This window comes from Rhamphochromis longiceps, linkage group LG5 (genome assembly GCF_057381845.1).
Source record: "Rhamphochromis longiceps isolate RC_006_pf linkage group LG5, R_longiceps_female_GT1.1, whole genome shotgun sequence".
NCBI classification, from domain to species: domain Eukaryota; kingdom Metazoa; phylum Chordata; class Actinopteri; order Cichliformes; family Cichlidae; genus Rhamphochromis; species Rhamphochromis longiceps.
In genome coordinates, this window is record NC_140561.1 from 38730033 (window position 1) to 38800472 (window position 70440).

The 70440-nt window shown below is 40.6% G+C and overlaps 6 protein-coding genes across 8 annotated transcripts in view; 1 reads left to right on the forward strand and 5 right to left on the reverse strand.

Annotated features, from left to right (window-relative positions):
- Nucleotides 1–5035: 5035 nt before the first annotated feature.
- On the reverse strand, nt 5036–6478 carry LOC146670586 (E3 ubiquitin-protein ligase TRIM35-like). The gene has a single exon (XM_085408073.1). It carries the CDS (start codon nt 6476–6478, stop codon nt 5036–5038), a length of 1443 nt encoding a protein of 480 aa, XP_085264199.1.
- Nucleotides 6479–11863: 5385 nt separating this feature from the next.
- On the reverse strand, nt 11864–13294 carry LOC146670587 (zinc-binding protein A33-like). The gene has a single exon (XM_085408044.1). The coding sequence runs from the start codon at nt 13289–13291 to the stop codon at nt 11864–11866; it is 1428 nt and encodes a 475-aa protein (XP_085264170.1). The 5' UTR covers nt 13292–13294.
- Nucleotides 13295–18378: 5084 nt separating this feature from the next.
- Nucleotides 18379–23683, reverse strand: LOC146670588 (E3 ubiquitin-protein ligase TRIM35-like). Its single transcript, XM_085408074.1, has 3 exons — nt 23628–23683; nt 22095–22206; nt 18379–19842 (listed from the first exon to the last, which is right to left on the reverse strand). Exons 1-3 carry the CDS (start codon nt 23681–23683, stop codon nt 18379–18381), a joined length of 1632 nt encoding a protein of 543 aa, XP_085264200.1.
- pigu (phosphatidylinositol glycan anchor biosynthesis, class U) lies at nt 21422–31882 on the reverse strand. Its single transcript, XM_085407601.1, has 12 exons — nt 31700–31882; nt 30217–30281; nt 29288–29347; nt 28371–28433; nt 28065–28174; nt 27123–27223; nt 26818–26915; nt 26504–26658; nt 25031–25174; nt 24772–24896; nt 24245–24387; nt 21422–23989 (listed from the first exon to the last, which is right to left on the reverse strand). Exons 1-12 carry the CDS (start codon nt 31827–31829, stop codon nt 23876–23878), a joined length of 1308 nt encoding a protein of 435 aa, XP_085263727.1. The 5' UTR covers nt 31830–31882; the 3' UTR covers nt 21422–23875.
- psmf1 (proteasome inhibitor subunit 1) lies at nt 31760–46892 on the forward strand. 2 transcript variants are annotated; one of them, XM_085407603.1, is made up of 8 exons: nt 31760–31899; nt 33565–33706; nt 34906–35058; nt 35978–36060; nt 36458–36655; nt 42155–42211; nt 44202–44363; nt 46114–46892. In XM_085407603.1, exons 2-8 carry the CDS (start codon nt 33578–33580, stop codon nt 46163–46165), a joined length of 834 nt encoding a protein of 277 aa, XP_085263729.1. In that variant the 5' UTR covers nt 31760–31899; nt 33565–33577; the 3' UTR covers nt 46166–46892. The 2 variants fall into 2 exon arrangements, with proteins under 2 accessions (XP_085263729.1, XP_085263728.1); XM_085407602.1 differs by lacking the exon at nt 31760–31899 and having other exon boundaries at nt 33456–33706.
- Nucleotides 46893–60605: 13713 nt separating this feature from the next.
- tmem74b (transmembrane protein 74B) overlaps nt 60606–70440 on the reverse strand; it is a 10617-nt gene continuing 782 nt past the window's right edge. Inside the window, exons 1-4 of one of the 2 annotated variants that reach the window (XM_085408046.1) lie at nt 70230–70440; nt 67976–68066; nt 66105–66377; nt 60606–65018 (exon numbers count right to left, since the gene is read on the reverse strand). The exon at nt 70230–70440 is cut by the window's right edge and continues 782 nt beyond it. In XM_085408046.1, coding sequence (XP_085264172.1) covers nt 64374–65018; nt 66105–66329 — 870 coding nt within the window. In that variant the 5' untranslated portion in view covers nt 66330–66377; nt 67976–68066; nt 70230–70440 and the 3' untranslated portion in view covers nt 60606–64373. The remainder of the gene's footprint in view (nt 65019–66104; nt 66378–67975; nt 68067–70229) is intronic. The other variant, XM_085408045.1, reaches the window with a different exon arrangement.

Below are 70440 nucleotides of genomic sequence, written 5' to 3' on the forward strand. Positions count from 1 at the left end.
TATGGCAATATAAGTGAACAATAAAGTACCCGGAGTGATTTGGAAGGCAAAAAATATTTAACTTTACTTAGTACGGAGATGCTTCTTGACAGTTTAGCTTGTATATGCTTTATGTGAGGTTTCCAGCAGATTTTGTTTCTATTATCACACCCAGAAATTTTGTATCCGAAACTTGCTCTATTTCAACATTGTTTACTAATAATTTTGCTCCTGCATCTTTTTTACAATTTCCGAATAACATAAATGTAGTTTTTTCCAAATTTAATGATAGCTTATTTCTATCAAACCATGTTTTCAGTTTAATCATTTCTTGTGTGACAATTTCCAAAAGCTGCTGTAAGTTCTCTCCAGTACAAAAAATATTTGTATCATCTGCAAATAGAATAAACTGTAGTATATCTGATGTTCTGCATATATCATTGATATAGAGGATAAACAGCTTTGGTCCCAATACTGACCCCTGCGGAACTCCACAAACAATGTCCATACACTCTGATTGATATTCCCCAATTTTCACAAAGTATCATTAGAGAATTTCATTTTTGGTGGCTTTTTAGTCAGTACGGTTTTGGATGCTCCAGTATCACAGAGCATCGTCATTGGCTGCCCATTTACGTATATAATTACAGTTGGTTTGTGTTCAGAGCCTAAAAGCAATTGCTCTATGTTATACACGTCCGTGTTTTCATTGCTCTCTACTTCTATGCCTTTTCCTAGTCACTTGTTATTTCTGTCATCCTCCTCCTCACTGTCATCCTTTTTTCTATGCCTACAATCACGGGCAAAATGCCCTTCCTTTCCGCAATTGTAGCAGCTTGTATTTTTCACTCTTCTATCTCCTTTTCTCCCTCCTGCTGCCTTTCCCTTTCCTTTGTATGGGCCTGGTTTATGTCTTCTGTATTCTGCAGAGAGTGCCACGAATCCTGTTACAGGATCTACAGTAAAGACTCCTCCTTTTTCCTTTTGCTTCTGTACTTTGACTGCGTGTTCAGCATATTGCAGCGCGTCTGGCAGACTTCCTGTATTTTGTGTGACCCAATGTTTTTCTACGTGGGCCCTCACTTTTGGGAGGAGGCCATTCAGAAATGCATTCTTTAACTGTTGCTGATATGGGGTTTGTGGTCTGTCCTCATAATTTAGGCCTGAATGTTGTCTGAAAACTGGACGCAAGCGGTCCAGGAAGTCCGATGCCGTTTCGGCTTCTTTCTGCTTCACTTCTCCTATTTTGCCGTAATCTGCTCTTGGGGCTAGACGGACTCTAATCCTTTCATACAATCCTGCTAACTGAGCCCTTAGAGGCTCAGAGGTGGGGACCAGGGCTGCACCCTGGTCGTCTGACCCCGTGAAGTCTCCCTTTACTGTTCCCATTTTCAGACCTAGTAAGTCCTGAATTACCTGGAGCATTTCATGGCCATTCAGGTGCCAGTGTGTCCTAATTAACTCAACTGCCTCCCTCCATGGCTCAAAACCTTCATTTAATGGTGGAACGTCTTTTAATACATTTAGTCTGTCTGTTTGGGACCACGCCCTAAAAACATACAGGACAGGGCTGTTGTGTCACGGCTGGCGGGGTGAGCCGTGTGGTGTGGGGGAAAAGGAGGACCCAAAATGCGGCAGTGACTGATGATTCGAGTGTTTATTTACAAGTGGTGGAGTGGCAAAAACAGGCAGTGAGGCATGACAAAACAACTGAAGAAACCTAAACTGGGAGAACTAAATGACAAACCTGAGACCATACAAAAGGGGTGCGGGGCAGAGAGACGCAGAGACAGGAACGGAACACCATAGAACGCAGACGAGCCGACAACGAACACAGACCGACACCCACTATATACACACACACATACAAGGTAATCAGGTAATCACACACAGGAGGGAAGAACAGCTGAACCTAATACACATGAGGACCGGAGGAGACAAGCTGAACACAATGACAAGAGACACAGACTTTCAGAACAAAACAGGAACTCTAGGACATGAGCCTTCAAAGTAAAGCAGGAAACACACAGACTGATTTACAACACAACACGGGGACATGAACAGAGCACCAAGGACAGACACAGGTAGGGCTGAATATACACCAAACTTCAGGTTCAACCCTAAACTAATACAAAATCAGAATAAACACAAAACACTGGGTCAACGACCCAGGACCATGACAGTACCCCCCCTCCAAGGGCTGGCTCCAGACAGCCCAAAACAAAAACAAACGACCAACCCAGGGCAGGCGGCGGGGGGTCCAGGACGGACACCAAACAAAACAAGCTCCAGCGAACCAAGGGAACCGTCCAAAACAAAAACACACATGCTGGAGTACAAGAACAAAACACAGTTCAGGAGGCCGGCCCGGAGGCTGACAACTCAGAAGTCCAGGACAGTTCATCTTCTGAGGCCGGCCACGTTGGCGACACAGATCCAAAAGCCGACCGAGTGGAAGGCAGCGGCGGCGAAGTGGAAACAGTTCAGGGGCCCCACCGTGCACACGGCAGCGGCGGCGACGGGGAAACCGTTCAGGCGGCCGACCGCGCGGACAGCAACGGCGGCGACGGGGAAACAGTTCAGGCGGCCGACCGCACGGACAGCAACGACACAAGTCTGGAGGCCGACCGCGCGTAAAGTAGCGGCGGCGTTTGGGAGGTCGTCCATATCGGCGATGACGCCCAACAAGCTGCCTGGCAGATGACCGCCGAGGTCGAGGCGGCAGTTCGGGACCTGAAGGTGGCGTGGCCTTCGCAGCACCAGACGAGGCAGAAGCGGAGGATGATGGAGCCGGGCCAGGCGAAGATGTTGATGATGAAGCCGGGCCAGGCGAAGATGATGATGATGGAGCCGGGCCAGGCGAAGATGATGGAGCCGGGCCAGGTGAAGATGATGAAGCTGCAGCAGGAAGCTGGACGGGCTCCTCGGGCCCTCCAGCTGACGAGGCAAGATACATCACTGTGTCTTGTATGCCGGACACAGTGATGTATTTCAGTGTGAAGGAACATGTTATATTTCTGTTTTCTCCTGAGAAGAATGAAGCAACGTTTTGCTAGTTTTGAAACCAAACCCAAAACCTGATGATAAAGGGGTCATGAGACTCTTTGAGTGAGGGGTGATTTCTTCTGTGGTTCATGCTTTGGTTTCTGTGTATTGTTGTGTTCATAATTTTTGGAAGGGATCTCAGAAAAAAGGTATGTCTCTTTAAAAAGGATTTATTTTGCTTTTTGCAGTTGAAAGTTTACACAGTGCTGCTGACTTCTATGTGAACCAACAGCATGTTTCACAAAAAGGATGACCCCCAAACAGGCTGTACATTATACAGTGAGACAAAAACATAGATTATAACAGCTAACTTCCTCCCGCATGGACGCAGTCTTGGTGTCTGCTCCGAAGCATCCTCATATCTCCATGACCTCGTCTGGTATCTGCTCCCTCCTCTGTAAGAGACAGAAAAGCGAAACACCTCTCTGCCTAGCCTTGATAATCTAATGCTATTATCCATTGTTCTTCTAGTGATTCAAAGTTGATTTAGAATATCATATTCAGCACTCTCTGACCCAAAGACTTATTCTAATCATAATCTATGTGTGTAAGCGTGTTTGCAGTTACCCCTCTGCACTCTAAGTCATTTCCTACAATATATCAGTCCGCACAGTAAAGCCGAACAAAGCTTATGACCTTCAGAAGACTGAGTGCCAACTCATTATGAGCACATTTGCAGTAAATGTATGAAAATGATTATAACCACCTAATTTAGTAAAATAAATCAAACATTTTCAATCACAAGAGTGTGGAAACAACTAGGTGTGTGTTAATGTTCACATCAAAGAATGAGAGCAGCTCTCTGTTACAGTCCAGCTAACCTCCCACCCTCGGGACCTTCTTCACTGAAACAACTTTACATGGAAGTGATGAAGAGGCTGCCGCGTTAGTTCCTTCAAACAAATATATTTCCCAGAATCCAGTCTGTGTTTGTCCCTTTCTTAGACAAGACCCCGTCACCAGGCCAAGGGTTCAGTCCTCATCATTTCTGACTTCAAGATCACAATCTCTGAGTCAAAGCCCTCAGAGCCCAGCACAAGTGAACAGCTGACAGTCTGTGTCATGTCTCAACAAATCAGCTCTGGTTCACCTTCAGTCTGTACAGAATGCAGCGGCAAGACTTTTAACTGGTACAAAGAAGAGGTCACACATTACTCCAGTTTTGGCTTCTCTTCATTGGTTGCCTGTAAATTTTAGGGTTCATTTTAAAATTTTAGTTGTAACTTTTAGAGCTCTGCACGGTGAAGCTCCCCAGTATATCTCTGACCTGTTGAAACCTCATGCTTCATCCCGAGCACTTAGGTCTTCAGGTCAGAGGCTACTGGTGGTCCCACGTACTAGGTTTAAAACACGTGGGGATCGAGCTTTTCAGGCACCTAGGCTGTGGAACTCTCTGCCGTTGTCTTTACGCTGTCTAGACTCTACTGACTCCTTTAAAAAGCAGCTGAAGACATTTTCTTTTATACAAACGGGCTTTTAATTAATTTTAACTTGTATGTCTGATCTTATTGTAAAGCACTTTGTGATTTTTATCTGTGAAATGTGCTATATAAATAAATTTTACTTACTTACTTACTTCTTGGAAAGGAAAACAAAAAGCTGAAGTTGAGCTGAAGAGGCCAAAAATAAAAGTCTTTACACACAACAGATTATTGAAGACAGTTTAGTAGTTGAATAAAACTGACATTTGTTTTTTCAATTTCCCAGTTTGGCAAAATCACTTTTTAAAATAATTGTGGAGGCTTTAAACTCAGTGCTTGTTAGGCATAAACATGTAGGTGGAACCACCTACATGTTTTTTTTTTCTTATTCCCAGATAAAGTTGTGTATGTGAGTTTGTTGGGTGTATTTTATATTATATTGTTAAAATCTCAGCAGCAAATACCGTAGCTGAATATTTCTGTAACTGTATCTTCATGTTGTTAAAGCCTGGAAACAAATATATACAGGATGAGGAGGATGTGTGTGGATTCTTTTTTTGCTCTTTCTTAGTATCTTGGAACTATTAATGCTAGGACTTTTTACTGGTATCAAAATAAGGCCAAAAACCTGTTGATAGAGGAGTTATATGCTCGTCCACTTTCAAGATCACTGGTAATATCTTCAGTGGTTTCTTCTCAGTCAAAAGATAAGGAAACAGCTTCTCAGTGAAATTGTGTTCGAAGGTGTGTATGAGTGTGTTGGCATCCAGATCAAAGAATGAGAGCGTCCCACTGTCATACTCCAGCTGAACTCTGACCCTCTGCAGCTTCTTCGCCGACAACAATGTACTTGTACCTGGTACTGTTATTACTATGTACTTTTCATCCTCGAAACATAATTGCCAGACACCTGACAGTGCTTGTACCTTTCTCTCATAAGACTCATTTACAACACCAAAGGCCCAAAATCCCTCTTCTCCAACCTCAACATCCCAAATGTGAGTCCCTGAGTCGAAGCCCTCAGAGCCCAGGACAACTTTACAATAGTGACACCTCTCTGGATTATCAGGAACCTTCTGTCTCCCTCCAAGACTTACACTGGTCAGATCGTCAGATAGGATGAGTTGTGGATGAGCTGTGTTTGGATCCAGAATCACAGGAGTGTAGGAGACCATCTCCTTCATCTTATTCCAGATGTTGTAGGTCAGGTTGCCCAGGTGTTTGGCCACATCCATCAGAGCTCCTGAGTCCAGCTGTGGAGCATCCAACAGGGGGCGCTGCTTGACTCTGTTGACTGCAGCCTTGTAGTTGTGGAGGAATGAGACGTCTTCAGCTCTCAGTTGCTCCTCTGTGGCTCTGATTGTTTCTGAAAGAGTTTTTATCTCTCTACTCAGAGACTTAATCTTCTCCTCCATTTTTCTTAACTTCTGCTTTTCTTCCAGCCTCAGAGCAGCCAGCCTGGCCTTCTCTTCATTTTGTAGAAACTGCAGAAGCTTTTTAAACTCCTCCTTTATCTGCTTCTCCGTCTGCTGTGCCTGGACCTTTATATGTTTTGCTGTTTGATCAAACTTTCCTTTGACTTGTTCAAACACCTTCAGTTTATCTTGTAAGGGCTTCAGGTGTTTCTGAAGCTCCTCTCTGTGATCCTGGGCGGCTTCTTCAGTTGGGTTGAATCTGTGGTCTTGGTGCGCTTTTGAATCTCGACAGACGACACACACCAGCTGCTGATGATCCAAACAGAAAAGTCTGAGTGTCTCATGGTGCAGACGGCAGAGAGGCTCAGACACTGCAGAAGGTTTTTTATCTCTCTGCAGTAAGAAAGCTTCACACAGGTTCTTTAACGCCAAGTTACGGGGCGGATCATTTGACAGGTTTATCTTCTTACAAAGTGGGCAGTTGTGTTTTAGATTCTTTCTCCACCGCGTCTGCAGACAGAATCGACAGAAGCTGTGGCTGCATGACAGGATGACAGGATCTCTATAGATGTCGCGGCAGACGGGACAGGAGAGATCCTTTTCAGACTGAGAAGACATTTTGTCCTGGAGTGACAACAATGAAAACAATGAGACGTCCACTCAAGAAGTTTCTTCAAACTTACTTTCCCTTCTGTAAAACTTCTTTTTGTAACATGGAATCAGCAGCATCGTGTTGAAGTGTCAGTATCCTGATATTCCCTGTATTTCAGTGTTCCCGTATCCTTCTTGCTGTCGTTGAACGTCCTCTCTTTTCTAACAAAGAATCTAAATATATAGTCCAGAAAGTGAAAGTGTCACGGTGAATGTAATTTGACACCAGTATGAGCAATGAATGAGGAAGATGCATACTTAAAAGGGTGTGTGATTCATTTCTATATGGGGTGGAGAGAGGTGTTGCAGAAATGTCAAATAAATGGTGGTGCATGAAACCAGGTTGTCTTTATTACTTTTATTTAATTTTGTAAGAGGTCCAAAGAACAGTACAGATTATGGCAACACTTTGCATGTTTTTGGTAAAGTTATCTACCAAAGTCACATGATGCCATTAGAACACTGAGTAATAAAAGGTAACTGATATGTCAACATCTGAAGGATTACATGAGCACAGAATATGTTAACATGAAGCATTTCATTCAGCAATAGCCTGACAAACAGAAGAAGTCTCCTGTTACAAAGGGTGCAAACAAAGAATACACACAGGCTATCAATGCTGACAAGAAATTATAGCATAAAAAAATAATTTCAAACACTAAAGCATAAATAGGGCCTAACAGTTGTGTTTTTAAAAAAGAAACACCAAAAACAATGACCAACATAAAAAGGTCAATGTGCTTAAGTAACTCTGTAACTTGAAGAGAAAAGGAGACAGGTTAGTGGTTACTGCAGCTGCAACATGTTTTTGCATCATAAAAGAATAGAAAAAGCAGCCTCCTGCCATTCTGTGTTCAGGTTTGAGAAAATCCAATAAAAGGAGATTTTTGTAAAAGGAAAAATGCTTTGTTTTGCTTTTTGATATACGTAACTGTAGACCACCCGTGAATCATTCAAGCATACAGTTAGGTCCATTAATATTTGGACAGAGACATTTTTTTTTCTAATTTTGTTTCTGTACATTATCACAATGAATTTTAAATTAAACAAGTCAGATGCAGTTAAAGTGCAGCTTCCAGCTTTAATTCAGTGGGTTGAACAAAATATTGCATAAAATGTGAGGAACTGAAGCATTTTTAACACAATCCCTTTATTTCAGGGGCTCAAAAGTAATTGAACAAATTAAATACCTGAAAATAAAACGTCCGCTTCGTTACTTGGTTCAGGCTGCCATGCCTTCACTGCAGTGGCAGCCTGAAGTTTTCTTTCTTACTTTTTTTTTTGTTTGGTGCCAGTTTTATTGCAACACTTGAGAGCAGTTCTGTCTGGCTCAGCAGTCGTACTTTTAAGTATGTATGTGACATCTACGAGGAGTTCAAATAACTTAATGTTATTTTCAATCAACCTAGCCTCTGTACTGAACAGTGGCAAGTTACATTTGTCATAGTAGATCCGAGTCCTCTCTGGCACACAGGACGGGTTAATCCTGTCGCTCTTGTTCGAAAACCTGCCCTTCCTAATTCCACAGTCTTCCGGGAGCCCCAGTCTTGAATTCATGGAAATCACCAGATGCTTGGTTTCCTCCTTTCTAATGCTCTGCCAGGCCTTTACTGCAGCAGCTGTCAGTTGCTGTTTGTTTGTAGGCCTTTTTGCCCAAAGGTTAGATTTGGCATGGACGGAAGGGACATGTCCCCACCAATATCCAGCGATTATTGAATTGTCCCCACCAATAATTTGATCTCTTCGAGTAAAGAAAAACAAACATGATAGAAAGAAAAAAAACGATCTGTCAACGTCTCATTCACCCAGCGGTGCAGAAAGAGTTAAATTACGTTCTCTACTGGAGTCCTACCTCATGTGACAAAAATATGGCCAATGTGATTGGCTGTGCCTTTCAGGGAGCTCTGTTTAGTTTTAGCAGCGGCAAGCCTGCGCTGCGACGAGGAGAGGAGGATGACAGAAAAAAGGAAAAACCTGGATATAAAAAAGTATTTTTCAAAGAAACCTAGCGTGCAGACCCTGAATTGGGACACAATCATAATCTATTCGCACACGAAAACTTTAGACTAGTGATGCGTGAATCATGAACGAATCGTTCAATACTCGAGAATCACTTTACTGACTCATGAATCATGATTCACAAGCCCAACTGACTCACTGACTCATCCCTGTTGCTGTTAGCAGCAATGTATCTAGCTTATAATTAAAATTGTGGAGAAAAACACAACATCCAGTATCTTAACTAAAGAAATTCTGCTCTTAACTGGAAGAAAAAACCCTAAGTAGAAGCTCACATCAAGAAAATAGCGATTGAAAATGTGACGTCATTCAGGGGCAAAACCGCAAAGGATTCTGGGAACTCGTGGCAAGAGGTACTAGCGCACACAGGCTTTCAATTGAACTCAGTACCAATTCAATTGAAATGGTCCTGTACCCATCCGTGGGTAAACTGTACCTGGGCTTGTTGCAGTGACCTGAAGTTACTAAACTTCACAAGTGTATGCACTCACTCCAAGAACCGTATAATTATAAATATGAGCGTGGTGAAAGTTGGGCAGCACGCTAACGTATTTTGTCCACTCTTTGTGCTCGTAAGGTTCTGACCCTTTCACTCCTTTGATTTTTTCCTCGTGTCTTTTCTTTGCCTTTTCGTCGAGTCTGTCTTTGTACGGACCGGCATTGTTCTCCTTCGTTTTGTACATAACTTTTTGGGGGGCAAAGAAAAAGCAAGAAGGTTTTGGAACCGGAGAATGAATGTTTTGCAGTGCCGCAAATGCTTGCATTTGATGCTGTACTTTATGGGCTCAAAATGTGGTCATAAATATTTTGTACTTGTAAATCAGTTTTGTATGTGTAAAAAAGATTTGTATGTGTAAAAAAGATTTGTGTGTGGACTTAGCCAAAAAAAACCCTGCAAGTTACAAGTACGAATTTTGACCCTATTTTTCTTCCTTTCATCTGATTGGTCAATGTCACATCAATCACAAATGTAACAATCCAATCAGAGAACAGATGGGTTTGGCTGACGAGGGGCGCTTTTTTGAACTGCAGGTCTTTGAAGGGAATAAATGCCCTTTTACATGCCAACCCAGCGTTTTCCTTCATCACCACGAAGGAAAACAGTCTGTGGTCATCCGAGTTTGGTGATTTTTGTGTCACAGGTCTACGTGTTTAATACAGGGACTTCCACAGCTTTTTCAACAGCGCTGCGGACCGCGGGGTGGGGGCGGGCAGTGTTTTGGAAATGACAGTCTTCATTACAAAGCTTTCTTCATTATGAATTATCATACACATTTTTATTGAACATTTGAAGAACTAGCAAGAAAAACAGAAACTCTTGTAGAGGACATAAAGTCAGAGATAGAAAAGACAAGGAGCAGGTGCATCTAGTACAGGTAGAGCTGCTGCAAAAACCCACAGAGCCCAGCAGCCAGCGCAACAAATTCTGGATCCTTTGCTTTTAGTTAGCAGTTAGATACTTTTTTGACAAGTTGTCTGTATTCTTAAATAAATTTCTAAACAGCCCTCACCACTCCGCAGTCTGCCCCCCAGCCCACTGATAGCAACCATCATAATGCCCCGCCCAGCTTGCAGCACCTTTCGCCAACACAGCTTTGCGATCTCCCCAGCCTGCAGAGTCTGATGTCGATGTCTTCCCTATAAAGGGTATGCTTTTAAAATTGTTTTAAAGCTGCATCACAATGTCATTGTGCTCTTATCTTCAGAACACCAGTTTATACTCCTGAATGTCATCTTTTTGTGATTTATTTTTTCTGTAGATTCCAGAGACTCTGTGAGGCCACTATTACAAGGCAAGTTTGAAAATCTTGGAATTTCAGAGTTTACATGGTATAAATGGTAAATGGCCTGTATTTGTATAGCACTTACTAGTCTCTAAGGACCCCAAAGCGCTTTACACATTCAGTCATCCACCCATTCACACACACATTCACACACTGGTGATGGCAAGCTACATATACAAATATCAAATATATGTGACAGGAAAAAACTAGTAAACACTTTTAGCAGTTACAACAACTTGAATGCAGAATGTTACACCATCACTTATGGATATATTAGTTTTTCGCCTCTCACTGCTTAAACCATTAATCTTTCTAGAATTGTTCTTTGAAACAGATGTGACCTCACAAAAGATGTTAACGATGCTGTCAGACCTGACGAGAGCAGTTAACGAACTCCGTGAGGAGGTCAGAACCAACTGCCATCCCTGCTGCAATGAATCGGTAGATGCTGGGGTACTGCCTCTGGATTTGCCCTTGCACAACATGGAGGAGCTAAACAATGCAGAGGCAGCTCTTCAATCACAAGAGGCAAATAAGGCAATGGTAAGTATATAAAGGTTATGTTCACTTTGTAACTATTGTAGTGTAATAGCTGTCAGATGTGATTAAAATACATAACAACGGCCTGTTGATTAAACACACAAGCACTTGCGTACACATTTAAGACATGAGACACACTAATTCCATCTCTTAAAATGTGTCTATAGGTGAGACGCTTTGCCTTGATTGGACGGTCCGCCGCACCGCCAAATGAGCTGGCCTCGGTACTCAGCTGGGCAGGGAAAAAAACCAAGGACCAGACAGAGCAAAAAAGGGCATTTAAAGAGACAGCGCTGTGCAGATGCATATTTGGTAAGTTTTACAGTTTATTGTAATAGGGATTAATTGATCTGCTGGGTGCGCTTCACATTTCCTATGTCTGGTTTTTGCTATATTACTTTGTCTTTCTTAATAACAAGACTTTCATGTCCGGTTAATCTGGAGATGGAGTCTTTGGTCTTTGGCTTGTTTTGTCCTCGGGTTGGACACTTTGTACAGCCCATGACACACCATGCTAAGACATATCACATTTTCAGCTCATAGCTCTTTGGGAATCAAATGCGGCAGTTTGTTGATTTCCCCTTGGTGACTTTCATGTTTATCAGCCTAGGAGTTTACATACTTTCTCCCTGCTGGAGAGAATTAAGAAGAGCTTATTCATGTGCTCTAATTCACTTTTTTTGTCTTTTTTGTGTGTGTGTCTTTTTTTGTCCTAGATGACCTGATCTGTTGGATGTTGAAAGTAATAAGAACTTAAGCAGAACTGCAGCTCTGAACATCTGATAGATACACAAACATCTCTCTTCAAAGAAAAACATTCAATTATATTCACTTCAGTTCATTTTTATTTATACAGCACCAAATCACAAACACAGTCACCTGAGAAACATTGTAAAGTAAAGACTTTGTGATAATACAAATTATTACAGTAACACTGAAGACTTCCAGGAGACTGAATACAAGATTGCTTTGTTTCATTATAAGAACGTTTATTTCTCAGTTGCTTTGATTAAATCAGACCGAGTTTAGAAAGAGGCGAAAACTTCACTGATAATGGAACCCTGTGTTTTTCTACACTGACCATCACTGGTAATATTTTCACCGGCAGAGTCTTGGTGCCAATGTATGGAAAAAGCTTCTCAGTGAAAGTGTGTTTGAAGGTGTGTATGTGTGAGTTGGTGTCCAGATCAAAAAACGAGAGCTTCCTCCTGTCCCAGTCCAGCTGAACTCGGAGTCTTTGGAACTTCTTCACTGAGAGAACTTTATCTGGAAGCGGTGGAGCGGATGCTGTGTATTTTCCATCCTGGTGACAGAGTTCCCAGTATCCAGTGTGTATATGTCCCTTTCTTTGAACAGACTCCTTTAGTACACCGAGACACCAGACTCCATCATTTCTAACCTCAACATCCCAGCTGTTAATCCCCGAGTCGAAGCCCTCAGAGCCCAGGATGACAAAATAGTTTTCTATCCTCTCTGGGTTGTCAGGAAGCTGCTTTCTCAGTCCCACACTCACACTGGTCAGATCTTCAGACAGGATGAGTTGTGGATGAGCTGAGTTTGGATCCAGAATCACCGGAGTGTAGGAGACCATCTCCCCCATTCTGTTCCAGATGTTGTAGGTCAGGTTGCCCAGGTGTTTGGCCACATCTATCAGAGCTCCAGAGACCAGCTGTGGATCCTCCAGCAGGGGGCGCTGCTGGATTCTTTTCAGTGCAGCATTGTAGTTGTGCAGAAATGAGACATCTTCAGCTCTCAGTTCCTCCTCTGTGGCTCTGATTGTTTCTGAAAGAGTTTCTATCTCTCTGCTCAGGGCCCCAATCTTTTCCTTTATTATCTTGCATTTCTGCTTCTTCTCGGCCCTCAGAGCAGCCAGCCTGGCCTCCTCTTCCTTTTTTAGAAACGTGTGAAGTTTCTTAAACTGCTTTTTAATCTGCCATTCTGTGTAAAAAGCCTGGATCTTACTTTGGAGTTCTGTCTGACTGTAATTTTCTTTAACCTGTTCAAACAGTTCCAGTTTCTTCTGTAAGGGCTTCAATAATTCCTGGAGCTCCTTCCTGTAATCCTGTGCTGCTTCATCAATGGGTCTGAATCCGTGACTGTTGTGCACTTTTGAATCTCGACAGATGAGACATGCTGGCTGTTGATCGTGCAGGCAGAAGAGTTTGAGTTTCTCAGAGTGCAGACTGCAGAGAGACTCCGACTGTGAAGGTTTTTGAACTCTCTTCATTAAGAAGGCCTCACAGAGGTTCTTTAACACCAAGTTACAGGGCGGATCGTTCAGTAAAGGAATCGTCTTGCATATTGGGCAGGATTTTATTTTTATCTCTCTCCACCACAGCTGCAGACAGTCTTTACAAAAGCTGTGGCTGCATGAGAGGACGACAGGGTCTCTATAGATGTCGTAGCAGATAGGACAGGAGAGATCTTTTTCAGTCATTTTGCCTACAAAAAAAAAGAAAGAAAAAAGAACTCAGTTTAAATGTGAATCCCAAAAGTTGGCAGGACTTAAAAAATCTCCTGCCCTCAGGCAGCATTGCATTAAAAACAGGAACAATTGTGTCGTGGAGATCACTGCATGGACTCAGGAATACTCCCAGAAATCATTGTCTGCGAGCACAGTTTGCTGTGCCATCTGCAAACGCAAGTTAAAGTTCAGTCAAAGCAGCCATAACTGATTATGATTCAGAAAAGCACTGCATCTTCTGGACTGACAAGGAGAGAGACCATCCAGCTTGTAATCAATGCTTTCTGATCTATGGGGGTGCATTAGTGTCTATGGACTTGCAAATCTGGAAAGGCCCCATCTGCAGAAAGGCATATCGAACAAATGCTCCCATCCAGATGATGTATTCAATGCAACGCACAATTAGATCTGCCTCAAATTAATTTACTGATGTTAGTAAGATCCTGCTTAAAAATGTCCTATTCCTTCAGCAGAGACTCTTTATCACACAGCATACTGGAATCAGTGAAGATGTGCTACTTCCCAACAACTTTAAACCACTTTGGTGATCTAACCAGGCAAATCGAATACATTTTTATCCCAGATAGTGAAAGCCCTTGGTCCTCTTTCAGTGTATGTTAAATCCTCTATCAGGAATTTAAGTTTCACTTTTGACTCGACTCTCACATTGGATGGGCATGTGAAAAGTCTTGTTTTTATCATTTAAGAAATGTGGCTAAGTTAAGCCCTATTTTATCTCGCCCTGAACTAGAGATAGCTATACATGCATTTATTTCCTCATGCTTGGACTATTGTAACTCTTTGTTTATGTGTCTAAGCAAAGGTTCTCTCGTCTGCAGGTTGTGCAAAACGCTGCAGCTATAGGCTGTTGACAAAATCCTCCAAGTACTCACATGTGACACCATTGCTATTTCAACTACACTGGCTTCCTGTTGAATTTAGAGTCCATTTTAAGATGCTGGTCTTGACATTTAGAGCCTTGCATGGACTGGCGCCGCCCTACATCTACGATCTGCTACAGCCCTATGTCCCTAGCAGGTCCCTGAGGTCATCTGATCAGGGCTTACTTGCTATAAAACAGACTAATATGAGAACTAAGGGTGACAGAGCTTTTGCCACCTTTGGCCCCGAGACTGTGGAATTTCTCCCTCATACATTAAGAACTGTGGACTCAGTAGTTGTTTTTAAAAAAAACAACTCAAAACTCACCTTTTTAAAACTGTTTTTGGTTAAATTGTCTGTTTTACCTTTTTATTATTTGTTATCTTATGTGCAGCACTTTGTGATTCTGAAAGGTGCTATATAAATAAAATTTTATCTATTTATTATTTATTTATAAATCGAGAACAGCCATCAACACTAAAATCTCTGGCTCAGTAGAGCCGGCTAACCCATTAATCTTGCTTCATAGTTAACCTAAGCACACCAGACACAGGATGGTACTGAGTAAAGAGACAGTACTGTAGACCATTTCACTCAGTGTCCATGAATTAAAGTAGATGCACAAAAGAGAAATATTTATTTAATGAAAACATAAAACTTTTAACTGCAGCACACAAATCTGCAAAAAAGTTCAAGTCAAGTAATTTCTTTTTTTAATCAAAGGTAAAAGTTAAATATTTAGAACTACAGTGACAGCGATCTATTCAGAGTGTTTAGATTTGCATTGTATAATGAGGAAGCTTCCTGAAACTTACTTCCTGATTAGCAGGTTCAGATGTACCCCAGCCTTCCTCCGTTTCAGTGTTCCCGGCTTTCTTCCCCCAGCAGCTGTAATTCCTCTGGTTGTGTCTGCTGCTGATGGTCAGTTTTAATGCATTGGTGACAAAATGAAGCTGTCATGTGATTTATGTCCACATCGAAAGAGGAAGACAAATAGCAAGTAACATTTCCCTATATGTGTACATTTCTGCCATTCAAAGATGTTCCACTTCAGCAATTCATTCTGAACAAACATTGTGATTGAAAATACCCATTTTCATGTGTTATTAAGGATTTTACTACAGATTCTAACATATCATATAAAATGAGAGCTTCCCTGATTCTGTTGTTGCCTCTAACAGCCTGTGAGGAAGCTCCCATGTAAGGGAGGTTATTTTTTTGCCAAAATCTAACCGATGTGATGCCGGTGGTTACTTATGGGTGAAAGTTGAGTAATAATGACTCAGAAGTGCAGTCCACTAATCACTTCCTTTGACAGACTCCCAGCTCTCCCCACAACATCAAAGCACACTCTATATGAAGGCAAGAAAGTGAACACTGATGTGGCTTCAGAGGATTTAGATGATGACAGTCTAGCAGAAAGAGCACTCAGAGGTGTACTGTGATTCAGGTTTAAGATAAACAAGTTTTCTTTGTGTGAGCTGGTTCAACAAAACCTAAAATCTTGATTAGAAACACTCACACAAAGAAGGGTGTTTGAAACACCAGTGGACTCTTCTTCTACACATAACTGAACATATGTACCAGAGCACCAGAGAACCACCTACTTCAGTCAAAGATATTACCAAGTGAATGGGACAATACTGATCTGTGAAGATTATGAAAAATATAATAGCAAAAGTAGATAAAATAATTAAGCTCAAAACCTAATAATTTTTACAGCTTTTTTTTTACTTCAGGGATAAAAATAAAAACAAATTAATTGCAGTTTAAATTAATTTCATGTTTTGGAGGTAATTTGTGAATGAGGTTTTCCAGACTATTAAATTACTTGAGCCCACTAGTATTACAAAAAACACTTCTGTCCCCTTTCAAATGTCATATGTAGAATTGAGCTGGACAAACTTCTTTATGAATCATCTGTCAGTCTGAACACAGCCAATTTCTAATTGAATTTTCTAATTGCAAGTTAAAAGTGTTCTTTCCTTTAATTCCCATATTTATTACATCTGTGCAGTCTGATAATGTGCTGACTCTGGATTAACCCTTTCATGCATAATGGTCAGTCACAGCTATTCAAAGGCTGTTTTCTTGTATTTGTGTCAGTGTTGATGGTATAGTTGCGCATAAACCACTACATTGGACACTGATGTGTCACACCATGCCCTGCCACCAGTGGGTGGCAAACATGTACTTTTCAAAAGACTCTTTGAAAAGTACATTTTTAAAAAATGAAGTTCACAAATCTTTTTTTCTTGCCTAAAGATGAATAAAAATACTTAACATTCCTGCCTGAGGTTGTCATAATTCATGCAGTAAAGGGTTAAGGGTGTTTTCACACCTGCAGTGTTTAGTCAGTTTAAATTGAACTCTGATTTGTTTTCCCCCTTGGTGTGGTTTGTTTTTGCAGTGTGAACACAGTAATCACACTCAGGTACGGACCAAAACAACAGGAGATGAAACATGTGGATAAAGGGTCCACATGCTGTTCCACTCTCACAGTCACTGGTAATATCATCTGTGGTTCTTTCTTTGTGCAAATACATGAAAACAGTTTTTCGATGATCGCGTGTTTTGATCTTCAGGTGTAGATGAATAGAGTTTGGATGAGGAATCACAGGAGTGCAGGAGCCCACCTCCTTCATCTTGTTCCAGATGTTTTAGCTCAGATTGCCCAAGTATGTCATGTCAAGCTATGTAGCAGGCAGGACCCAAACTGAGGACTCAAAAACATGAGGGGTAAAGTAAAAGCAGTTTTATTAAACTTACAAACTTAATACAAAAATAAAGCAAGTCCTGGGGAAACAGGTGGGGAAGGAGAGACAGGTGAAGACAATCTAAGTAACAAGACAAGGCGATGCACTGTCAAACTAAAACAGGAAACATACAAAAAAATAAAAGTAACTAACCAGGGAAGCCCAGAAACATTCACTTTCATAGATTTAATTACTTAAACTTGCAAAATACTGAGATAATTTATCATATTCAAATAAATTAAAGGACTGTTGGAGGCAAAATGTGAATGTGTTTTTTGTTTGTTTGTTGTTTTCAAACATGAAATATTAAAATATTGGAACCACTTCAGTGGTTTAGTAAAAATCTATTTAAATACTTACCAGTTTGATAAAACCACAAAAAACTTGTTTTTCCCCTTTGCTATATAATTTTGGTGTCACATTTGACACTTAAGTGAACAAAAATGAATATAAAGAAGATTTAACAGTTTTACAACAAATTCAGCAGGAGAAAACTCCTTTTATGAATCAGCGTGCCGGCCTGGTCACAGTCAGCAACGCTCAGAGACTGATCCATCGTGACTGACATGAAGTTAAATGACATAAAACTGTGAGTTTTGCATTTAAACCAGACACTGTTCCAGTGATTTTGGCTTAAACTTTAAGTTTTAAAAAAGTAGCATTTAACAACATAATATTTTAGACCAAGGTGAAAGAACTGCTTTTTAAAATTTTAATAGTATTTGGTCAGAACATATTTATATTTTTGTGTAAAGATACTGAGATATGAGTTTTGTCCCCAGTACACCACACATATACTGGTAGTGCAACATTTGAACAACGACCCTGAACAGGAACACAGACCAGGACACGTTAATCACAGCAGGAGTCTCAGTGGTGGCGTTCTGTTCATAGCTAAACTTTTACACACAAACACTGGAAACCATGTAAAAAAAAAAATGCCATAAAGATTTTAATGTCACTTATTCACTTTAATGTTGCAGCTAGATATTATTTTTATTATTAATATACTGCAGGGTATTGGAATATAGCATAATATTTATTATGCCTTTGCAATTTAAAATTTCTAGCATAATAAAGCTAAAAATAAATGGAATATATATATTTCCATCTACAAGTGGAGTGAAGTAACAAAGTTGCATAACAGAGATATTTCTGTGCTTTACTATTAATTCCGAAGTATGCGGATAAGTTATATTCCACCATTGTTCCTGTCATTGTTCGTATCTGATGGTGATGGGTACCATGGGAGTATCCATCACCAATGCCATGCATTTCCTTGTTGGACACACCTGTTACTGGCTATCTGTGGACGTGATTCTGATACTCTGACACCCACATTTCTTTCATATGATAGAAATGTTTGATTACAAGTCTGTGATTATTTCTAAGCAGACTTCTTCGACCAGCATCTAAACATGCTTAACTACACTGGATATGGACCATATACTCTTTAGATCCCTTTAAACGTGGCTGCTCTTCCAGTGTTACACAGATGGCTGATGGTAGTATGGTCAGTGGAAGAGTCTTGGTCTCAATGTAAGGAAACAACTTCTCAGTGATAGTGAGTTTGAAGGTGTGTATGAGTGTGTTGGTATCAATATCAAAGAATGAGAGCTTCCCTTTGTCGCAGTGCAGGCGAACTCTGATCCTCTGGAGCGTCTTCACTGCGAGGACTTTGCGTGAAAGTGTTGGAGCAACTGCTGTGTATTTCCCATCGTGGCGACTTAATTCCCAGAATCCAGTCTTTAATTGTCCCTTTCTCTTAATTGACTCCTGTAGCACACCGAGACACCAGACTCCATCATTTCTAACCTCAACGTCCCAGCTGTGACTCCCCGAGTCGTAGCCCTCAGAGCCCATGATGATCGAATAGCTGTCAAACCTTTCTGGGTTTTCAGGAAGCTTCTGTTTGCTTCCTTGTCTCACACTAGTAAGATCTGAAGAGATGATGAGGTGTCCTTCAGCGGTGTTTGGATTCAGAATCACAGGAGTGTAGGAAACTGTCTCCTTCATTTTGTTCCAGATGTCGTAGGCCAGGTTGCCCAGGTGTTTGGCCACATCGATCAGAGCTCCAGAGACCACCTCAGGATCCTCCAGCAGGGGGCGCTGCTGGACTCTTTCTGCTGCAGCCTTGTAGTTATAGAGAAACAAAGAGTCATCAGCTCTCAGTTCCTCCTGTGTGGCACTGATGGTTTCAAAAAGAGCTGCTATCTTTTTGGTCAGAGCCTCAATCTTCTCCTGCATCATCCGACTCTTCTGCTGCTCTTCTGTCTTCAGAGCGGTGATCCTTGCCTCTTCCTCCTCAAACAGAAAGTGATGAAGCTTCTTAAACTGCTCCCTAATCTGGCTCTCTGTGTACCGAGTCTGCACTACGTTGTGTTCTACAGTGAGGTCACTGTTTGCTTTCACGTATTCAAAGAGCTTCAGTTTATCTTGTAAACACTTGAGAAACACCTGGAGCTTCACTCTTTGATCCTGTGCAGCTTCTTCGATGGGTCTGAATCTGTGGTTGTTGTGTGCTTTTGAGTCTCGACATACGAGACACACGGGCTCCTCGTGGTCCAAACAGAAGAGTTTGAGTTTCTCAGCGTGCAGATTGCAGAGAGCTTCAGATGCTGCTAGTGGTGTCCCTGCTCTCTCAGCTCTCTCCTCTACAGCAGTCTTACACAGGTTCCTTAGCACTAAACTAACAGGTGGGTCAGTTGATGAGGGTATCTTCATGCAGAGTGGGCAGGTTTGGGTGTCCTTCTCCTTCCACCACAACTGCAGACATTCTTTGCAGAAGCTGTGGCTGCATGAGAGGATGACCGGATCTCTGAAGATTTCATGGCAGATCGAACAGGTGAGTTCCTTTTCAGACTCAGATTGTGCAGCCAGTTTGCCCTGGAATGGAAGCAAACCCGCAGGTGGCTGTAAAAAAGAAAAACTGCGCTTCACATTTGGGTTTTTTTTTAAATTCGCTTCCATGGCAATGAACTAGCAGCAGGTTTAGCAGCACTCCAGTGTCCCCGGTGATCTTTCTGCTGTAGTTGGAAAACTCACGTCTCCTCCGGTTACTCGTCCTAAGCAAACTGAACAGAAATCAAGTCCAACTTTGACTTATGAGGTATGTTATCTGATGCCTATATGGTCAAAGAACGAGGAAAATACATTTCACAAGGTTGCTTGTCTCATGCAGAGCATCCCCCACATTACTGGGTTATCTGCATCTGACGATTGCTACAGAGCCAGCCTTTGTTTCAAACTGATCAACATTTTTGATATAGGCAGGTATATTGAAAGAGAGCATGCACAAACAGTGAGCTAATTATTTGTTTGCACTGTTATATGTCAGGTTTCCTCCTGAGTACTCCGGCTCTCTCCTCCTCACTGATGTTCTTCTTGGTTTAACTGGTGATTCTAAACAGGATGTAGGTGTGGATGTGAGACTGTGTGTTTATATCAGCAGTGATGGTTCCTGCCCCTCCACAATCCCAACTCAGATATAAGATGATGTTACATTTCCCTTTGTGTTTGCTTTATTCTCTCCACTCTTTGGTCCACCTGGGAAAAACGCTCTTCCTCTTTCAGATCTTCAGCATCCCCAGTTGCCTGCTTCTTTTTGTGAGGCCCTGGTATTATTAATTATTTTTCATTAATTTTCACAAGTAGACCACAATAGCAATGCAAAGGTAAGTGTTTGGGGTGATAAAAATAAAAATATCTATGCTCCTTAGGATATATCAGAAGTCCACTTGGTCTAATAGCTTTCACTGAGAAACAAGATCTCACCACTCAGTTATTTTGGAACTCCTGTCTTCATATCTAAATGAATACGTCCCCAACTATAATTTCAATGGTCACTGGGTTGAAAAAAAAAAGCATGAGTTAAAAGGTTAGACCAAAGATTATAAGAAGGAAAAACATGACTGAACCACAGTTCACACACCAAAGATAATCTCTTTCGTAACATAGCTACAGTCAGACACGGCTGCACAATCATGTGGTGTGGATGTTTTTCTGTGGGATTTTTGATTTCTATCGGAAAGATCCTAACTAATCCTAAATCAAATCTAAGGACTCTGCTCTCCAAGGTTCCAAGTGTTTCTCAAGCACCTGCTCATTTATCTCTAGAGCCGCATGAGGTCAGAATTCTGAACTGAAGCCAAAAGATTAGAAAGCCCCGGATAAAGTGGCTGCAGCTTTCTGCTGGGTACCAAGAATCCACAGATTATTGTAGAACTTACACTGGAGTCACCTGAAGAGTTCTCTCTGCTTTGTGGAAACCCAAAGTCTCATTGTAGATTCCTTAACTGGTTTATTGGCTGAACTTTGAATATCAGCTGTCAGTATTTATTTTAGCCCAACGTGAGTTTTGGGCCTCCACCTGCCCCCTGCATGTGCAGACTTTTGTTTTTCAAATTTAGTAATCTGGCACCAAATCAGTGTGAAAACACCAGCATGGAGAAATAGAATAGACGAGTCTAAACCAGCACCCGGAGTTTATTAATCAACATTTATGACAATCACAGATCAAACGTAACGTCGGCCCTTGTAAACCCTGAACTTTAATCAAACTCGTACATACACGCAGTATCAAAACAACACAGAGATCCTTTTTCACGAAACAAAATCTGAGCAAATGTTTCAGTGCAGCAAATAAATACACCAAAAATGAATCATTGGCATTAAAACAGTTGCTATTTGCCCAAAACAAACAGACTGTTGGCATGTTACTGGGCAGTGAGTGGGTGCAGTTTACAGACACAAACACAGGATGTGTTTTTCATTTTTAATGTAACTGCATGTTTCCCAACATCTACTGAAAGCAAACATGGTTGTTCACAGGTGCCGATAAAATTATTTCATGTTACAACGAGAAATCATCAATGAACAGAAAACAAAACAAAACTTTGATTTCATGTCCCAATTCCATCATACACGGTTTCTGAGCTGAGTCTGAGTTTGTAGTGAAGTCACACCAGCAAAGTGACTGAATCAGTGTTCAAAGTGTCGCTGTGGTTGAATCTGGCTGCAGTTTGACAAAAACCTTTGAACAAAAAGAACAACTTCATTCAGAAACCGAGTGCAGTTTCTCAGACACTCGTACCTGCTAATTAGTGCTTAGTACAGGCAGATATTAGTATTTCATTCACCAACGCTGAAGCACACTTGCTCCTTGCTCCACAAGGCACCAACAGCACAAACACAGTCGAAAGGTCCGGTTCAGACTCAGTTAGCCGAGGTGACGCCTGTAACTCTACCCGCCTGAGAGTGAAAGCAGCAACAGCATCAAAACTTTAAGCCAAATAAAAATTAAACAGACGAGTCATTAAAAATACAAACACCTTATGAAGGAGGAAACTAGTTAGCCAAAACCATGTATGCACTTGTCTGTAAGCATTTTTATTTGTGCTGTAAAGCTGGACATTTTAACATGGGAGCCTATGGGGACTGACTCATTACAGCCAGACTCTAGTGGACATTAGAGGAACTGCAGGTTTTGGCACTTCTATGATATGTACTGCAAAACAAATATATTGGATCTGACTTGCTGTATAATTTCCTGTAAGTATAAAATAGTAATTCTGTTTTTGTGGGATTTTAATAGTATGTATGTAACAAATACTGTTACAGAACGAGTGTGTAGAGTGGATTTGAGACACTGTCTTATAAACATGCATGTAGTCGTCCTTTCATCTGCGAAGATGTTCAGATTGACTCCACTCATACGTCAATATGGTAAATATAAAGGACATAAAGATGGAAAATAAAACAGCTGGTTTTAATTTACTTTTTAAATATAACTAATTAACCATTTGACACTTTTTTGCCTGTTGGTACCTTAATATTCACCAAACAGACATCAGAGTTCATATTTTAATGTTAATTACAAATTTGATCTAAATAAATAACCTTGATGACATGCAGAAATACGAGTAAAGCAGGCATTCATTTGGTGAATTATATGAAAGTGGAAAACACGAGCTCACTGCAGCTTTAACTTGGTCCAAAACAAGAAGAAGAAGAAGAAGAAGAAAGGCCCTTTACATTTCAGACTCCGCTCCTCTGTGATATTTAAATCTACAACCAAAACCATCATAAATATTTGGATCCATTATTATGTGTGTTCTTCCTGGGACCAGTCTCCAACCCTCCACCGAAGCTTAATGACGATTATCTGTTTCTGCTCTCCAAACATGCCAAACTCGAGCGACTCAGTTGTCAACACATTCACTGCAGTCTTCGTTTCCTGCTCGGTAGTTGTTATTATCTGATGCTTCTCGCCAGAAAAACTTTCCAGTTTCTGATCAAAATCTCAAGTAGTGTTCTGCAACACAATGAGGTTGAACTGGTTTTTACTTTAGATGACTTTAGGTAAACGAGAACTGAAGAGCAGACTGTAAAAGGCAAACACTGTTAAACTGGTGAGAAACTAAAGGTTTCTAAGCTCTTAAAAACAGCTTTTTCTTTCTCCTCTGCCACGACAGATGCCACTTTTAACAAAAAGGCAATAAGGGAAACACAAACGCGTGCACGTGGGCGAGAATGATCAAATAAAAGAGGTTTTTCCTTCAGCGCGACAGCTGGTGCTTTAAAATAAAACCTGGAGCTGCAAGAACAACAAAGCATCAAAAAATAAACTTTCCCAGAGTGGCTTACAGGAAGTAACCACAGGTGGAGGTTACAGGTGGAGGTGAGGCTTCAGAGTAAGCCACGTGTCGACATCCCACACGTCTGTCATGTTGTATGTTGCAGTGCTATTGTTTGCATGTGACGCTGTACCGTGCGCACGTTCTGCGTGTGCCGTTTTGATCTGTTTGAGGACCACAGGAGGTCTGAAAGTCTTTTACCCTCCTTCAGTTTTTGTTTGTTCCCTCTGAGGATAAAAAGAAGACGAGTTTATTCCTCCCTTGAGTGCAAACACGGGTGCGTTTTATTTGAGAATCAGCGTCGCCTCAGAGCCGTCCTTCCTCTTCAGGTACAGCCCGTTGGTGAGGTGGTGCTCTCTTCTCAAGAAGGCGTAGAAATAATCTGACACCAGCAGGATCTGAAGGGGACATATATTTATATCAGGACACCGAGACTGCACTATCGGGGGGGATTCTTCTTACAGACTGCCTCTTGTAAATAAGATTTTCTTTACTGCCACTTTGAAAGAAGACGTGATATTGAAACAAAAAAAAAAAATCCCAAATCTAAAAATGGATGAAACTTCATTTAACAGCGTTATTGCATTTATCTTTAACTAAATAAATAAACAGCATTAACTCTGCCCCCCTGGCTCACATGCACACCATCCTACCTGCGCCACGTTGAAGAGCAGAGTTATGGCGTAGTAGAAGTTGGAGTTGGCGCTGCCGGCGTAGATCCAGAGGTGCCAGAGAACCGGGAACAGAGCCGAACAGGCCAGCAAGACACAGGACACCAGGAAGATGTTCCTCAGGACTGAACAGGAACAAAGACATATAATTACTGATAAATCAAATCAAAAACATGAATTAATGAAGCTTTAAGATGCTACAAGAGAAAAATCAGGACTTTCATTTGAGGACAGTTTGGAGCTGATGAAAAATCTCTGACCAATCAGTGTTAAAGATCTTTTTAATTTCATCCTGTATTATTATTTCATATTTATTCTACAGTGTTTCAGAGACTTTGTTTCTATGTTTTTTTACTCTCACTGATCGGCAGTGCTTCTGACCCCAGACAACATAAATTTAAGGTAAATATTCAAAACATTTTTTTTATGTGATGATACTTTAACCAGGATCTGTAAGAGCACAGACTCTGAGTGGAAATGTTGTCAGGTCCCCCCCCCCCCCCACTCACATCTGTGCAGGTGACTCCAGACAGGAAGGAAGGCCAGATAGAGTGCAACGTCTCCCACAGTGGGGTACGACTTAAAGATGGAGATCACAGCTAACTGCATGAAGATCAGGAAGACGGGATGCTCCCTGCAGCACACACACGAACACAGATGATACATCATGTTGTGGTTTTACTCAGGTTTAGGTTATTAAACAGGAAAAAAAAAAAACTGTGTCAACTTGGAAGGACCTTTAACGTGAGAATGAGGTGCTGGACTTACTTTAGTTTGATGGACAGAGGGATGGTGTAGAAGAAAACATTAATCTGGAAGACGCAGAGGAAGAAGAGGCGGAAATGTTCAAACATCTCGGCAAAGAAATACCAGAAGAGGCCGATGTTCGGAGTGAGGTCAGGAACCGAGAGACTGGAGGGAGAGAAAACAGTCCCATTAGAGATGCAGACACACTTACAGAGTTTATTCTGTCTTCAAACATCACACGCACTCATTGGAACTGAACAGTGAAAATAAATAAGCTTCACAGCGCCCTCTGGTGGAGTAATTATGCAATAAAAAAGTTGGACGTTTTGCGCAAATATGGACAGTTTCTTCCTCCTGCTGATGCAACACCATGAGATATTTTCTCTTATGCATGGCAGCTCAGAGGTGCTGACAGAGGCGTGTGTCTGATGCAACGCTGATGTGTAAGCAGTGCAGTTCATTACATCGCATTGCTAACAGTGATTATCCTGTGCTGCCTCCTGCAGTCTATCCAGGCAGCTGGAGAGGGTTTATCTAGTAAATTAAGCTAGATATACTTTAGAAGAGTGGTTCCTAAAGTGTGGGCTGGGTACCCCTTGTGGGCCACTAAGGTCCTGCAGCTGGACCACAGTAACAGAAATTCAGTTTGTATGTACAAGTATGCATGTCATCTACATATTTATAAAAAGATATTTATATAAAAGGGGAATCAAGTGGTTAGTTTGTGATATTACTCGTTACTCTGACCTAAATGTATTGCTGAAGTGTGTGACAGGTGGGTCACACACTGTCCTTAACACTTTGCACATGACTGTGTAGCATTAACAATTTAAAGCCAACAGCCTGTGTGCTTTATGTTTTTGGAGAAAATTTTTACGTAAACATGACTTTCTCTAACAATTTGTTTAGAGTGAAGATTTAAGATGAGCTCTGTGGGCGTTTGTAAGTGGGCCGCGGCACTCTTGTGTTTCTGCATGGCTGCTCTAGAGTATATCTGGGGTTTTCCACGGTTGCCATTTCTAATTTACTGTAGAAAAGATAATAACCTCATTCATCTAAATTTTTTCTGACAAAAGCCAAAAATCCTCAAATCAACAAACCAATGAACTGATCAAATCTTAAAACCTCACATGAGAATTTACTTCAACACAACAGAGACATCGGTGCTTTTATTTTATGCCAATTCATGGCTTCCAGCTCCTCTCCTGCTCTCTTGGGTGGTTCTAACTGCTGCTTTAGGTCAAGGTGCTCGACTTTGAGGAGCAGCTTGGATTTTGTCGACTCTCGGATGGCTTTAAGAGCTGGTGAGGTTTGGATTTTAGCACAGTCTACGACTGGCTGTCTGAGACATGAATAATCCCGAGTGAGGCCAAATTCACTCATTTTTATCTTTCTTGTCTTCAGCACTTTTGCCACAAACTCGGGAACGCGTGCCTGAGAGAAACTACATGAAGACAAAGCTCCTCAGCCCCGCCGTTTCTTTTCTTTACTCACATGAAGCCGTAGACGGAGGGCAGGTAGTCCCAGGAGCCGAGCAGGAAAAAGGAGAGACAGATGAGGACAAACAAGCTGCCGAGGTACATGAAGAGATACTGCACGATGAACCACCAGAAGCTGACCCGACGGAAATTCACTGGGATGTACTGACGCTGGAAGAGCAGAGACAGGGAGGTGGATAAATCCCAGCAATGATGCTCGAAGGAACGGAAACAAACAAGCAAAGGAAAAGACAAAAGAAAAGTGAGAGCAGAGAGAAAATAAAACATTTAAAACAATGAAATATCTGCTTCCATTCATAGATGACAAACCTGCATAAAATACAGCATGGCAGGAGCGCACAGGGTGATGGGATAGATGGACTGATAAGTGGCCAAGCAGAGGAATATGGCACTCAGTAAGACATTTCCTGAAAAAACAAAGAAGGCAAATTTTTTAGAACCTGATAAAACCACAGCAAACTTCTAAAAAACGACATTTAAATAAAAGCAAAGTGATTCACGTTCCTCTGATGTAATTAAAAAAAAGAAGCTTCAGCAGAGCCAACGAATGGGATCAGCAGGAAACAGTCACTTCCTGCTCGGACACAAACACGAGATGAAGATCTGAAGTGTACCTTTTATTGTGGAGAGGAAGAAGAGGGCGAGCACGGCGTTGTTCAGGCCACAAGTCGACTTGGCGACACAGGATAAGATGGTGAACGGGTTCAGCAGGTAACTGTGCGAAAAGAAGCAAAGAACAATTATTAGTAACTAAATAAGTAAATAAACTGAAAACAAACAGGAGAATTTTCAGGAGATACAGTGCGTTGTCCGTTTTCCCTGGATTTTCTCAAATTTAACCTCAGAGCGGAGAAGGTGAAGCGTTCTCCTCCACAAGGTGATACTGAAATTTTATCAATCGTCTGGATGAAGCTTTTCCTCACAGCTATTTACAACATTCACAACTTGAGAGGCTAAAACGTGATTCTTATCAACTGGAAATGATCATTATTTTATAATCTAGTCATTGTTACGTCCCTCTGCAGCCCCTAATCTCCTCAGTGTGTTCAGCTGGTGCTAACTGACCACACTTAGTCAGGTGTGGATGAAAGCATACCTGCAGCAGGCTTTTAGGGAGGCTCACTAGTCTTTGCCTGGGTGGTAGCAGCCACTTTAGCCAAGATAAACCTCTTTCTCACTGACATTCTGGTGTTCGTCTCCTTATTTATGTTTTGGCTTTTGAGTTGGGACATAAGTGGGGGCTCATCCGGGATCGTTTGGACATTTTTGTGGAGACTGAATTTTTGTGTTTTGTGGGTGAGTGATGGTGTTCACTGTAATTGAGCAAGTTTATATGAATTCATTTTAGACCCCGAATTCAATTCAGTTTTATTTATACAGCATCGAATCACAACAACAGTCGCCTCAAGAATAAATAATAAACTTCGCAGCTGGAAGAGCCCGAGTGGTCACACCTTTGTTATTCTGGGTAAGAAGATGAAATTTAAGAAGCTGAATCTGGCAGGAGAGAATTTCTATAGGTGCGACTTGTGTGCAGTATGAGTGATGGTACTTACAACATGGCTACTTTCAGAGGGACGTAGTACATTTCTTTGGGGCTTCTGATGAGCTCCAGAGAGTCCATGGGGTATCGGTCGGCCTCCAAAGCAAACTTCTGCTTTCTGAACTGAAATGGCATCAAAGACAAATATATGAAAAAGAAACAGATGCAGACACACAGAGCCCCAAACACAAAGGTCTCACACAGAACACGTGAGCTGAAGTTACTCCTGTTCATTATTAGAGACGGGGTTTGGGAGTTTAGGCCAACCCTACTTCTCTACACATAAGTATTTAAACTGTGTATTTTGATGTGTTCTCACCACTTGTTTGTTGTACTCCTTCACTGCCATGTAAAGAGCCACAGCGGTGATCACGTCGGCCAGCTGAGGAGACAGAAACGGTAAAATGAAGTATGCCTGATTTAACATTTGCTGCATTTCCACTTCAAGGTCATCTCACTCTGATGTCTGCTATTTTCAAGAAGCTCTGAGGGAAATCTGTTCTGACCCTTGTGCCTGGTCCTCTGTGATAAGAGCTGGGTGTCCTCCACTGTGCCCTCCACCCCAAAATCTCTATTTTATGGAAAGTAGCGAGGAGGTTAATGTGGTGAACACGGCTCATGATAAGTGAAGATCGTATTAGTGTGGCCATGAAGCTCTTGTTTTCTTGGTGAGAGTGGAGACACTCTACTTCAGGGCTGAATCTGGTCTCTCAGATGTTACTGGGAATCACATTAAACCTTTGCATTAACGATGAATCCTGGTTTATGAATTCATGTATAATGCTGTGGGCATCGAACATCGAGCACGCTCCTGGTGTCTCTGCTGATGCCTTTGGACTTTAAAACTGTGGATTGACACTGAAACCTGCCGTTCAGGTTCTGGGTTGTGCTCAGAGAACCAGCTCTCATCAACATCAGCCTCAAAAAGGTTTGAGGTTTGTGTGTGGCTTTACAATCAATTTGATCACACTTCAGAGTTTAATCTCCTTCTTCTTTAGGGGTTGTCACAATCATCTGCCTCCATGTCACTCGATCACTAACATCCTCCCTCAGTACATCTCTGAATCTTCTCTGTGGCCTTCCTCTTTTCCTCCCACCTGGCAGCTCTTGTCCAAGACCCATATTCCCTATCCATCCTCTGCACAAGTCCGCTCCACCTCAGCCGTCCCTCTCCAGTAATGAGACTGCCCCCAAAGAAAAAAATGCTTCAAAATGATGTTTTGTATTCAGACTCACCATAAATGTGATCTCTGCGTAGTCCACCAAAAAGTGAAACATGTAGATGATGAGAGGAGTCTGAAAGGATCAGAGCAGAAGGAGAATTCAACATGAACATCTAAACATCAACATGCCTCATTTGTGGATTTCAGACACATTAAATAATTTTCTGCTGACTCAGATCTCAGTTGTAGAAATACACCACCTATGAGGTGCAAGCATGTCATGGAAAAATCAAGAACCAGGAACAAATGAAACATCCCAGCACGTCTATATAATTAAATAAGACATTTATTGTCCGTTTTCCACCAACACGGCACCTGGAAATGCATGGAACTGGTTTTAGACTGAGCACCAGCACTTTGTTGGTGTGAATGTGACATTCGAGAGGTGGTTTACAGATGCTACTCATCCTTTGAGTCTACAAACAGGCAGCTGATTGATTCTTGTGATCTTGATATAATACATTTTGTGTTTGTTGATTATCTGTGAACAAAGTTTGATGTGCTCACCCTACCCTGCTCTGGATGTTTTAGAGTATCTATTTAATCTCTTAGAAACCTTTGGTCCAGCCATGGCCCGACTCTAAGGAGGCCCCTCCTCACTCAGAAGATCTGACTCTGACACTCTCACTTTGTTCTGATGATGAAGTTCTTGCTATTACACAGCTGCTTAGTAAGCAAAGTTTTCACCTGGGTGTTATCTGAATGCTGCTTCAGTGGAAATCTGACCTTTTGTTGAAAGAAGTTTCTAGAAATGTTGCCTGTGTCTCTAATCCCCTCCACTGTGATGGTTCACCAAGAAATAAGGAGAATCTAGAATGTTTCATCTTTGTTTTCCAGACCATCTCCTTCATATTTTCCGATTATTTTCAGGTTAATGTACAAATATACATTCAGTGTTCACTCAGACTTTGTAAAAGGTGTTTGTGTTAGAGAGAGATTCACCTCGTGGAAAACATCTCCAGAATATGGTGAAACCCCCAAATCAAGCAGAGCCAAACCTTCAACAACTGCAAAGAAACAGCAAACAGAGAAACAGTTTTAAGACTGCTATATTACAATAAAAATCACAACCACAATTATTTTGGTCACTGTGGAAAATGTTTATTTTTGCATTTATGGAACTTCAACTTGGTGAATTTGGTCTGAAATTTCGAGAGTGAAGTGACATTGTAAACTAATTTTTCTCTATTCCACTATCGTTAGAAGCCAAAATCATAAATTCTGTTAAAATCTCCAACTTTTAATATTTTTTATTAGCACTGGGCTGTTGTCTTTGAATGCCTCCTCTTGACAGTAACAGTTCCAGAGCTTCCAGTTACAACTGAGTAATGAAAAATGCACAAAGTGTTTCTGTGCGAGTCTCACAGCACGTTGGTCATGTTTTGTGTTTTACAGAAAAACCTCAGATTGACTGCAAACCTGCACCTCAGGCTCCTGTCAGGTACCGTGTCATAATATGCTAAATGGAAACTTAAACACAGTCCACTAATATTTCACAAATTCATCTAAAACAAAATCTTTGTCTGTGGTAACTAATGGAAAGCTGATACAAATTTGTCAAATAATAAAGTCAAATCAGTGAGTGCCTCCCACTGTGAACCAGTAGATTTTTTTTGTACATTAATTATTCTCAGATATTTACTGGCCATCGAAGCACATGGGGCAGGGGTATGTGCATTTTCTCCATCACTTTTGAGCCCTCATAAATCAATGATTACAGAAGAGGTAGTCAGTTGCTAAGGGGCAATTAAACAAATATTCATGGGGGTGTACATATTTCAGTCTGTTTGTATACTTTTGTCCAAATTAGGGTGTCTGCACGGTGGTGCAATTGTTAGCACCATCACCTCACAGCAAGCAGGTCCTGAAGGCAGGGGGACATGTGCCTGTTAGGCTAAGTAGTGATTTTAAATTGGCTGTAGCTGTGGAAATTAATTTTTAAACACTTGCTGATGTAACATTATACACACACTATACACGTCAGCCAGATGTTTTACAGGTGTAACGTCTACTTTACTATGCGCAAATAACCCCGTGGAAACGAATGTGGCTCATAGGAGGGGGGTCATTTACAGGGGGTCCACAAATACTAGAGACTGTGCAGATCTTTGTTCAGCCGCTGGCAGAGACTCTGGTCGTCATTATTATTGGTGGTCGATGGATGTTTGACAGAGAAACAACCACTGAGCTCCATTCATTGGAAATAGCAAAGAAACACTTCCCCTACAGAAAGTAAAACGTGTCCGTTGTTAGCTTAATGTCAGTAAAACATCACCGAACTTTCTGAATTTGAGTCTCAGCTGCTGATTTTTGCAGCTGAACCGGTTTGACCGAGTTACCGGATAACAGCGCGGATGAGAGAGAGGTGAGGGGACCCGGACGTGAACGGAACGCAGCGGCTCTAAACCGCTGAACCCGCGCTTACCTCTCTTCCAGGCGGTTATCGGCGACACCACCTCCACCCTCTCTGCAATCAGCTCCGCCAAACTGGACCGGAACAAAGCGGCACGGATCGTAACGGCCACAATCAACAGCAGAGTCAAGGGAGCCGCCATCTTGACAAGGAAGCGCTGTCCGCCCTGCGAGGTGCACGACGGGAAATCAAGTCTCCAAACGTGAAGGAAGGTGGGAGGGAACCAAAAGTCCAGATAGATAGATAGATAATTTTTGGTGCATGTGATATCTTTTTACACGCTTGCTTGATGTCAACTGATGATTCATTTTACATTTGAAACACACTCTCACAAACAGAGTAAGCACACAAAGCGGAACATTTATTGTCCTATAGTTGTTTTCATCCGGAGGCTATTTGAATGGGATCAAAACAAAAAGCCGTACACAGTGAACCACTTCCGCTAACCCTGCGTTTGTTTTATCAAAACAAAATTGACTCGGTTTAAAAATATAAATTTACTTTTTTCCTGATCAAGTTGGGATCATTAAAATAGGTTCACACAAATAATACAATAACAAGCATAAAATGCCGTCTGAAAATTAATCAACTGACATTTTAGATTTTTTTAAATTATCGCTTGTGTTTTTGATGCGTACATATCTTTATTCTTTAGATCAGGGGTCTTAAAGCTGTAGGCCACTGCTGGCATTGTCATCTTATTGGAGAGCACTTTAGTGTTCTAGGAGTACAAAAACAAACAAACAAGAAAACACACAAATATCTTAGAAAATGTAGTGTTTAGTTTGTTTTTGAATTTCAAATATTGTATAACAAGATAAAATTGCAAAGGTGAACGCATTTCTTCCCTCACTATTAACTAACTGAAGCCTTTCATTGAACTGCCAAATAAACAAATTGGTACTCTCTTTCTGGCCAGACACGTGGCAGCATTTCTGTTATATTTATTTAACAACATAAAAATGCAGAAATAAGTGATTTTTGACTGCTAGTGAAAACTGTTTTCTTTACAAATAACTCTCACTGAACTAACACAGCCAATCCCTCAACATGTTTGTACTCTCTGCTCATATTGCTTTCATATAAAATCATTTTTTGCTTTTTAAGGAACTTATTTTAACATTGCACTTATTGCACCCTAACAATAAATAAATAAATAAATAAATAAATAAATAAATAAATAACTTCAAGGGTCAAATTGTACTATATTTCTTCATGTCAATATACACGCCCCAAGTAGGGGTGACGTGGGCTGCAAGTGGCCCCCGGCCTGCGAGTTTGAGGCCCCTGTTTTAAATTAACAGTTATACAGAGATATGAGCTCTTTTAAGATGCAATGAATTGAAGTAGGGCCGATTTCAACATTATTATATTTAACCCAAACAAAATAAAACCCAGGTATGAGAAAAATATTTTAGTTTGGTGCATTGGTGCACATGTTTTGTAAGGATGAAAAACGCAACACTTCATGCCTACATGACATGAAGAGTTGAGTTTGTATTTTAATACTTCGTCTAAATTTCCCCCTTACAAATACACTCACATTATAGTAAAAGTAACCAAGAAACTAAGAAAAACTGAACTGAAATAAGAAAACCTAATCTGAGAGTGAATCAAAATGAAACTTAATTGAAGCTAAAAATACTAAATGAAATAGAAATAAAGCTTAATGAAAAAAGGTCATTACGTCACATAATATCACTGGATATTTGCAGATATGTACCGTTCGGTCAGCTCTCTGGTGCTTTTAAACTGAAAAGCCGGGAAGCGGAAATGGTTCCTGTTGCTTGGCACCAAACTGCAGCTTGACTCAGTGAAGCGGCTACACAGACTTTCGTTTTCATTTCTTTTGCCTGAAACTGTACCGATGTTGGCAGATTGAAGGAAAACATGGCTGGCTTGGAGGTGTTGTACACCTGTGTCGCAGGTAATATCACCTGCCCGCAGGACGCCGTTGTGTGTTTTGTTCACTGGGAGTTGATAAAGAACGGATACAGGTGCATCGGCTCAGGAGACGAGGTGAGTTCGCTTAGTTTAGCTAAATCTTGTGTTAAATTATCCCACATTATGGCAAAGATAATATTTTCTTTTTACATCATTCTTACGCCAAATTGTGGAATGCAAATTAAATATTAGCAAAAAGATTCTGTGTATGTGGTTTTCGATGTTTTTCAGACCGTAATTCCAATAATTCTTAAAATGTCGGTTTTTCCAAGGGAGTTCTGTATGTAATTCTCAATGTACATTAGCTATAGCTTCATAAACAAGCATCACCTCCCGTGTGAAGCTGACGTTAACGCGAAGAATTTAAAAGTGTGAGAAATGCGTTTTAGGTTTCTTTAATCCAACTGTCATGGCTGATATTCAGTTTGACGGCATCTGTTTTAAGAGGGACAGTTTACCAAAACTGTCATGTCATCTTTAGCTGGCTAACCCACTGGGGGCAGTCATCCTGAAACACCACGGGAGTTTATGACACAGATTCGTGTTAGTGTGCAGCCTTGCTATCCTCCACCCTCTCCCATTGTTCATTTTACAGAAATCAACAGGTAATCAGTATTATTTTTAAAATGAAGCATTTATAATGAGATTTAACGTGAAAAGGGAAACGTTTGGCATCTCTGTGTGATTGTTTTACATAAAAACACTCTGGAATGACACCTACCATTTAGTAAAGTGACCCAGTTCCAAATGAGACATTTCTCTTTATTTTGAACATGATGACATGTTGAAAAGTTTTTTTTTCTTTAGATATAAATAATGAGAAATTTTTATGCACCTAAAAATGAATTCACTCTACCGGATTTTTATGTGTATCATTATCATTATTATATTTATTTTTTCCACGTTCGTTTTTTATTTTATTATGTGGAATTTTTACGTTATTGACCAATGTTGTTTTGTCACATTTTAATTATAGGGTTAGTCTTGTTTATGTTAGCTAGTTTTAGTCTGTTTTACTGCAGCAACACAAGAATCTGCAATATGTTTACAATTTTTTACAACAATCTTACAACCTTAGTGATGAGATTAGTATATGTTATATCTAATAATAACACATATTTCTTGCTGTAGTTCTTATGTATTGTTTTGTTATTTGCAGTGAACTGGCCAAATTCTGATAACAAATATTGTGAAAAGAAAAAGCAGGTTTCTGATTGAATTGACCCCCTTTGTTTTTATCTGTCTTCACGGCCTCTGTGACCTTCCTGCTCCAGGCCCGCAGCAGTGATAAGAAGTCCGAGCTGCTGCCTGCTGACTGGAGTAACAACAAAGAGCTGTACAGTCTGCGATACAAAGCCAACAACAGTGACACCCAAATGCTCCTCAAGGCAATCACTGTTGATTCCACCTTGATCTTCAATCTGATGGTAAGCACATAAACATTTGATTTGAATCTTAATTAGTTTTCTAGACAATGGCAATTTAAAATAGTGCTTTAAAAATTATGGTAGTGTGTGGGTTTTTTCCCTCTATTAATGACAGCAGAAACCTGAAATTTTGCATAATTACGAGGACGTTATACTGCCACTGTTCTATCAAAGTTTAAAACGAATCTCCTCATATGTGGATCTCGTTTTTCTCAGAAACAAAAATTATGTAAAAAAAAAAAAGAAATCTGGTAAGTCTTAGTTTTTAAATTCATCAGGTTCCAATCAGCCCAAATAGCAAAGAGAAATTTAAAATGCCATGAAAGAGTTCAGGTCTTAGGAGGTTAAGAAGAAGATTTTTTCCTCTGGATTATTTTTCATTGGAGCACTGATATAGACCGACCAGTTTATCCTGCATTTCAGTCCTGATGTAAGGATCCATAAAAAGCCTTAAAAGGGAATCAAGCAAGTCTGATTTTCTAAGTTTGAATCTTGATGTTCAGAGCAGACATCACTGCAGCCAGGGGTGAGGTCGCAAACACTTTACTTTTAAATTTGTGTTTTTTTCGGTCATTCGAGTTTGTATCGATTAAAATGTTTCGATTAGTTTAGTGTTTAGTTCAGTGAGTTTTAGTTTTTGTCATTCATATACAGGTCGTATTACTGCACTGTAAGACTGGAGAAATGTAGATCTATGCAAAGATCTGACACACAGTTGCGTAAAATAAGAAAATATGATTTAGGTTCAGTTTATTATTTGCTAGTTTGTTGAGATATTATTCTCCATGTTAATCTATCTTTTTAATGGATCGTGTGTGTGTGTGTGTGCGCGCGCGTGTGTGTGTGTGTGTGTGCGCGCGTGTGTGTGCGCGCGTGTGTGTGCGTGTGTGCGTGTGTGTGTGTGTGTGTGTGTGTGTAGAACTCCAGCACACAGCAGGTGTCGGACTTAACGGTGAACATCAACGACCACGTGAACACTGACCAGCTTCACACATTTGACAGGTTATTTTTTTGAGCTGCTCTACTTTATTAAGCTTTTATTCTGTTGTCTTATGTTGTTCTGATTATTATAATTGTTGTGTTAGACTTTTGGATCCTGTAAGGGACAAACTTTCCAACTTTAGGAAGAAATGTATAAATAGTAATAAAGTATGCCTCGTACTCAGCCTGCCTTTTAAGGTCATCTCAGATTGATACCCACTTGTTGTTGAAATCTTTTATTTGTTGGAAAAAGCCTATTATAAAAAGGTTGTCTGATAGGGAGGGTGGCCTTGAAGGGCAGTTTGTTTGATAACTAAAGATTATTTTGAATTGTGAGTCATGCTTAGCAACTCTGGTATAGTCAGAAAATAAACATATAGAGCTGAAAAATAAATGAAGTCATCTCTCTTCTCTGCAGTGTGTTCAAAGATGCTGACAGTTTGTCAGAGAAGGTGAAGACTCAGCTGCTGCCCCCCCTGGACAGACCGACCGGACAGAGAGCAGAGAGGAAGAGTCAGCGGGATGAGGAAGAGGAGGCGCAGAGAAGAAGAGGAGAGGACAGTGACCCCCTCCGTATTCCCAGCAGGAATCCTCGCCAGGGGACACACCCTCACTGGTTGGTGATGATACAAACTGTGCATGCAAAACTTTACAACAAAACTCATGAACTGATCGTTAAATATGTACATTTTACTGTCATGTGTGACACACAGTTATGGTTGGCACATATTTGTAATGTTCCTGGTTTCTCTCTCTTTTGCATTTGTGGAAAAAAGAGGATACTGCCTGAAACTATGAGTCAAATAGAGATAATAACGAATGCCTTGCTTACTAATTTTTCTATATCCACCTATTTTTGCTCATTAATGAGGTTCTCCCACCAGCATAGGATCAAGTAATTAATCTAATGTACATTCATGAAGTTTTAACCTTATATTTGTGGTATTTCTAGTTTTACTCAGGCTGAATATAGTTTAGTCTATTCATTGGCAGTCTGGCCTGTTCAGGTTTTCCGGTTTTGTGTGCATTAATGTGCATTACTCACTCACTTATTAAATTCGAACAGTCTAAAAGTCCAGTTTAACCTTGAACGATTTTAGATTTGTTTGCACTTTGCAGACTTGGAAAGAACTACATGACGGAAAATCAATGAACAACCAACAAGTTGTAATCCTTAACATTTTCATGGCATCAGAGCCTCGTGTTATTAATATTTATGACTGACATTTTGGCATTTGATACACACACACACACCCCTGGATGTGCTGAGATTGTGGCTTGTAATACGTCTAGACGGAGCATCTGTTGGCAAATGAGGACAGAGCTCAGGCTGTGTGTGTGTGTGTGTGTGTGTGTGTGTGTGTGTGTGTGTGTGTGTGTGTGTGTGTGTGTGTGTGTGTGTGTGTGTGTGTGTTTTACTCATGTTCAGGGACCTAAATCTGTTTATACATTCCCTTCTGGGGACACAAAGCAAGTTCCCATAAATTAATTATTACAAGGAAAGACTTAGTTTAACGTTCTGGTAAGTGTCCAGAGAATGAATGTGAGTGTAATAAGTGTGTGTGTCTTTGTAACATCCTCTATATCAGCGGTCCCCAACCTTTTTTGCGCCGCGGACCGGTTTATGTCCGACAGTATTTTCACGGATCGGCCTTTAAGGTGTTGCGGATAAATACAACAAAATGAAACCACTACCGGTACCAAAAAAGGAAGATTTATTCATAACACACAGGAAAAGACCCAGGGAAACAGAGTTAACGATAAAATCAATTTAAAAAAAAGATAAAAACCCTGTGGGCTAAGCAGAAGGTTTGAGTAAGGTTAGGGTGAGGCGAGTCAGAGAGCAGTAAGTACAGACACAGTGTTGTAAAGAAAAGAGGTCTGAAGGCTCTTAGTGAAACACTAGTCATCACTCTCCTTCTCATATTTGTTCACAGTCCGCAAGCAAGCGGCCATTAGCCAAAACAGGGATGATATCCTGCACCTGTCCTGCACTATTACGCTGCACTATTTTATGTAGCTTGCCAAATTACATTAAATAACATGATCCATGGTCGTAGCTATAGACAGTACCAAAGATGGATGGAGCCACTCTCTGGTGTGTTAAGTCTCTTTTGAAACAGACGTGATAAGACCGGAGTGCATCTGACTTACAAGCTGAGGATATTGTCGTCTCACAGGTTAACAGCTTGTCATTACCTAGTGAACGTACCCTGGATAATCATCATTTCTGAAAATTAGAATTTCCACAATTTACCAAATACATTCATGTTTTAATCAGTTTGACCTGATTGAGCCGATAAAGGCATCAGAAAGCGTTTGCTGAGGTCAGGGCTGTGACCACGCCTAACTTTTTTGTCTTTGATATTAACTAAGGAGTTTTTTTTCCTTACTGAAAATGGACCTTTGGGCGGCTGACTGTAAGTAAGCACGATTGCTCAGCATATAGTTAAGGCAGGGAGTCTGGGCTACCTTTTGTAACAGATGCCTTGGCATTTTCCTGATGATTCTACACATTTGAAAAACTAAAAACTACTTACGATATGAATTAAGCTCCATTTAAAAATGTTTAAACATATTTTTCTTTGGTGGAAAAGAATGTTTTGGCAACAGCTTTCTTTCTGTCTAGAACAGTATTTATTTTAGTCATTCATAGTGACACAAAGCAAAGCCAACACAGGGTGGTTGGATGGTGCTAACAGATGAGCTAAATTTAGCTCATCTGCAAAAATCTGCTTAGTGTGTCACAGTAGATGTTATAGTGTAGTCATAGAAAAATGGCAGGTAGATGTAGCAAATAAGTTAGCTTGGATAAATTAGCTGTCCTTTTTTTACATTTTATTTTGTGAAATAAGATGGAGTGCAATTTATCCATGTTAGCAGGAAATCATTAGTCAGAATAAAGTAAGAATAAACCAAACAGTCCCTTAGATTAATTTCACTCTAGTCCATCTCTGCAGACGTGGTTCACTACCTGGCTAAGCTTAACTAGTTAACTTTAAGAAACACCAGTGCATTGGCACATACTGGTGTTTTAATGGGTGATGTTTGATAGAACAAAAGCTGAAGAGAGCAGGGTTGTTGTTTTTTTGTTTTTTTTTAATTCGTTCATTGTTTATTTATAGTAAACGTGAAAATCTTTAACATCCACTAAAAGTGACTTTAAATTTAACTTATGGCAGCATTTTCTGATAAAAATGCGCATTTTGTTTGGTGATGTTAAATGTGGTTATCCTGGAAATGAAGTCAGTGTAACGTCATCTGAAGTGATGGAAACATGAGCACATGTGTGAGCGAGAGCTGCGAGACAGAATCACTCTGACTTTCACTCCTCATCTCATCTCCCTCCTCCTCTTCCTCCCCCGTCCTCTTAGCCATGACCCGCTCAGATGAGATGCGAGATGATGTCAGCACTTTATCGACCTCCTGCTGTCACCTCCTTGTCCCGAGAGAGGTGCAGACAGAGGGGGAGGGAGATTAGGATGAGAAACGGTGACAGATGGGAGAAAGTAAAAGTTAAGAGGAGAACAGACCAAGATAATGGAGAGAAAGTAAGAAAGCACTCCTGAATCCTTAAGAGACGATTCGGGAGTAACAATTCAGAGAAACAAGCAGAGTGATGGCAAAAGCAAAGACAAGACAAGGGAGGGGGCAGAACCTGAAGACCTGAAGGTTGGATGAATCAGATGTGGGACTCTCCACCAGTCTTACTAGAAGCTGAATCAATCATGCCTGTGTGTTTCCATTTTTAAAGTTACTCTTAGAGCAACTGTCTTTTATAAATGACATTAGTCATTGATGATTCTAAGCTGCAGGATCCAGTTAAAGTGAAATAATGATTGTAGGATCAATAAATAAATGAGAATTATAAAATAAATAGATAACATGTTTTTGTTAAGATGGAAACTGTTACCCCCCAAACATCTAGGAAATGTTAGAGAATCAGAATTAGTTTTCAAAAGTTAAACTCGCAGATTCTTAAAACGTGTTGCTTTTTGCTGACCACTTAAAGTCCTTTAGACTACAATCAGAAAAGTCCAGCTGGGATTTGAACCAGGAACCTTTCTGTTGTGAGGTGACAGTGCTAACAACTCCTTTACTGTGTCTCCTCAGTCCTTCAGTCTCCCAAAAGCTGACTTCCCAAAAGTTTTCACATATGGGAAGCCTTTTAAAAAGTAATTTTTTTTAAATTTTTGCATTCTTTTAAATATACCAGAATCAGAATACTTTAATAATCAATAAGGTAACTATGTATGTAAAATAATGAACCAGCTAGCGATTGTCAAATGGACATCAATATTCTGCATTCAAAATGCAATAAAGCTAAATTTTCTACATCAACTATCGTCCCAAAGTTGAGCATTTTTAATGTCTAAAAAGAACCAGATTCAGTCGTCTCAAACAAGCCTGGAAAGGGAATGTTCAAATTATATGAGGTCCATGTATGTACAATTACGTACAGCTTTCAGACCACTCTAAATGACAACTGATCTATTTTTTCTACTCTTGGCTCTAAATGATGTCACTAAGAGAGGATTTCCCTAATATGGTCGTCTGGCACAGCTCTTTTTGGAAATCCACAAAAGTTGATTCTGTTCATCTGGATGTAACGTTTTCAGTGGCAGAAACCTTTTGTTTCCAACAATGGGCTGGCAGATCAGTTAATTGATCATTGATATGCAAATTCACATGACCATTGATCAACAACCACTGATCAAAGCCCGTGATCAATGGCCACTGATCAATGTCCATGAGTACCATTCACAGAGAGTTGGGGAATGGCTGCGATCACTGTATGATGGTGAGAGATGTACCCTTAGGCCCCCTCCTTGAGAATTTACATATTAATGATCAAGGAACTGACCTCCCAGCCCATTGTTCCTTCAGTTATGCTAGTTTAAGTCATTATGCAAATGTACACTTTATAAGATTGGGGAAACCTGCAGTCAGCTGAGACCGAAGAAGTCACCTGGATGAGTGACGAAAAGTTTCTCCCACTGAAAACGTTGCGTCCAGATGAACAGAATCAGCTTTTGGGGATTTTCTTCCCTGGATGATTGAGCATCCATCAAGTGTGTTTTTCACCAGAGATTTTTCTTTACGTTTCGCTCTGAGAATCTTCACCTTCTGGTTGTCCTGACAATTTGACTGCCTGAAGTAAGTCCTACTATTATCCCAGAGGACCAAAGGAGGAAATGCCGGGGTTTCAGTGCTGGAACTGTCCCACTGATTATCATGGGGAATGTGAGGCGCTTAGTCAGTGATATGGACGAGCTCGGTGAGCTGATTAAGACTCAGAGGGAACACTGTTAGTGGAGTTTGATTTGCTCCTTGCAGACGTTGTCATGGCAGCAACCAGAAATGTGGAAGGATTGTGATTGAAAAGTAGTCTCCTCTCGAACACGCTGCTGCGAAGGAGCGTTTCAGTGGCGTGAATATTAAAGCGCATGCTGAATGCATTAACATGCCTGAGAGAGTTCGTCATATCATTGAATTCAGTTTGAATCACCGCACTTGGGATGTCTTCCTCAACTGACGAAGGTCCTCCAAATGACCGTGGCTGTGTGTGGTAAATGGCTATGGATAATTAATGGACCCAGACCATCCTCTGCACCACTTAGCGGACATGCAGCCGAACTCATTTTTCTCACTCTTTTATCTCCTCAGAAACATGGACACATACAGAAAGTCTTTACCACCTCATAACACATTCGTTTTACGTTTAAGCTGCTCATTGTATGATATAAGATTTTTACATTTTTATAATTTTACTTTTATTGTAAGGTGTTTTTATTGTTTTCGCTCTTGCAGTGGTGAATTTTGAGCATAAATAAAGTATTTATTTTTATTAGATGTTGGTGAAGAAGATCGTCGGTTGTGTTTCACGTATTTGACACGTTGCTAGCTGTTGTAGTTTGTTTTCCATTGTAAAATGATGTTAGACTGATCCTGTATTTAACTGGTTTTGATGTTTGTGTGTGTGTGTGTGTGTGTGTGTGTGTGTGTGTGTGTGTGTGTGTGTGTGTGTGTGTGTGTGTGTGTGTGTGTGTGTGTGTGTGTGTGTGTGTGTGTGTGTGTGTGTGTGTGTGTGTGTGTGTGTGTGTGTTTGTTTCAGGCCTGACCCCATGGTTCCTCCGTTTGCAGCTGGAGGAGCAGATCTGGATCCCTTTGGGTGAGTCTGTCTCTTCCTGTCATGTTTAAATCCTTTAAATCTGTTTATGGAATTCAATCTCAGACATGCATTTAAGCATTCTCCTGGGTTTTCCCTAATCTGGGATTTGAGGATGAACAGTCGGCCCTCACAGCAGCGGACAGCTCTGGATTACTGGCGCGTGTCCAGCTGAAAGCGAAGCTTTAAGCTCAGATGTCAGAGAGTCGCAGAAAAGATGACAAACAAAAGCAGCTGCAGACTCAGAATCTAAGTTTAGTTTTAACATTAATTTTTTATCAGCTCGAGCTTTTCTATTGTGCTAACACAAGCTTTGTATTGAAGTACCTTCCACCAGGACACTTTTTAAATCACTGAAGGTTAATCTGATCTCCTTGTTTCCCCATATGTAGCTTTAAGTATCAGCTTGTCAAAATACCTCACTGTAATGTGGAAGTAAAGCAAATTAATCAAACCCAAGTTTTTGTTGAAAGCTGCCCTTTAATAACTGATTGATATTTTTACCCCAGGAGTATGCAGGCATTACTCTTCTACAATTAGTCCAGGTAGTGGCACCAGTATAAATTTCATAAAGAGAGCTATTGCTTGGCATACAGGGTTCAAAATCAAACATATTTTAGTCAGAAAAAGATATTAACATTTTAAAAGATCTCTACAAGTCGCACTATATATGATTCAGGGACTCTTCGCTTCTATGTAAACATGAAAACCTGGTTAAAACACACCTGTGGTCATAGTTGCTCAATGCTTGTCTTGCTTTGTTGCGCTTTCGTCACGTTTGTAATGTTGGTATGTTTGTGCTTTATGGTTTTTAGAGACTAAATTTAGCCCGTCCAGAAGGCGGCTGATGGCACATTGTTTTTTACAGTATAGATGTTATAAAAGATGGACATAGTTACTGTGACATCACCCACTCTTAAAATCTCGCCCTAATTATTTTTGCTGTCAGCACTTAGTGTTGTGTAACCAGATGAGACTAGCAAGGTTAATGAGAGTAACAGACAAATCTGAAGGTAATGGGCGAACACTGGACAGTCCTCTTATTTTTCTTTAAAAGTGGCCATAATTTACAAAATGATCTCCCCGTTTTATTCAGTATGACCTGAAACAGGCGACTCAGCCCATGAAATCTCCAGGAAAGTGTTTAATGAGGTCTCAGAGAGTGCCGTTTTCCCACAGACTTCTTTATAACCACCAGGAGTCGTCTCCTTCTGGCCATTAGAAATAAAGTTTGCTTAAGACACTTTAACATCAACTTCCCTTTTCAGACTCGAACGAAGCAAACATCTCCAAACTGAGTCGCAGCTATTATGTAACTAGTTTTCTTACAGTTTTTAATAATTGCTAAACTCAACCCCACCTTAAGATTTTTCTGGTTCACTTACAAGGTGAGCTTTTGGCCGAGCCCTGCAGAAGAGCCAATAAGGCCCATGAGAGGTTTTTAATGGCAGCCAAGTGATCCAGTATGACCCACAGCACATGTACACAATGTAAAAAGGGCAGAGGGCATCCATTTGTATATGTTTTTGGGTTGTGTTGCAAGATGTTATCCCCCCTAACCTGTGCTTCAAGTACACTGATAAAGTGGGCGTGTTTAAAAACCAACTCAAGGTGGACTTTATTTGTTGTGTTTAGTGTGTATTAGCGTTTTGTTCTTTGGTTTGATTTCTGTACTGGGGAGCTCTTTACGACGTCTGTTTTTGAAACAGTCTTGTTTGGATGTCGAGCGTGGTGTAAGCTGGATAATACTTTTGAAACCGCCGCTCCGCGGTGGGTGGTTTTTAGCTCCGTCGTCATCCATTACAATCATGAAAGTACAACTTGTTTAGGATTTTTTTTTTATGTTATAATAACATTAATGTTACTTAACTAGTGATTTATTTTTAAACACTTTCAGATAAAACCTGTAGCCTGTTTATCTTTGACAAAGTCAACAAAACCAGCTGACACGTGTCCTTCTCTTGAATCTCTGAACTCCGCCTCCCCTCCTCAGTTCTCGTGGTGGTGGTGGGATGATAGTCGACCCCTTGAGGTCAGGTTATCCTCGCTCTGGCTTTGACCCGTCTAGTGGGATACCAGACATTCTGCCTCCTGGAGCCGTTCCCCCAGGAGCTCGCTTCGATCCGTTTGGACCCGTCGGACGTCACAGACCAGGGTGAGAGACACACACACACACACACACACACACACACACACACACACACACACACACACACACACACACACACACACACACACCTCCATCTGTCTGCACTAATTCAGGCTGTAACAGCTCCTCAGCTGTGAGGCTCCACTGAACCTCTCAAAGGGTCAAAGACACTTTGAATTTCGACATAAAATAAATTCTCAAAAAAAAAGATCTTATCTTTCGACTTGATCAAAAATCCAAATCCAAGAGCAGCGTTAAATCAGTCAGTGGTCTTATTAAAGATTTTTTTTTTTTTTTACTTCTCAGCTGCAGCTTCACCAGATTTAATTCAGCAGAAATGAAACACAACAAAGCTGCACCCATTTTAATCTCAGTAATACCAGATGGCCTCTCCATTTTAGCAATTTAAAGAGTTTTGAGGAGCCACCTTACATAATGGAGGCAGCTCTTGACTCTGTGTCAATCCAAATAAAGGCTTATAATGGTTACAACATCTTAGATTTGTATGATTTACTCCACTGAAAGATACATTCTTCACAGAACAAATAAGAAAATTGAAAGCAGCTTTGAAGCAAATTAAATACAACAGTTGTGTAATTTCTTATGTATTACAGAAACATTTGGTGCCATTTTCAAGATTCATTGTAAAATAAAACTTTGCATGATTATTAGATAATCATGCAAAGTTGCCTTAAAGTTGTTGTTTTTGATATAAACGTGAAGATAATGACAGAAAAAAAAGTATATTAGTCACCTTCCAGCCTCATTTATAGACACAGATTTTAGTGACTCTATAGCTAAATAGACTAATAAACCAGATTTAATAAACAAGTAAAGGTTGCCTGTTGTCCTGGAAAAAAAACCCGTCTTAGTTCTGTAGTAAGATTGTGTGTTTAAAGTTCCAGTCGCTCGGTGTCAGTCCAACAGCCGCGACCGTCCAGCTCAAGTTCCTGCTGGAGAGGCAGAGGAGTCCCCAGCAGCATTTTCAGCAAATGCAATGAAGCAAAGCAAAATCGCCTGCTTGGCATTTATCTAGCTCCAAACTGATATAGATGAAACTCACAAATGAGACAACCATAAGGAAAATAATTAGATGAAGGATGCCTCTGTTTGCAGCCTTAAGTGCTGTGAGTGTGCAGAAATGCATACACAGTTTTTCAATCTGCTTCTGTTATGAAGCTTTTCAGCCCAAAATAAAGGACAGAAAGCACTAAAGAGGGTTTAATTGTTAGAGCCTCTGCTTTGTGTTGTGAACAACTGAAATCACTGCAACAAGAACTTTTGTGCTTTCCAGGTTGACTGTGCATTATCTTGAATTATAAAGGAGACACACCGAAAACTTTTCCAAATAAAATAGCAAAAATCAGTCCAACAGCAGGCAGTGGACTCCACTAATCATTGGCAGGCGGTGTATTTGCTCCATTACCTAACCCTGCCCTGCAGGCCTCAGCCTGAACACCAGGAGTCAAAATAAAAATAAGACAAAATATGAAAAAATGACAGTATATAAAATATGACGATGGTGAATGGGCCAGCACCTTCTTATTCAGCTGAGCACTTGGTTACTCCTCATTCACCAAATCACACACACATTCATACAGCACTTTTATCTATGTCCAATCTGTGCACTCACACTCGATCCTTGCCCAAGTAGACTTAAGACGTGTGCACAGCAGGAGTCGGGGATCGAACCACCCACCTTCCACTGGCTACAGTAACAACAGCTCTGTGTGTTTCTCTTGTTTTTGTTTTTTAGGCCGGATCCAGACCACATGCCCCCTCCTGGCTACGATGACATGTTCATGTAGTACCCTGGATTGTTTCCCGATTTTCTACTTCCTGTTCAGCATCTTTTCCTCCAGCCGATAGCAGCCGCCTTCTCCTCTCTGAGGGTTTGGTTTCATCCGTGTTTGTGGCCTGAAGATTTTCATTTTTCTCTTTTTGAGAAGGAGGGTTTGTTTTCTGATTGCTCATTTCATATGAATTAAATCTTTAGGATGCAAACTGACATAACAAAAACCCAGTTACTGCTGTCTCAAATATCCGTGACTTTGAAATGAAAAAGTTGCTCCAATGTAAAAGAGCCCCTAAAAGAACAATGCCATACAGATGAAGGTCGCGCATAATAAACTCATATTTTGTCTTTTATACTGACATCTGAACATTGCTGAGCAGTATTATTTTGTGAAGTAATGAGGTGACATTTGGCTGCAGGGCGAGATCTGCGAGTCTGGAGATTACTGCATAAATGAAAAATCTCACCTTTGATCAACAGAACCACCGAGATGCTTAAATCTAAAAACATGTACGAGTGAAAACCCCTCTCTCTGCCCTTTGCTTCCTAAATAATAGATCCCATCAAACTCCATCTACCAGTTTATTAATAAAAGAGTGCTTCTTCTTTTTCATTTTTGATGTGAAAATATTAAAGAACACTGAAACATGGTTCTTTATTTGTGTTTAGATTGTTGTCAATTGAACAAGTCTATTTAATGATCTCAGTAATATATACTGAATAAAAACCCTTTGACGAGATGCTCTGGTTTTTGTTACTGAACTTTTTTTTTTTTCTATAAACTGCACATCAGAGATGGACATACCCACTGTTGCATCCTCTACAGTAGCTACTGTGTTGGTACCTGACAGTAATCAGGAATTTGGGTTTTCGTCATATTTTTTTTTTAACTTACCAATTAGTGCGAGCTAGCTTGGCCAGCTAAAACTGTACAGGTGCGTTCACAGAGAAACACAATCTGACTCATAGTGTAAAATTACTCACCAAAACTGGATCACAGGTACCTTGGACAGGCTGTAGTACAACTAACACAAATCATATTATTGGTAATAAAATGTTCTCAGAGGGCCAACAGCACAATCGGGATCTTAAGGTCGAGATCCATGTCTGTCGACTCGACCAAAGCAGCCATAGCCTAAATTTAAATGGTAAATGGCCTGTATTTATATAGCGCTTTACACATCCAGTCATCCACCCATTCACACACTGGTGATGGCAGCTACATTGTAGCCACAGCCACCCTGGGGCGCACTGACAGAGGCGAGGCTGCCGGACACTGGTGCCACCGGGCCCTCTGACCACCACCAGTAGGCAACGGGTGAAGTGTCTTGCCCAAGGACACAACGACCGAGACTGTTGGGCAACCTTCCGATTACAAGGCGAACTCCCAACTCTTGAGCCACGATCGCCCACAGTTTTAATCATTTTAACAATAACGAGTTCACATCTCAAAGTTTTTAAGAAGGTAAACCGCATTCATGGAGTCTAAAACAGTTTCAACGTCAGGCTGTAAAATAGTTTATTTTAGTTGTAAGGTTGGATACTTTCACGTGGGAGACAGTAGATGCTGACTCACTGTTGGAAGCAGCCTCAAGTGGCCAGCAGAGGAACTGCAGTTGTGGCACTGACTTAATTTCCAACCTCGGAGCTGTTAAACATCAGTATTAGCATACTGACATTAGCATTCAGTTTAACAGAGGCTCTGTCACCATGGTTGCAGACTGAGATGACGTTTCTCTTCAGCATCAGATCGTGGAGTTTAAACAGCTTGTTATAAACTCTGTGTTTTCAGGCCTTTTCTGTCTCACACTGTGTGCCTTTTTTTTAATCTTCTAACAAGCACCTGAGAGAGCGCTGCTGTGACCAGAGCATCAGTTTCCTGTGCTATATTTACCTCTCAGCACTCCCTGGGCAGAGGACTGGAGATGGCTGTTTGTCGCCTGCCTGCAGGGGAAATAACAGCTTGTTGAGCTGAAACTAATGAACAATACAGAGCTAAAGAGGAAGTTTGTGGACCAACTTTTTCTTACAGTGCTGGTTTCTTGAAGAGAAAAAAGGCCTGTAAAGAAAATGATTCATGGCAAACATGTAAGGTGAAAAGCTGATGAAGACCAGTGGCTCTAGAACCACACAAGGCTCATTTCTCATCACCCGTGGCTCCCTGTGTCTCTATGTGATAGTCAGGTCACCTGTGCATGGTGTACCCTGCCAGCCCTGGATGAACTGATTAATATTTTGGATATTTTTTTATTCTAAAGAACCCTGGCAGTAAGGAATATTTTTTATTCAATTCTGGAAACAAACACAGGGAGCAGAGAATCACAGTGATGTCACTCCTGGTTTTCCTTAAAATTCTTGTAGCAGTATTTTGAACTAACTAACTATCCAATGGTCGTGTTTTTTAAATAAATAAAGGCATGAATAAGCTTCCTGCTGGGATCGCACTGGATAAGTGGGAAATTTGTTTTGTTTTGTAACAGCAGAAAGTGGACAGTGCAAAGTTATATAGAAAAATTAGAAGAAAAAACACTGGAATAAGATAAGAATAAGATACTGTACACAACTGTACACAATATAATGAAATAGAATACAAATGCTATATACAATTGAGTATCATACAACGATGCCAGAAAGAGTAAAATGACTTGATTACAGCCTTAGTATGGTCAGTGAAACTTTGATCACACTAACATTTATCACATGGATTCAGGCTGTAGATTCAAGTTGCAACTGTGCATCTTTGTTTTAAACATGTCTCTCTTTAATTGAAGCAAACTGTGTTGCATCCAGACTTCCAGTTTTTCAGGGCAGGATCAAAGTCGTTTGTGAGACAGCCAAATGAATCTGGGTGTCGTTAGCATAGCTATGATAAGTGACCTTGTATTCTTGAAGGATTTTCCTTTAAAGAAAGCATGTAAAGACAACAGAGGCTCAAGGACTGATCTTTGGGGGACTCCATACAGTATTAGGGTTTTCTCTTATTCATAAGTAGAGAACATAATAATCATTATGAGGCCCAAATATGTTTCTAGCTTCATGCAGATTTTTTGTGGACCAAAACTTGCTCAAATAAACTGCAGCTCCTCTAATGACCACGTGAGGCTGTCACTAAAAGTGAGTCATACCCATGTTTAAATATCCAAAATCACAGCAGCAGCCCTTTTTGTTGTTGTTGTTGTTATTTACAGCCGCCAGCTACAAAAATAATTTTGAAATCAAATGACTGTTTCTCTCTTCAAAACAAATGTGAGGTGTATTATATTTTATTTAGATTTAAAATTAGGGGTCTGTGTGTCCTCACACTTGGAGTCCCTGAACTGGATTTCGTTTGATGTGTTTGTGCATTTGGGGCATTTTTAAAGAAATTCTCTGATGCTTTCTGAGGTAAATGTTCTCACACATCAAGAAGAAGTTTGTGCTCGAGTACTGATGAGTATTTGTGTGTGTGTTTGTGCAGCACTCATTCAGCACTAGTTAGCAGCTCTTGTGTGTGCATTGTATCCATGTTATTTGTGGAAACAGCAAGCTAACCAAGCTAGCTAAGCACTCAACTGACTTGGAAAAGCCAACACAGGAATGGCTGCATGGTGTTCTTTTAAAATGTAAACTGAGTTTACCCATTTGAGCTCATTAGAGTTTGGACTGTGAGGTATGTTGCTCTGAGATGTTGTCAGCACACAGTTTCCTCCATGCTTTGACTTCCTCCTCTTTAAAATTCATAAAAAGAACAGTCTGTTCCCATTTATTTCAGGATATTTTAAAAGTTATAGTTTTAGTTTAACACCACATAAACAGCCTTTATGTTTTGCTTTGTTAGGATGTAAATGGCAGCCAGAAGAGGACAGTAAAAAAAGAGTGAGTGGGAGTGACAGGGACATAAATCAGTGTCTGAAAATCAAAACACAGCTCAGTCAGATTCATCTGATGTTTCTCCTATTAAATTTAATGAGAGGTTCTGTGTGAGGCATACTTACCTTTAGATCGTCAGGGGGTCTTTACTAATGCTCCTGTGTGGGTAGAAAGATAGGCAAGGTTCTCATTTTGTCTTGTGGAAAACAGTAATCTGTGACATTTATGAGTCATGCTGACTGGGGATCTATCTGACTCAAGAGCATAAATAAAAGGGACAAGAAACAAAAACAAGAGGAGACATAAAAAGACGTCATGCAGCTTTAAGAAAAAAGAACTCAGTTTAAAGACTGACAGTAATAACAATGAGACAGAGTCCTGGAGACAGACTAGAACATAGAATTTAATGCTAAAGAGCAAAGTCAGTTTTTAAAAATCTAAAAATAATCCACAACCAGCTCAGCCGGGACACTCGGACACTTGAAGGGCGGAGTTTAAATATAAAATCCACTGCAGTGGTTAGATCTGCAGGCGTTTCAGTTAAGCTCCTATTGCTTACTTACCGTACAGTGTAGATGTTGATTGCATAGCTTTACAGCAATAACACAATTCAAGTTTATACTGGTTCCCTTAAGGCCTTCTATTTTGTTTTTTATATAGCCAGGGTTTATCTGCATGATGTCATATCCTTTTGTGAGATGAGTAACGATTAACAAAAAATATTTTTTGCAGCTTTTCCCAGAGAGCTGATATGAAGCCTCCACCATTTGTGATACTGTTTATACTATGATGATGATGATGATGATGATGTGTGGGTCTTTAAAAAGCTGCAACCTTCAAAGGTGTAAAGTTAAGCCAAGACAGAGAAACAGAAACTGCAGAGGAGGCCACTGGAGGCTGGCTGTAAAAGCAGGTCAGTCCCAGCAAACTCCCATATTAAAACATCGAACCCTACAGCAGAAATAATCAGGTTCATAAAAGTGCTTCAGTGTCTATAACTATTTTCTAACAACCTGACAACTGTATGAGTCACAATTATTTTATTTTGACATTCTTAACAAGTCAGCCACCCATTTGAATTTTATAAGGACTTGAACGTTTGCACTGCACATGCTCACACAGGCAGCTAGCTGATAGCTGTCTGCCAGGCTTCACCTCAGCTCATTCATCTCATACCTCAGTTTTAGTCAGTAAAATTTGGGGATTTTATTAATCCGTGACTATTAAACAGCCTTGGCCACAGCTTCCAGGTTAGAAAAGTGAAGCTGGTGCATAGCTGCCTTAAACTGAGATTCTTTCTGATGGTCAGCAGGGGGCTTTTCAGATTTTCCTATCGTTTCTTCTGTCCTATCCTATTGAATGCAATCATGCAAATTTAGCAAATCATGGTCTTAAAGTAAAAAACGAGTAGAAAGCGGGGTTTACTCTTACTCAGGGACAGCTCAAGCCCTCATCAGGTCTGATTTCAGAACTATGTGATAGTAACTGACAAAACATCCAAGACAGGATTTCACAAACCGTGTGGATGCGTCATGGTGTCTTCATCCATCTTTCACATACAGTCTATATCTGATACTCACCAGTGTGTAAGGTTGTTGTTATGTTTGATTTAAATAAGTTGAATTGAAGTTGGAAAAAGTTTTCTAAGTTTAACCCGGAGACAGAGGAAGCCTCCCTCTGATTGTGCAGTAACACCAGGTTGCACTGCTGCCACAGCGTGGGAGCTTAATCTGCAGGATGTTTGTCTCACCTCTGAACCTGATGAAATGCAAATAAGGTCCAGCAGAAGTTGAACTGCTAAATAAACACAGAGAGCAGCAGCCTGCATTAAAAACAACAGCAATTTTATTGGTCACGTTAACAAAATCAGACTTAAAAACCAGCATCGTCGTTACATACAGGACATGGCTCTTCAGTATGTACAGGAACAAGGCATCGGACCTTTAGAGCGTCACACATTAATAACATGCAGATTCACTGGCCTCCTGAAGTGCACAACGCAGCGTCTTTTAAAACCAAGTGAAGAGCAAAAACAGGAGATGGCAGATATATTTGTAGTTATCGCTGGAGTGAGAATATATTTGTTGAAATCAGTTACATTTGAAACTGTTACATTCAAACGCATTCACAGAAAGTCGTGAATCAGGATTTCAGAATTTTTAAGATTTATAAAATGGTAATGAACAACTCTCACTAATAAACACTGGTCATGGTAGAGCTTTAACAACACAACTCGGTTTGAGACTGTACAAAATCCTCTGTGCTCTTCATTCAATACATCAGTGAGCAAAACAGGTGTCTGTGCAGCTCGAGCAATTTAGATTGTTCTTAGGCGGGACGATAATATCAGCAAATATGCAATCTAATATTTATTATTGGATGAAATTTTAAAAAAAAACAAACGTAAGAAAATCCTCTTCACTCTTTGTGGGACTGAGGTTTGGTTTCTTGTAAAAATCATACAAAGTCCTTAAAACTTCCTCTTTAGACAGAAAGAAGCTGATGTATATTTTAAAGAGCATCTGAATCCTCTACAGTAATTACCTGCAGTAACGATCCTTTGCAAGGATTCAAACTTGGAAAAACATACAACAGTTAGCAGCATTTTATGTAGGACTAAAGTTAAAAAGGAAACACTGAGAAACATTTGTGAGACACCAGGTTCACACAGAATACATCACATGAATGCTGTTACAAATAAAACCAGCCTTTAATTATCCTGATCTGGTTGAAGATGGTTGCTTTATCAGGAGCTCAGGCCTGTTTTGGGGGCAACTAAAGCATCATAACTACCCTGTAATTCGAATGGCTCCCTCTTAATGACCGCTGGTTGAAGTTAAAGGGAAAACAAGCATCATAAAAGGATGATTTCCTGCTGTTTCTGAATTTCCACAAACTGGAGAAACTAGAGAAAAGGAAAACAGCAAACAGATTCCTGAGCCACAGTCATAAAAGTCTGTGACAAAATCTGTGTCTGTACACAGCTTATAAAGCTCTGTGCATGCACGGTCCCGCTCTCTAAAGTCTTAATTACTGTGAAATTTCATGCATGTACACAAGCATAATTTGCACTCTGGTCTTTAACTGTAGGCGCTTCCGTAATTCAACCTTTGCATTTAAATTCTCTGTAAATTCTCGAGTTATTTTGGCAGGTAAGTAAACACCAATGAAGAACAACAATTTGTTGATCTCACTGAGAAACATCTAATGAAAACTGTAATGAGACCATCAACTCTGAAAGATAAGAGAAAAGAAATGGTGGTGCTGCAAAGTTTGCTCAATCCACAACAGTCTGATTGTGCAACTTTTATGCGTCTGGCCTTCTGATAAGTAAAGTTCACAGAAAATACAGGAGGAGCTACTGAGTCGAGTAATATCGAGATTTATTTGACCAGGTTTTCATGAAGACAGAGCTCTGTTCTTCTTTTGTAACAAGTAAACGACTTTAAGATGATTTTTACACAGATATTTGCAACTTAGCACCAAGAGTGAAGAGATAAATGTAGTTCTCTTAAATTCATGAATATAACAATAAATGTGACTATTTTATACTTGGAGTAATAAACCAGCATTATCTCACACACCGCCTGCTCTGTAACAGTCTCTGTAACCCTGGTTTTCGCTCAGGTTAAAGGGCTATGTCACCTTTCTCAAGTAATACAATCATTATAAGACTCAAATATCAACAGAGAGTTTATTTATTTTACTTTCTGCTATTTATAATAATCTGTAATCTATAAACGTTTCCATTAATTTATAATATAACATAACTAAAATTCCACCTTAAAATCAAAGTGATATATCCCTTTAAATTCTTTTTTTTTTTTTTTTGCTATATTTTGTACTAAACTTTACTTTCATTGTCATATATTCATTGCAAAAGACTCACAGACAAACACAAAACTTCTTTCTCAGGCCACATAATATTTTTCATAGTTTTTGTACACTTCTTAGACCTTAATATGCATCCCTTCATTCTGCTTTCATAAAGCGATATTTCACTTGGACAGAAATGTTTATTTTTTTATCTAAATTACTGAACAGTCAGCTGTAAACAGAGGCCGCCTCGGGGGCATCGCTCACTCTTTTATTTCTACTTTTTATGTAACGTCTGAAAATGTTGCTGCTGACACGATTCGAGGCAACGTGACCTCAGATGGTTTCCATGTTTACTTCTTTTAAAGCAGGAACGTCAAACTCATTTGAATGTAATAAACTCAGAGAAAAGTGCAGTGATAACTCAAAGAATCCCATCAGCATGTCCACTCAGGCTTTAATCCACACTATAAGAAATGGATCCATAAAATCACAAAAAAGTACTGACATTAGCCAGACTTTGTTTCCTGATTTAAGAAAAGAGAAATTTTCTGTTATATCACAGATAATTTCTGATTTCTCTTTAATGGAGACAAATGATATTTGATATGGTTCATCTATAAAGAAAAAACAAACTTTTCTGTTATTTAATGCTTTTTCTGTTACTTTTATTGGGATGTGGCAGCCTGAGGTTCAAGTCTTTGTCAGTAGGACCTCAGGCTCAGGAGACAATAACAGTTTGGAGTCTTGTGATTCTTACTTAATGAAAAGTTAAATTTGAGCCCTTCTTCTCTGCAAAGCACGCCGGGCTGGACCTTTGACGGGCCAGTTCTGGCTCTTGTTGTTTGGTACGTTTGACATCCCTGTTTTAAGGCTCCAAAATTAAACTCTCTTAAAACGTTTTTATTCTCATGGTTTGGTCATGATAGGAACTTTCTTTAGATTAAACATGACCATGCTGTGAGCATAAAGGCATTTCATTTGTTATTTAGAGGACAATGCCTTGGAGTTATCTGACTTTAAAGCCTATGTGTATATATCTCAATCAAAGATCCATCAAATCAGGCAAAAACAACATGAATCCTTTATCATTTCAGCTTCATGGAAACTGACTGACACTGAAGATCGTCCAAAAAACTTTCCACCGGTGTGAAATATCACTTTATCTAATCAAATATACATCTATTACCTCTGCATGTTTCAGAGAAGAAGAAAAAAAAAGTACTTTATACTGAAGTCATGTGACTGTTTACACCAAACTGGCTCACGTGTGAACGACAGAGATCATGAGATTGGGCGACTCTGCCGCGATGCACCAGCTCCAGCGTTACAGTATTAGTTTGTACATTCATTGAGTCTCAGAGTGAAATGCTACTGTTGTTTGTCACATTTGTACATAAAGGGAAACATCGAGCCGCAGCCTGCAGAAGGAAGGACCTTTCAGAACGCTTACATTTCTGTTTTAACCAGGAGCTTGTTGTCACAGCGACCTGCGGTGGATTTTTTCTGAGGCGCCGGGACGTGTTGTGATTAATGAGAATCAAATCAGGGTCACAACCCTGTGTGCTGCTGAAGTGTCCTTGAGCATCGTTCTGAATCCCAAACAGCTGTGAGAATGCTGTGCTGTGTCTGAACTTTGACCTCTGACCACTCAGTGTGGAGAAATGAGGGAGGGTGAGGACGTTTTTTTCTCTTTTTGTGCAACCAGATTGTTTTTGTTCGTTTTAGCTCTGATATTTCTGCTTTAAACTAGGAAGGAAGGAAAATAAAGATATGCACTAGATGAAGTGGGGGGTGCAGGTGCATGCAGATATTTTTAAAAACATAGAGCAGAGCGAAGTCAAATTGTGCCTGATAACTGTCCGCTAGCATTCACCTCGTCATATTTAAGCTGATACCAGGGGCGTTATCAAAGAGAAACACCCGGCACCAAAGACTCCTGAGCTCTCTGAGAGAACTCTGATGGTAGAAATTCAACTTCCAGGGACAGTTTTAACCTGTTTTGTGTCCCATAGAGCACTGAAATTACACCTATTTTAGGAAATGCCCCCAAAAATAAGTCCCGAAGCATTTCATGATGACTGCAGAGTGGCGACTTTAATTTGGAATTGATTTGAAGAGCAAATTAGCAAATCACAGAAAGGGCGGGTTGTTCAGGCTGCTTTAACCTTCCCATACCTGAAATGCTACTGTAAGCTGCTTTGCAACCCACCTCCTCCCACTTGTTTTTCTCTTTCTGACTTAATCGGTGTAAAACTCTACCGCCAATGATGCCTTCTCTGTTCTGTGTCTGTGTGGAACAGAGCCATGCTGATAAATATAGCGACTGACCCTGACTGAACAAGGTTCATTTACATTTCCTGATTCAAGCCTATAAAAGGTGAGATTAGAAAATACATTTAACACCTTGTTTTGGTTAAAAAACAAAGTGGGTCGATTGGCAGCGACTTCTAAAAACACACATGAATGTTTCTGTACATAATCACCTTGATTTCCAATCAAGCGGCTGAAAAATGAAACCAATGCAAATGTGTAAACAAACAAACAACCTGCCGTTCTTCTGAATGTCCATTTGAGGCTGACTATGAACGTGAGTCAGTCCCCACAGACTCTGTTAAAATCTCCGACTTTACAGCAGAAATAAAATGTTTACAGCCTGATGCTAAAATTGTTTTGGCCTCTGTGGACGTTTGTCTTCATTCATAATGTGGCTGCTTTGACTGACTCGTGCTTACACCTGCAGCTGTTAGCTGTGCTGGCTCCACCTTCTCAAATTCAAGTCACTGAACTGGACCTCAACGCCTTGTTGGAGCATTTTAGTGCAATTATCAGACAAATATTATGATGCAGGTTACAGGTCGTCCAACCTTTGCTTCGGAAAGACCAACATGGTGACGGCCAAAACGCTCACGCTCGATTTTCAAAACCTAAAATCCAGAAACAAGCTGGTAAACCCTTCTCTTCCATGAAATGAAATTAGGGTATCATTTCTACAGTGGCACGTTTATCCAGTACTTGTCTTTACATCAATGAGAACAAAGCAAAAAACTTAAAGCTCACAGGTTATTCTGCAAATATTTCTTGGTGCTGGTTTGCCAAGTTGCACTCAGTGAATCAGGGAAACATTAAACCTTCTGTTTATATCCCATAAAACCAGATAAAGAGACTTAATATCATCATATTTTCTCTGTTGTGCAAGGAGTATTACATTTTTATTCATTTTTTAGAATCTACTGAGTATGTCTCAGATGCCAATAAAAGGAAATTTAAGAAAGTCTAGCTGCTAATATTTTATTCATTCAGCCCAGCAGAGTTTTTTGTCGGTTTTATCCTCATGCATTTAAAGTTCTGACTACTCAGCTAAACTCTCCTCTTAGCCTGGAGTGAATTAACGCTCTGATTCTTGGAAAATGTGTAATTTATTTATTCCCACAAAGGCTGAGTGTGCATCTCGTCCTAGCCAGAGGTTTCAGGAGACTCTGAGACACTGTCTCCTCTATCATGTCCTCACAAGGACTTTTCATGACATCCGAGAGCTGCTCTACCAACAGTCCTTTGATATAAATAGACTATTTCCATGGCAACCGAGTCATGGCGGTGCCCGCGGAATAAAGATTGATTTTCTCTCGTGTCTTCGGTCAAAGTTCTTGACATTCAAGGATGTCACAGAGGAAGTGAAACACAGAAACATAGTTTCACACTTTTCAGACGCTAACATCCTCCATCTGTTTACATCTGCTTAATTATAAAATCCATTTGTGCATTTAACTGTGACCTCACTCTTCACCCTTTGTGAGTGCAGCGGCGCTGTAGTAATGCCGTCAGGGCAGGAGTGCAGCTAATAAATATATGCAGACCTATGAGTCACTTTAGCAAACGAAGACAGTGAGTGTTTCTCACTCGTGACTCTTCTTTCCTGATTCCATCTGCATATTCACAAACAGCTCACCTACGTCCTCATTGCAGACTTCATAATGCCCGCCTTCAGGTCTGAATAATGAAGCTGGTGTGGAAGAGCCTCAAAGCTGTATTCCTGCTAATGACCAGCAGGGGCAACGCCCTCTATACTTTGATTGCACCTGTGAGGAAAATGACCCTACTTCTCAATTGATCTTAAACCAGTGCAGACAGTTTCCTGATGAGCTCACAACTTTGGCTGTCAAAAGAAAGCGACAACAGCACAAACAAATTTAGCCAGCATTAAAGGATGTGAGGAGAAGCTCAAGCGTTCGTTTGGTTTCTGCAAATCTGTTTTAAACTTGGCATTTTTCAAAGCTTCCAGCAGCTCAGATATTTATTTTTATTTGCAAAACCAAAATCTGGCAGAACAAAAATCCACAGCAGTCTTTTCTTTGTCTCATGTATGAAACATGTTATTTGGACTCTGAATTCTGTGCAACCTGCGACTGACATTACAAACACACTCAGAATGCAGCTCAGTGATGATTACATTTCTGAATTTCTGCTGGTTTTCTACCATTTTCACACATTTTCACATGTAGTTGATCAAATTCAAACCAATATGAGCTCTAAGACTGAAGTTTTGAAAAAATACTCTCATGCGTGCCCCCCTCCTCCCATCTGAATGAGCTTTTCGAAGTGTAATCCTCATTCTTTCTGTGTCCTCCTCACCTGACAGCATCCATCCACATAACTGAACTAAAGACCCTTTCAAGCCCTTTTCTTCCAGCTCTGTGCATCCAACCTGTGTGAAGTGACCGAGCACCAACAATCGTTCCTTCTGTGATGTTGTTTCTCCCCACTAACATGGACCTGCAGGGTCCACAGGCCTAATCTGTTTCTCCCCCAAAGAGAACCAGGTTCAGACTTGTTTTTTTCCAACCTTGTTAAAACCTTAAGCCTTGTCTTTTTATTTCTGGCTGCCCAGAGGCCAGCGGGGAAACATCAATGTGTCATTCAAAGTATTCATGCAGAGTCACTCCTCGTCTTCCCCGCTAAGCTGAAAATCCGCCTCTTCAAGAATCACCTCACGTCACCCGGCAACTCGGCTGCATCCCACCGCCTCGCCCACATCTCCTCCCCTCCTTCACTCCTCTCTACTTCATCCACACATGAATAGGAAAGCTTCAGCCTGTTTCCAAAGCAACACGATGACAATGAAGTGACACTTTGACCTTTGCAATCCTCACTTCTACTAGCATGACGCTAAAGCATCTCAGCCTGAAACTTTATCTCCATGTTGGCGTTTCTACTGTTTCTGAATCCAGTGCAACAGGAAAGAGTCTGAAAACCTGGAACGACTTTGACATTTTTGCACTTCTGCTTCTTCTGTCTTTTTTTAAGGTTTTATTTTAAATTCATGTCTCTTGTTAATGTCGATGAGGCTAAACAGGATTCAGAACCTGTGGAAAGGAGTGCTGGGGATGCTGCAGCGCTCCGTGGATGATTGCAGAAGAACTTGAGAAGAAGTTTGATTTGTCATTTCATTTTCATGTTTTATTTTATTGCAGTAAGTAAGTGATCAAACTATCATGAACTTATATATCCCACAGAGCGTCTCCAATATTCCAAAACCTGCTTTTGGCTGAGGGAAAAGTTCAGGACTTCTGGAGTGTGATGTAAAAGTAGCAGATGCTGAAAATGTGCCCGAGAAAGGTGTTTCTGACTTTTACAGTTACTGGAACATATTTTTCAGCGCTATGTCAGCCTTTTGTGTGTCTTTGGTTGTGCTCGCAGCCAACATGTTTGCAGCTTGGGAAAGTGAGAAAATTACTGTTGAAGGAGAAGCTTTTTAATGGACTACTGCTCTCAACACCAGACAGCATCAGCTGTGTCGGTCGGATCAGTGCATCATGACTCAGATTTGTTCTGAACCTCCATCACAGCCAGCGTGACTAATCCAGCAGAGACACGTTTGGCTAAAAGCGTGCCTGTAAAGTTTGAGTGAACCTCCAGTTCTCCTCCTCTGTCACAGTGAGCTTGGTGTGATCACACACTGACTGCGGAGGTGAGAAGGAAGCAGGGCAGCTTTCAGCAGCAGCGAAGGACGACAGCTGCTGAAAACATGGGAATCGTTCCCTCACGTGTGTCCCGATGTTAGCCATGAAGCCCCCTCACATGAAGGCGGCAAAGATCTCAGGTTTTGTTTTACTCAAGGACACTTCAGCGGGGGGGGGGGGGGGGGGGGGGGGGGTGGCAAGGACCAAATCTGTGACCCTCTGTTTATAAATGTTAACCTGCAGCGAATGAGGTTACACGCTGCACACCGTTAGCCTGGTCTCTACCTGGATGCAGCTCCTGGTAAAATAACAATAACACTATAAATAAATAAAAACCTTTAACAGGTTTGAATATTTGTGTCATCAAACATTTGCTGTTTGTAATTAATAAATATAATAATTCATGTAAAGTTAAAATATTTCTTTATGTCTTTGTTTTACTTTTTAATCATTGCTTACACTATCAATGTTTATAATTACATTAGTGTTGATAGATTCAATATATTTGAAGCTCATGCTTTTGTATATTTATTGGCCTTTTTTTTCTTATGTTAAATGTTTTATTACTAAAATAATCAGAAGACTCATTGAAAGCAGAAATATTTTATCGTTAGTTAAATAACAATAAAGTTATGGTCATTGTTGATGTCCTCAAATTCTTTGTTTCCAAAGTGTGATCATAGTAGGGATATTTAAAAGTGATAAATATATGTCTAGAACATTTTTTTATTGTCAGTGGGAGAAAAAAAAATCAATTTTAGTTTTTTCTGACATTTTAAGGCTCAAACGACCTTCACACCAGCTGATCGGCCGTAAGACCGTTTGTCTGTGACGTTAAAGCCATCATCACTAATAATTACCCCTAAGTCTGTGCCATCAACAATGGGACTTTCACTTTAAAATCGTTCTCTGATATCTTCACAGTCGAATGAAAAGTTTAATAATTCTGCAAACACACTTTGCGAACTAGTCACATTTCCATTTCAATTTTATTTTTATCGCGACCAATCACAACAATAATTGCCTCAAGGCGCTTTATGTTATGAGACCTAACAATAACAGAGGACCCAAAAGTCATTTTTTCTGTTAGGATTCGACCAAACCTCTGATCCTGTGATGGTTTAGGCCTCGCAGGGTTACTCAGCAGTTTGTGTGATGTTTATGAAAGAAAGAACTTGGTTCGCTGTGACTCGTTGTTTTTTTTTTTATACTTTTGCATACCTGCGTCGTGTTTCTGGAGCAGAAGTTTCTGAAGGTCCTCCACATCCTGCATGTCTGCAGGTTATATTTACAGTATTTGTGAAAGAAAACTGTAAAACGTCAAAAAACAGCTGAGATTAGTATCAGTGTGTGCGCCACTGCAAGCTGGACTCAATAATGTGTGCATGTGTGTGTGTGTGTGTGTGTGTGTGTGGCTACATTACCCTTGGCTAACTGGCTCACTATACAGACCGTAATACGTTAGCATAATAATATCAGTGTATACACAATGTACAGTGCCGGTGTTTACTTGTTAAGGCATATCGTATCCTTACATGACATAAATAACATCAGTGTACATATTATACAAATAAGTGATGTCATTAAAGGTTCAATCCACTCAAAAACATCCACAAGTCACTTTAATGTTTCTTCTTTAAGATGAAATCAGCTTTTTACCCATTTTAGGCTTTTGACTCTTTCATAGACGTTCGGATTATAATCAGTGGTGGAGTGTAACTAAATACATAGGCTCCGGCTTCCCTGTGCCCCTGAATTGGATAAGGGGATGGATGGAAGTTGTGTAGGCACAAGTAATTAATTCTGGGAACCCACTGGGATGTCTGATAACTTAGCCACTGGGTATAATGGCTAATTTTGTGGTACCAGCCAGGCCACGATTTCCATTTGTAATTTTTTTATAATTAATAAAAAACTGTCATAAGATACTACACAATGGTTATCTAATATACTTTGACAAATGTAATCCTGCATTTCCTCTCTACATGAACTGTTTACCCGCATCTATCCAAAGCCTGGAGTACAAACAGAAACCAAAAGGCTTCCTGTCCCAAAAATGTCTTCATACTCATACAGAATCTGCTTTTTGGGATCATTATAAATTAAACACAAGTAGAGCTCAAACATTAAGTTATAGAAGTTAATTATTTTTGCCCCATGTTCTTTAAATTGTTTTATTAGCATGTTTTCTCCTACAGTTTTTACTCGATAAAATAAACACTCACTCTCTTTAACACCAACATTACTCTCGGTTGTCTAAATGTCCAAATGAAACAATGGATCTGTGCTTTGTAATCAGCGTGAAGTTTGCAAAAATGTGCACAATTACTATCAAGGGAGCCAATTCTGCTCACATCCTGCTTCATATTTTTGTTCTGATGCTCACAGAAAATGCTGATCAGTAACCATGAGGCAACAGTTTTGGATGATGCAGCACGAGACACCAGATATGTGACACAATACTTATTGTTGATGCTGCATTCACTGACACTTTTTATGTAAAACAGGCTTGTTGGAGAAGTCGATTTTTACACACTTTCTTTTTTGGTTCTGTCGCTTGCAAAAATGAATGTGACCCCTGTTAAATTACTCATTGTTGTGGCTTAAAATTTTGATTTTGAAATGCTTCTGTGATAAAACAAAACAAACAAAAACAAAACAACAACAAACAAACTGTGTTCTTCATCTAGTGTCTGCTGTGATAAAACAGCCGTGATTTCCAACCAAGATCTGCTCAGAAACTGTTTGTCAAAGAGAAAAATAAGAAAATAAAAGAAATCATTACAGACAACTATGCTCTTTGACGCCTGGAGCAATGCTTTCTGGGTAACGTGTATCACTTCTGCACCTGCCAGGCTAACACCTCTCATCGTTACCTCCTAGCTCTCGCTGCAGCCAGCCAAACGTTAAAGCTGCATTAAGCAATTTCTGACCACAAGGGGGCATAATCAGCTTTTAAGCTGGTGAGTTAAAGACAGACCATGCACAGAGGAGTATTTCTCACTGGGCTGCCATTTTCTGTACTTACAGTGAGAGAAAGCAGCAGCAGCATGTGCTGTGTGGTTATAGACAGATGGATTCTGGACGTTTGAGGCCAATAAGAGAATCAATATTTGATGGCTTAAAAGTTCCCCGTGGAGGTTTTTTCCTGCCTCTGCTAAAAATCTGCTGGCAGAATATCAACAAAGACACAAACAGCTGTGAGGAATCTGTGATTTTAAGAAAAACTTTCTTTTTATCATCTGAACATGAGCATTTCACCCGACACCTTTACAACAAATTAACTGAAAATTTAAGAAAGCTTGCAGCGTCAGATCCATTATTAGCTAAATCTGCAGCTCCTCTTAGATTTTCTGAGCTTTGTAAAAGATTTCTTCTTGTTTAGGTGTTTGTCAAAACCCTGATAGACAAAGCCAGAGGTGAGCTGGCGACCACAGGGCAGTGACGAGCAGCAAAAGAACAAGGTAGAGAGGGAATAATGGAGGAAAAAATAATCACAAACACAAGCAGAAATGAATCATAATGCTACTCTACAACTCTGATCAGCCCCAGCAGGCTGGCATTATAGAGAAAAAAAGGCAAACATCAAACGGGATGAAGTGGGAACACAGTGGAGCTTTTAGCAACTAAAAAAGATCAAAAACAAACTCCAACAAGGTCCCATTAATCATGTGGGCACAAAAATCAGCAATTATATGATAATAAATTTATATTACAAGTAAGCAAAGACAGTTTTACTACAAAAAAGTCACAGAAATATCAGATGGAACGAATTGAGACCTTTTCCAGCTTGAATCCACCTCCCAACATTAAACCACATCTGTCTGTGCGGCCAGAAAAACAAAACAAGCAGCTAAAAGGAGCCAAGCGAGCTCTGTTCCATCTTTTTAATCAGTCACTTATTTTGCTTGCAGGTTTAAACTGAACATTTTAAGCTTTTTTTTAGGGTTTTCTGCAGTTAACCTTCTGCATTAATGGCTGGAGGTGAACGTCGCCAAGCTTTCAAAACTGTTGCCTCTGTTTTTTGTATGACTGCGAGTTGCTCTTTCTTTTACAGTAATTTACTGTGAAGTCTATTATAGTGCTATTCACAGCAGCGTTGCAAGCCGAGTATTTAGTGTGAGTGTGTTAAGGTGAACCTGCTGGTTAGGGCTTAAAATATGGCTAGATTTAATTACCGAACTTCCTTTCAGCATCAGTAAAGAATTTTCACAATAAAATGTTAATCTTACTTTCTGCGGTGCTTTATATCATAATGTGCTTTATATTGTATGAATCTGATTAACATACTAGGATTCAAAATCTTCATTTTAATCTTTGATATGCATCCGTTCATGTCCACATGTGCTCTTATCCACATTGCCACAGGCTTACCTCTCGTCTTCCACCCAGTTGAGCCCTCTGTTGTAAAGTCATACATCCCTTGTGATTGGTCAGAATAAATATCCCTTAAGCTCAGTTCATCCCTACATGCCGGGTAACAGCTCCGGCAGGAAGTCTCTTGCTTAAGATGGGGTTCTCCCCTCGGCACAAACGGGCGACCTGCATCCCCATAATGCACCTGGGGGATCGCGCAGAGGAAGGCAGAGGGTGGAGCTAGTTGACTCCACGTGCAGCAGCAGCAGAAGAAGAAGCAGCAGGAAGAGAAGGAGGAGGGTTTTTGCTTGGTCCCGGTACGGATTTAGAGTCCCGGCTCGGCTCTGGCTGTACGTTATTCCGCGTCTCTGCGCATTCCACCAAAACCTCCTCGCCTCCATCCCCGCCCTCACCTAACCTTGCCTCTCCAGTCGCCAGCTGCTTCATCCTCAGGTTGATGGAGCCGTAAGTCCTCTTGGGTTGAACGAATGCCGCCCTGCGTCGGTACATCTCGCCCCGGCAGATGGACACCATGAGCAGCACGGACAGGAACATCCCTCCCAGGGTCAGCAGGCCCAGGCCCGCGATGATGCACTTATCCAGGTGGGAGCCAAGCTGGGCGTAGTACATCTCCAGCTTCTCCATCTGTCGAGCCGAAACTGAGTCAGGGTCGACTTTGGGCTCCCGTGGGATGGTGTAGGCGATTACCACAAGGACGATCCCACTCACGAGGAACACCAGCGCCAAGATGAAGCCATAGTCTGCCGAGTGGTCATCAACGGGGCGAAATTCAGTGAAGTCCTGACCGTCCTCCTGACCTCCACCTGCTCCACCCCCGCCTTCCTCCTCATCATACGACTGTGGTGAGATCTCCTGACGATGATGCTAGTGAGAAAGGGAGGAAGGAAACAAGGAAAGAAGAGAATAGAGGAAAGAAAAATATAGAAATAAGAACAGAAAAAGGGGGGAATGAAGGGGTTAAGGAAAAGACAGAACAGATAAAATCATAAATAAAAGCACAAGGAAAGAAGGAGCGAATGAAGTGAAGAAACAGAGGGAAAGGGAAAGGGAGCAGGAACCGAAAGAAGGAAGGAATAAAGGGAGATAGGGAGAGGGAGGAAAGAAGGAAGGGAAAAAAGGAAGGTAGGAACAACAGACAGGTGAAGACAAAAAGAAAAATGAAAGAAAAAAGGGTCAAATAAAAAAGGAAGTAGGGAAAGGAGGAAACAATGGAAAGAGTAAAGAAAAGAAGGAATATGAAGATAAAAGAAAGTAAAGATGTGACACAAGAAAGAGAATTTGAGAAAGAAAGAAAAGAAGCAAGGAATGAAGTGGAGAGGGAGGAAAGAATTAGAAGAAGAAAACACAAGGAAAGAAAGAAAGAAGGATGAGATAAACAAGCCAGAGCACAGCGCTGAGGTCAGCGTTCACAGAAAGCAGTGAGATCACATCCAAAGAGGAGAAAATGCGTCGGCGCGACGACCTGTTACTGATGAATGTCGCCGACGTGTGTCAGTAAAAGCTGTACAGATACAGATGAGCTCCGTGGAGTCGTGACAGTCTAACAAACAGCACAAACAAAATAAAAGCCCGGGCGGGAGAGTGATGTCACCCCAAAGGCATCTAAACAGCAATCAGTACAAAGCCATTTTCCAATTAAGAAGGAAGCTTAAATCTGTTTGTTTCCTGAAGACAAACATGCCAGAAAACCCTGGACAAGTTCTTTTTCCAGGCCCGCAGCTGTACGCCAGCGTGTGTTTGTCTCTTCTCACAGGGTTCATCTTCCAAAGAGATGCCTGTGAAGCTGGATTTCTGGCTCAGGTTAGATTTGGAAGGTTACATCACTTTTGGCTACGGGGTTCGCTCTGTAACCCGAATCTGCCGAGGTCACATAAGGACTGTTTTAAGCGACTGCTTTAAAAACATCCAAAACAAATGTCTGCCACAACCACCAAACCCCACCGCGCTCACCTTACTGTTTCCTGATGTGGAAGGCGGATAACTCGTCGGCTGTTGCTCCTGCTGACGGAGGTCCTGCTCCTCATCCTGCTCGTAGGAGGCGTTCTCAAAGCCCCGGGCGGAGCAGCCCAGCGTTGCTGCTGTCCAGGGTGCTGAAGTCGGTGTCGGAGACGGGCCTCGCCGGGCTCCACTCCCTCGCAGCTCCCGGAGCTCTACGGTGTTGAAAGAGGACTCCATCGATATGTGCTCATGTCTTCATTGGACCTCCACTCGGCTTTATCCTCACTGAATAAATAGATTAAATATTATATGATTCATGACACATATGAAAGGAGTTATATAATCCAACGGAGCCCGACTTGACCTACAAAAAAAATCATTTTCTGTGTCTCTGGTTAAGACTGGATTGATCGTAGGCTCACATTAATAACATGTAGCCTTATAGTTTATTTATCAGTCATGGTCAGAAGTGGTTCTCAAGTTGTCAAAGGGTTACTTCAGATCCATCCCATTTTTTAGGAATCTTTGTAAAATTTCCATAAACGTACACATGAATTCATCGATGAACTGGTTAAACTTTTAACGTTCAAAGAAGAATCTGACTTCCTGTTTACCCTAATATTAAGCACACATCCTCTACTTTGTTCTACGATATGAACAAACGCACTGGGCCTCCAACACCTCACACCTACAGGAGCTGCTGTGTTGTGGAAACCCAGCAGTGCAGATTTTGTGCTGATGATGATGTCAGAGGAAGTTTGGTCAGTACGTACTGGCCAATCCCTGCTGTGGTTCCTGAATGCATCCACTTTGCAATAATACCACTTACAGCTGATTATGGAAACTCTATGAAGGAAGAAATTTCATGAACTGACTTTCTGCAACAGTGGTATCCTGTTAGAGTGCCACACTTGAATTGAGTGCACTCTTCAGAACGACCCATTCTTTCATAAATGTTTGTAAAGGCAGACTACATGGCTCAGCCTTCGCTCAGTGTTTATGCTCCTTTTTCTTGGTTCACCTCAGCGATCGGTAGTTTTCTTAAGGTTGAGCTCTTTTCAGATTGCACATGTAGAAATGCTTTTTATTCAACTGAATTTCTTCTGTCTTCAGAGATGATGGTTTAACTCTATCTTTCCAGGTTTTAATAACACATTGAACAGTTCTTAACCAGCTGTAGTTGCTTCAGTGTTTCTGTTTGGTTGTTTTCTTTGCTTGATGCAGGTCAATAATTTGATCCTCATGAAACAGAGTAACATGTTTTCCACTATGGGCTGTGTCTTCCTACGTGGTTGTTTAAGAAATGAGAAGCAGTTAGGATTGCATAACCTGCTGGCAGCTGAAACATATTAATAACTGCAGTAATTAAACACTGGATAATAACTGCTGACATTGTTTTTGACCAGGCAGTTTGTGTTACTGAGCTCTGTGCTGCAGACTCAAAATAAACACGTTAGTTAAAACTCATCCCTGACATTACTTCATTTTATTCTGAGGCAATGAGTTTGCATATTTTTAGGACATTTATAACAAGAAGTGACTGAGAACAAGTACAAATCAGCTCAAAATGAAAACTACACGTCTGTGTACTCATATATATATTAATCAAAACTAATTCCAGCGATTTATGATAATTTGATTACTTTTAATGGGTCTGTCTCACAAATGCATTAAAATAACATTTTTACTTTCAAATGCAAATTTTTACTCGACTGTTTTCACATTTGCTCAAGTGAAATAAACGTCTCGCTTCTTCTTCCGCCTCAGTGAAACCAGAAGAATCGTGCACTATTTGTCACACCTGAGAGGGGATTCATCCTGCAGGCCTGCTGTCTCCACACCACCTGCAGAATCCATCACACATTTAATCACACACGTCTCACCTTCATGGTTATTCATTCCCATTTCTTCTCCCTGTCATCACTGTCGCGCTGACACTTCTCCCGGTGATGGAGAGTTAAAACCAGCTAAATCCTAAAGTAAAGGAAGAGAGAGAGATGTTTGCAGCTGATTTCAATTCATTGTAAGCTCTTTAAACCAGGTCAAGGTGAAAACTGATATATGTGCACAGAGATGCGTTAACAGCAGGGAGCAATTTAAACAAAGTGAGACAATTGCTTTAACCTCCTAGGACCTGCCGTCCACATATGTGGACATCACATTTTTGGTTATTTAGACTAAAATACTCAATTTTGCTCTACATGCGCCTGATATCCACTTACGAGGACATTATACTGCTACTGTTCTATCAAAACTTTAAACGAATATCCTCATATGTGGCTCTTATTTTTCTTAGAAACAAAAATAAGGTTAAAAAAATCTGGTAATTCTCTGTTTTTACATTCATCGGGCCCCAATGTGACCAAATATCAAAGAGAAATTAGAAATGCATGCTGTGAAAGAGTTCGGGTCTTAGGAGGTTAAAAATGCACTGAGTTATTTATTTTTGTTTCACAGAGAAGAAACTGTCTGCCTGTGCTGGTTAACACCTCAGAGCCCCGGGTGTGATCCTTATCAAGCACAAGCTGGTGTGAACATTAAAGAGGCTCGATAGCTCAAGTCTGAAGATCCAATGTGGGAGTATAAAAAACGCTTTTAGTTCATAGTCAAAATCAACCCAATTTGATAAACTGATCTCAAGTGGGCAGGAGAGTTAAAATGACTGGATAATAAAAGCTATTAAATAGTCTATTAAAGTCTTTGTTTTAATGAATTTTTAAAATTGAATGGCACAAAACAAGGCAGGGACCCTACAGGAAATCAGAGCGTTTGATTAAAAATAAAGTGTAGCGTAAAAAACATTACAGAAAAAATGGCCCCACAAGCATAGAAAACAATGTTTCATGTTAAGCAATGTTTAATAATGTTTTTCAAAGTGGTGAAAGAAGTTCTCCTTAAGTAAAAGCTATAATCAGCTGTTACAATCATACTGTGCAAGTCTTAAACCTTATTAGTCCCTTATTTCTTTAGATTTTGCTTCCAAGGATCCAGAATTTCTGAAAGTCTTTCAAAGTTTTTCTTTAGACCTTGGCTGCTTTAAAAAACTTTTTTTGCTCAGCCACTTAACACTGACCCATGAATCATTCAAGCATAAAATGGGACCAGTGTTGTGTCTCCAGGCAGCTCAGCAAAAAACCAGTGGTTTTGCCAAAACTGATGCAAAGGCATCTGATGGGCAACGGCATCATTTTCAACATCCCAAACACAATAATGTAATTTCCTCTACACAGCACTCAGTCCCTAACACAGGATAACACATTCATATTGATATTCTTAGATATGTAATATATGACGTAATTAATGCTTTACAATAAATGGTATGAAGTAAAAAGCACTAAAATACTGACATCCAAAATACAGTGGAGTAAAAGTAGAAAGGAGCAACGTCCATTAAAATGATTCTTTAGTAAAGTACTTGAGTAAATGTACTAAGTTACAATCCACCACAGCTTGTATCGATTTCCTTCTAGTATAATTGTCCTGCTCTGGGCACGCCCCTGCTCTAAAGAAAATAAATGCAATGTAAACATGAAGTCTGACTGTTGTTCTTCTTACACGCGCAGGGATATTCACAGCGGCTCTTTAAAGGCAGAAAACATCTCCACGCGGAGTGTTTTGTAACCGAATGAGCAAAATATTACTTCTTTGTAGACCAGCAAAGCAACTTATTAACAATTATTCATCATTATGAATGACTTCCCAACAGCAGGCCACATGTTAGACAGGGCTGCTCTAACACAGCACAGCCTTTTCACCAAGCTGTGATTTCTGCTCCACAAAGCAGCGCATCACTCGTCTGTAATCTCCGGGGAGCTCCGGGCTAAAGTAGCCCACTGACACACTTCTCGTTTATCATCAGAGCCCGCCTCGATGGATCACATCTGGGAGCCCGAGTGCCCATGAGCAACCCGTCATTCCACCCTGTGGCTGTGCTCCAGCACCACCGTGACCTTGCGATGCGCCAAGCTGCCAAAACCTGAACCAGTGCACTCCGCCTGTGTGTGTGTGTGTGTGTGTGTGTGTGTGTGTGTGTGTGTGTGTGTGTGTGTGTGTGTGTGTGTGTGTGTGTGTGTGGAGATGATATCAGGATGAACCAGGGCAGATAAGCACCACACTGACTGACACGCTTTTCATTACCCCGAGCAGACGGCAGATAACACGGACCAAACGAGGAAGGAGAGTCCGAGTCTGCGATGATCGCATTCAGAGGTAAATTATGCAACCAGGCAGCGACTCAAGTGCGGATTTCTCTGGAGGGAAACACCGGGAAACGAGTCAGTATCCAGGCAGGCAGCATCCACCCCGCGCTGCATCCCAGGAACCCGAGAGAAAAAAAACAAAAAGAAAG

Bases quoted from the DNA above. Each gene is read 5' to 3' on its own strand.
- LOC146670586 (XM_085408073.1), bottom strand. From the start codon at position 6,478: ATGTCTTCTCAGTCTGAAAAGGATCTCTCCTGTCCCGTCTGCCGCGAC.
- LOC146670587 (XM_085408044.1), bottom strand. From the start codon at position 13,291: ATGACTGAAAAAGATCTCTCCTGTCCTATCTGCTACGACATCTATAGA.
- LOC146670588 (XM_085408074.1), bottom strand. From the start codon at position 23,683: ATGACAGACGTGTGGGATGTCGACACGTGGCTTACTCTGAAGCCTCAC. The intron at 22,207-23,627 runs GTAACCTCCACC...TTTCACTCTCAG, and splicing joins CTGAAGCCTCACCTCCACCT to GCGGGTAGAGTTACAGGCGT. The intron at 19,843-22,094 runs GTGAATGAAATA...CTTCCATTCCAG, and splicing joins GCAAGTGTGCTTCAGCGTTG to GGCAAACTGGCTGCACAATC.
- pigu (XM_085407601.1), bottom strand. From the start codon at position 31,829: ATGGCGGCTCCCTTGACTCTGCTGTTGATTGTGGCCGTTACGATCCGT. The intron at 27,224-28,064 runs GTAAGTACCATC...CTTTTCGCACAG, and splicing joins CCTCTGAAAGTAGCCATGTT to TTACCTGCTGAACCCGTTCA. The intron at 24,897-25,030 runs GTAAGTCCAGCA...TGTGTGCTGCAG, and splicing joins CCTCTGTCCATCAAACTAAA to GGAGCATCCCGTCTTCCTGA.
- psmf1 (XM_085407603.1), top strand. From the start codon at position 33,578: ATGGCTGGCTTGGAGGTGTTGTACACCTGTGTCGCAGGTAATATCACC. The intron at 35,059-35,977 runs GTAAGCACATAA...GTGTGTGTGTAG, and splicing joins CCTTGATCTTCAATCTGATG to AACTCCAGCACACAGCAGGT. The intron at 36,061-36,457 runs GTTATTTTTTTG...TCTTCTCTGCAG, and splicing joins CAGCTTCACACATTTGACAG to TGTGTTCAAAGATGCTGACA.